The sequence below is a fragment of the Bidens hawaiensis genome, unplaced genomic scaffold (genome assembly GCF_021521415.1).
Source record: "Bidens hawaiensis isolate Kalapana, Puna unplaced genomic scaffold, B.hawaiensis_p1.1 tig00029625_1, whole genome shotgun sequence".
Taxonomy (NCBI): domain Eukaryota; kingdom Viridiplantae; phylum Streptophyta; class Magnoliopsida; order Asterales; family Asteraceae; genus Bidens; species Bidens hawaiensis.
The window spans coordinates 48,706-120,794 of NW_027494909.1; the positions used below are offsets into that span (position 1 = coordinate 48,706).

At 37.0% G+C, this 72,089-nt stretch overlaps 3 protein-coding genes and 1 pseudogene across 4 annotated transcripts in view; 2 read left to right on the plus strand and 2 right to left on the minus strand.

Moving 5' to 3' along the window:
- Positions 1–24,687: 24,687 nt before the first annotated feature.
- LOC143579158 (isoamylase 1, chloroplastic-like) lies at positions 24,688–39,319 on the plus strand (annotated as a pseudogene). The gene is made up of 17 exons (XR_013143408.1): positions 24,688–25,006; positions 34,803–34,985; positions 35,068–35,157; positions 35,266–35,418; positions 35,800–35,891; positions 36,019–36,160; positions 36,237–36,344; positions 36,421–36,506; positions 36,583–36,654; positions 36,734–36,860; positions 36,941–37,027; positions 37,261–37,512; positions 37,592–37,675; positions 37,737–37,817; positions 37,896–37,978; positions 38,782–38,899; positions 38,975–39,319. The product of XR_013143408.1 is annotated as an isoamylase 1, chloroplastic-like (transcript).
- On the minus strand, positions 39,185–41,858 carry LOC143579159 (3-ketoacyl-CoA synthase 10-like). The gene is made up of 2 exons (XM_077062541.1): positions 41,084–41,858; positions 39,185–40,984 (listed from the first exon to the last, which is right to left on the minus strand). Exons 1-2 carry the CDS (start codon positions 41,501–41,503, stop codon positions 39,752–39,754), a joined length of 1,653 nt encoding a protein of 550 aa, XP_076918656.1. The 5' UTR covers positions 41,504–41,858; the 3' UTR covers positions 39,185–39,751.
- Positions 41,859–53,742: 11,884 nt separating this feature from the next.
- Positions 53,743–54,729, plus strand: LOC143579153 (uncharacterized). The gene is made up of 2 exons (XM_077062537.1): positions 53,743–54,151; positions 54,245–54,729. Exons 1-2 carry the CDS (start codon positions 53,743–53,745, stop codon positions 54,727–54,729), a joined length of 894 nt encoding a protein of 297 aa, XP_076918652.1.
- A 16,699-nt stretch (positions 54,730–71,428) lies between these two features.
- Positions 71,429–72,089, minus strand: part of LOC143579154 (uncharacterized) — an 897-nt gene continuing 236 nt past the window's right edge. Inside the window, exon 1 of the mRNA XM_077062538.1 lies at positions 71,429–72,089. This exon is cut by the window's right edge and continues 236 nt beyond it. Within this exon, the coding sequence (XP_076918653.1) occupies positions 71,429–72,089 (661 nt within the window).

Sequence of the window (72,089 nt, forward strand, 5' to 3'; positions counted from 1 at the left end):
TCATCAATGATTGAGGCACTAAGACGGTATCTGTGAGTGAAAAAGAATTATAATTGGTCAAGATAATACGACTTAAAAGTATTATTTTGGGTGTGCAGGTAAGTTTTTTGGTAAAGTCACCGTACACGGAGAAAACAACAACTTTAATATATAAATAAACGATGCTAAAACAGACAAAATGTTTTGAATAGAAACTTAACTAACCATTAAAACAAATGCAAAAGAGCAAACCACTTAAATACTCCCAACAGCCGCCAACAACCTCAACCATCTGCAACATGATAATACAAACAATACACAAATTAAAAAATTGTATCCACAAAAGAAAAGCATTTTGTGTAGCACAAATCAATTTCACAGAGTAACACGGAGAAAACAATGATTAGAATGATAACTTGAGAAGTACGGCTATTGATATAATTTAAAATGAAATTTTATATTTATATAATTGACTATTAAAAGCAATATTGATAAACATCACCAAACTGTCCACTTTATGCATTAACTCAAGTCAACAATTATTAAACACATGAACAGTTTAACATGAGTACATGAACTTCCATATCTACGAAACCCAAATTAGGATTCAATCTCAAAGCTTTAAGCTTTTCGAAGTTAGTTTTTGGAGATTTTTGAAAGTGGTCATAAAATTAAGTGGATCACCCAAATGAATAGATAACAAATAAGACCATACGTAGTCGTAAAGCTCCACTACCAGGGGTTATGCGTCACGTGGCGCCCAGTTAGAGTTATGGTTTTTTACAAAAACAGGTTGTAGTCATAAAGCTCCACTACCAGGGGTTATGCGCCACGTGGCCCCCAGTCACTATTAATTGTTTTTTATTTTTTATTAAAATAATCAAATAATAATAATATTTATTTGATATGCTTCTATAAACCTGTTTGTTTGACATGCTCAAAAGCCAATCTTATCTTCATTTTCTTTACCTATTCGGCTATTCACTTGATTAACTTTACCAACTCATCTTTAAAACAAACTAACTCTTGACTAAAACAAACTAACATCTTCAAAACAAGATCCTCCGTCAACGGGTCACACTCTTCCACTATTTAAACCCACACACTTTCACCCCCAAATTCAAACCCAAACACACTCTCACTCTCACACACAAAACCCTAATTCCTCTGTTCTTCAAATTCATCACAATCCATTCAAAACCCACTTCTAATTCACTCAATTACACTCAATGTTTTCTTCCAATTGCTCAATTTCACCCCCAATTTGGTCCAATTAAGTCGTCGTCGTCTGTAATTGAAGCTCCGGCGAGTTTTCTGGTGACCGAGTAAATCAACCATCGCCGGAAAAGTCGCCGTCAATGGCTACACCACCACCTCCTCCTCCTCCTCCATAACTAACTAACGGCTCTTTTTTTGATATTTGCTCCATTCCTGCGCGTTTTGTATACAACGCACCAAAGAAAATTAACATAACGCAGGGGGGGGGCGGTGTACCCCCCGCGTTTTCACCCACAACGCAGGCCACAACGTGACCATTACACATGGTCTAAGCACAACTACAAAGGCATGTCGGAACACACAATCACTCACTGACAATAAGATTCTAGGATTCAAAAATATTGAACCAAAACAAACACGCTAACGTATTTATAAAATTAACATGAGTAGAAGCAAATTGCAGAAACTGAATTAGATAAAATACAATAAGAAATACACAAACGAAGGAAGCATTACCAGCAGTTAAGAACAGTAACCACGGTTCCGATTTCTGCAAAACAAAGAACGCAAATCAAATAACCATCTAAGACGATAATGTAAGCTAAATCTCAAATTAGTTAAGTAAATCGATTAAGTTAGTCTGCAATATCAGTCAAGCGGCGATGGTCCATGCCCCCACCAGACCACTGCGACATCACACCACCGCCACCTAGGGTTCTGAAATGGAACCCGACAACAGTAGGTTATGATCGATGATGATCAGAAAGGGATGAACCAATCATGCAGACGGACTCCATTGGATTTAGATGCCTTTGTTTGTCTGGTTTGAGACGAGAGGCAGTGTTTTGTTTCTCTAGATGAGAAATGATATGATCGGTGGTGATGATGGAACAAAAGTTGACAAGGGAGACATAGTGGAATTTTTGGTCCGATGACAAGATAGTGCAACTCATATAGCTTGATGTACATCACAGAATGTAACATCCGGCCATAAGAAAAGAGTACAAATTCAACAGCATAATGCACAACCATCACTCTGACGCAACACTTTAGTTGAAATTGTAATCTTATAAATTATTGCAAGTAGTTGTAACATCGATTATTTTTTCTATATGAAGAACTCTCGTGTTCCCACCACAAATGATTCCTTACCTGTTTTTAAGAATAGCATGACAATTCTTCTCTGGATTTGAAAAAATACCTAAAAAGAACTACATTATTGTAAGGGTAAAATGTAAGCAAGTTGTCATTCTTTGTTAAAAATATGCATCTTCAAAATGAAAATGTCTCAATGAGATTTAAGCATGATTAAATTCAAAATGGAGTTACTTCATATATATCTTATCTTCAGACACTCGGTTTAACTTTATGATATATTTTGCAATTTATTATACATATTACAATTACAAATGTCGGTATGCAATGGCTTTTGTACTCTGTGCTTCCTCTTAGATACCCTTATCCTTTGATTTCACACACTTGCCACGTTAGCAAACCACGTGTCCGTCATATCTTGATCTTCCATTTCATCAGTATCACCAACTGGACACCTCTTCTCCTTCATTTGATTTCAAGAGGCATAAAGAACGGTGACGTCGTTTCATCTTCTCAAAGGGGCGGTGGTTATAGCTCAACTGTAAATCAACATCTTTGCCAGCCCGGTGACAAGGGTTTTGAGTGGTTATGGTCTTGATGAGACGTTGGGGAGGGTTCCGGCGAGGCTCTGACGAACCGATCAAGGATTGCATGTCTCAGATATTTGATTCTCAAGGCACCCACGACAGCTAAGCTTGGGTAACCCAAGTTTGTTCCGATAGATTATGTAGAAGTTGGAGAGAAGACTAACCGAGCTAAGATTCAAGTCACAAGTCAAAAAGGAAATTTTTTTTATACGGTCATAGTTGGGTTGACCGGAAATATGAACACCTTTTGTATTTTGATTAACAAAACTACCTGCGTACATTGTTGTGATTCGCATTTTAACGCACCGCATTTAAATATGTATTGTTGCTTTTTTGTATACATAATTATGGATTTTTAAGTTAAGATGTAATGTGCATAATGTAGGCAACGGATATACCGCCCTAAGGCGAGAATGCTGTCTATATACAAAGAATATGGTACCAACATATACCGCCCTAAGGCGAGAATGCTGTCTATATACAAAGAATATGGTACCAACCTACTCGGCCAGCCGCAACGCGGCGGGTACGATACTAGTATATTTACATTTACAAGTGAAGTTGTGCATGTAAAGTTGTACCTTGCGCTTCATATGTGTGTACTCTACTGACGTCATGTTATTGACATGTCTTTTGAAGTTGGTACATGGTCATTTTTTTGTTTATGCTGCAATTTAGAGGATTTGAATTTGAAATCCACTTCTCTCTCTTTCTCCAGATCTAGCCATTGCCATTGTCTTTATCGTCTATCTGATTCTAGAGAGATGATGTGTTTACCTGTTTTTTTCGGTGGAAGTTTTTGGTGTGTTGAAATGGAACCCTAGGTGACAACGTAAGATGGTGTAGACGGTGATTGTTCATGGCGGTGGTGGATTTGTGTGTGATGTTCCCACCATCTGCTACGGTTGCGCCGTCCCACACACCCGTCGCGTTTGTTCCTCAATCGCTCTTCGATATATTCTGTAACTGTTGCCGGCTTCTATTTCCGGAATCTTGGTAGCGATGGTTTGGGGTTGGTGGTAGTCTGGCAGACGTTCGCAATGGTGATTGTTTACGGTAGTGGCCGATTTGTCTCTGTTGTTGTATGGTTCCATCCGATTAGTATACGAGCCGATGATGAAATGTAGGGTGAGCAAAATTGGTCTTTGTAGATCCTATATGCGTCTTGTCTTGGCTTGGCAATCATGATGGCAATTGTTTTGCAGATGTGATTGAAGCCATGGTGGATTTGGGAAAAAAAAAATTTGTTACTACATATCTGAACTTTCGTTTTCTTTTGTTGTTTGTGTGCGATAATTTTTTTGTTTTATGGCGTTTGATGTTTAAGGTATGTTGTGTTTGTTTGGTTTTGTATATGCTAATTTGGCTATTTTGTTTCCGTAGGTTTTAAAATTTTCTCTCTTCTCCTAGCACTTTTTTGTTGGTTACTATATATGGTTTTATCGATAAATATGTTGCATGCTCTCATTTTGTTATTGTTTTCTAGAATTGTTGTTTTTAATTTTTTTTAATTGTGTTTGTGTTTGCAGTGTTAATAAATATGTATCTTCATCTTATATGTTATTGGATCAGTGTTATTAGTTTGGATAGTATGTCAACTAAATGTGGTTGTGTTTTTTTTCATATTGTGTGTTAGTATTTCAGTTCCTGACAATGTTAGGTATTCTTTGAAAAGTTTTGAGATCTAAGTCGAACCACTTTCATGTGTTAAGTGTTACGGGGGGTAAAAGTACCAGTTACTATTAATTTAAGTTATATATTGACTATTGTTACTCTTTTTAAAATCGAGGTAATAAACATGAAGGTGTTCAATCGGGTAAGTGGTAACATAATTCTTAATTAGGACCTGGTTACAACAACGTAGAGCAAGACTTAGGTGTTATTTGTTTTTGAAGACAAAAACTGTTTGCAATCTGATTTCATCTGATTTTATGTCTGCAACTGAAGATGTGATATAAAGGTCTGCAATCTGAAAATATAATGTTGTTTGTTTTATAAACTGGATATCGTCTGCATAAGCTGAAAACTAGTAACCTATCATATATATCACAATATATAAAAGTCATTTAACGTTTGTAGACTGCTAAAATAATTGGTAGCGGTGTACGGACTATGGAAGTGGGTGGTGGTGTACGAACTATGGAAGTGGGTGGTGGTCGACGATTGGTGGTAGACGATTGAGGTAGGCGGTGAACGGTGGTAATGGATGGTTGTGGTCGGTGGTGGACGGTGGTAGTGGACGGTGACGGTGGCCGGTGGTGGTGGACGGTGGTTATGGCCGGCGGTGGTGATGACCGGTGGTGGTGCGGGTGGTGGAAGGTGGTGGTGGTGGATGGCGGTGGCAGGTGGTGGTGGTGGTTGCAGACAGTGAGTGGTGGTAGTGGGTTGTGGTCGACGGTGGGTGGTTGACGGTGGTGGCGTTGGACGGTTGTGGTGGCGTCGGACGGTGGGTGGTGGTGGTGGCGGTGGACGGTAGGTGGTGGGTGGTGGTGATGGTGGTGGCGGACGGTGGTGGTGGTGGACATTGGATGTTGGTAGGATGATAGGAAGTGTGAAAATGTTGGATATTAGCTTCTTATTTAAGACCATATAAGCAATTTTCAGATCTTTTTTTTTTTTAAACAAACTGTCTTAAGAAACTTATATCTGCGAGTCCGCAGACATAATCCTCTTGCAGACATTTGAAGCAAAAATAAAAACAACCTTAGTAATTGTTATTATTTGAAACAAATGTCCTCACACATGGCTTTATATATATGTGAAAAGAGAGTTTTATATAAAAGAGGGTTTAGACATGAGAAAAACTCATTGTGTATATATAATGAATTTTCTTATTTCTTTCTCTATTGCGCAATCTATTTTCCTAGGCAAGAAAAATGATTTTAAAAAAGGTGTACATAAAAGTTTAAACCACATATTCACCTATATGTTTATTCATGTGGGCCCAAAGGGCCACAATTGCTTATGGTGTAACAATGATATCACATAGCTTTGGCTTGGCTGCTTGAGTTTTTACATGAAAAGGTTCAACAGGCAATTGTTCATGGTGATATTCGGTCCATCAATATTCTATTGTTTAATAATTTTCGATCAAACTTGCTGGTTTCAGTTTGAGCAATCCGTCTGATACTTTGGCTCACTTGCACTAGACTAGGGTTTTGGGAACCTTTGCCTACCATGCTCCATAGTGGGTTATGGGTGGGTTGGGTAATAGGTCAAACAAGTTTGGGTTGAAAGGGTTGTTTTTTTAAGTTTTAACCCCGTTTCAAACTTAAGCACCTATGTGATATCATTTTCAAAGCTATCATCAGAGTAAACAAGTTGAGAAACCAAGAAACAAAGCTAACCAAAGTTGGGAAACCGAGGCGAGCTATAGTTTTAGTCGGTGCGAGACTATAGCCTGGCACACATATGAAGAACATCATGCAAAATGTGTAATCACAAGCCCGAACAACCAACTGCAATAGCCATTTGGTGTCGATGTTCGAAGCAGGATGTGGCCATCATTGTCAAAAATTTGCTTTGTTATACACGATTGTCACAGGATGCTCGGGTGAGATAGCGTCAAAATCTTTAAAATTCACTTCATGTAAGATACGAGACGTGATTAAGAAGGTCGGCTATGCGTACGTGAATTCGGTTATGGTATTTTTGAACAATCATGACTCAGTTTAAAAACTATTATGAATCAAGGTCAAGCTATAATATAAAATATTTCGTTTGTGTTAACTTTTTTAAATTGATCTAAAAGATTAATGAATATTTATACAGTTGAATAGCCTTATAGAATCTTGGATATAAAAACTATGTGATATGCAAATGCATTGATTATTTAAAAAAATGAAATTTAATTAAAGCACAAGGTCTATCGAATCACATGAGGAAGGCTAAGTGACAATTGGTCAATTCAGTTTCATACTGAATCAAACCGGAAACCAAAAGCTCAATAATACATAAAGCAAAACCGGACCATATTTGTGTATAACAATTCATGGTCAGTTGGTAACCCATTATTTTTTGGAAAAATCATCAAAATGACAGTGGTCCCATAACCATTTGTCAGATACCAAAATGACCATGGTGTCACTATCATTTCATTTCAAAGTAGTAAACATCACCAACATGAGTATGATTCCACAACCATCTATCAAAATAAACATATGAGATGTTAGAAGTTAGATAATTCAGAAAAATGAGGACTTTAAAACTTGATACATGGATAGAGTGTCTATAATTTAGGGGCTTTATTTGACAACCGAGCCCATCAATGGACCACTTATTTCGTGACACGTGACACTTTTAAGATGAATTGTCTACACCGACATCTTCTTAGGGGAAACGTACGTTTAAAAACAAGACGTTTTCTCTGAAACATCTAAATATGGACTTGAAACGTCTGAGCCCTAGACGCTTCATTCGGCTTATATGGCTTACGTGGCTAAGACTCTAGCTCCACTTTCTTAAGACGCTTCCATCCATGTTATAGACGATTCGTATGATTTTTTACGTTTCTTATTTTTATATAAAACAAAATCTAAATTCTTTTAAACGCTTCTAACGATTTTTAGACATTTTAAATTTATTATTTCCTATGCGTACGAAGTGTCAAAAACAAATTTAGACAAAAAGAAAAAAGAGTTTTAAAAATCATACGAAATGTCTAAAAAAAAAGAAGAAAGAAAACGACTAAAAATACTAGAAAGCTAACGGATGGAAGCGAACTTCTTGAATTAATTTTTTTAACCGTCATAGTTGTAATATCTTCTAAGTTTCATCTATCTTCTTTATATGGTTCTCTTCTTGGTCAATGATGCTTTTAAAGTTTTAATCTATCATATGAAGTTGTAGATATAAGATAATACTGAACTAAACATGGCTCTTTAGCCGGTGATTCACGTGGTATAATTATTTTCTCTTTAAATATGTGTGATGAATCGAGGTTTGCATGAACGATATATACTTGAATAGCATCAATATTTTTACTTGAACATTGAAGATGATGATATGACTTTTTGACACTAAGGTTAATTAGGAGTTCTAAATTAGAGATCTAAAAATTAACTAGAGCTCTTTATTATTAAAAATAGATAGTTCCTGTAACTAGCCTATGCAATGTTTATAGATCGAATTATAGACCATTGCTTCTTGAATACTCTAGGTCTATTGCTTCTTGATTTTGACATAAAACTTTATTTATAATTAATGCTTATTACCAACTTTATAGTTTTTATGAAGACTTGTGCTACATAAATATAGTCACACAAACACAACGATATATGTATATATTGTTTCGGGTAGCTAGATATCGTGGATGTTAACAAATCCATCCAATCCAACATCCATCAAGAGTTGTGATTCACTAAAAGTTTCCTTAAACGTACAGTAGATGTGCAAATGGATATCTAAGAGGATAAAGATGGCCACGACAAACGAAAGTATCACTACTAAATTCTTGTTTTCACCTTTGTATAAATATTTGTGAAATATGTTGTTAGCATATATTCGATGGTATTTTACTTTGCGATGTTGATTTAAAGATGTGTGCGAATTACCACACTGCAAGGAAAGTTATTTAAACCCATTAACGTGAAAATTAAAATTGCTTTCGTCTCCACATGCACTCTTTGATTGCTGTCTTAATTAACATCTATATTTATAAAACAATAATATAATTGTGAAGACACCTACATTTGATTTCTCTTCCGCTAACACACTAATACTTGTCCGGGCAGGGGAAAATGATAATAGAATTAACAAGAAGTAAACTTCAATACATTAATTAACCAGTCATAGTAATATATATGAATAATAATATCAAATACCCACATCCATGTTTCCAAGTCCAATAATTAATTACGTACTAAGGTCTTTTGCTAGGATATATTATATTATATCATAAAACAGAATTACTAAACAAAAGACGATTCTTAATTAAAATGCTGTCAGTTTGAGAAGCTCCCAACAAAGCAATGCGATTGCGCCAAGGAAGGAGGCAACATACAATGCCTTGCAGTGGTATACATGCGTAGGCACCTTTGAAACCTTTCTTTTGTCACGGTGGGGTATAATGCGATTGAATGAACGACGACAGAGAAAACAAGGGTGCAAATACTGACGAGAAAAAGAACAAGAGAGATTCTAACGGTAAGATCAAGATAGTATTCTTCTTCTGTCTTAGTACTATGTGCGGCGACAGCAATTCCAAAAAGGACCAGATAAATAAACCACAAAACCATAGGGTAATCAACGAACCTGTAAAGAAAAACAATACTCCGTAACATATTATTATAGAAAACAAATCTGTAAATAGGGTCTGGTATGGACCAGATATTGAATGTGCTAAAGTATTTGATGAGGGAGGTATTTGGAGCCTATAATGGCTTATATGGCTTACAAACAAGGAAGTAAGATATGGTTTGGGGTTGGGCAAGGTATGTTGGGCCTTTAAAAATATATGAATTTTCAGGACATGGTCCGGAACCGGACCTCTTCCTACCTGACCAGCGGATACGAACCAGGCTTCGGTTTCTTATAGAAATCGTAAAGTGTCCTACTGGAATTTGTTCCACCTCTATTTGGTCAAAACCCAGACCCAGTCAAAACCCGATAAAAGCCGGAATAACCGATAAAAACCCGACTATACACGGAACTGGTTCCTACCCGACCCGGTTCTTGAATTTTGTTGACCAAACACGAACCTTTTCCAACCCGGTTCCGGTTCACGAAAAACTCGGGTTGCCCACCTCTATAGTCTATACGGTTGCATTAGGAAATTAATGAAACTTAAAGTGGGTTGGTGTTATGTTGGCCTTAATAGTTCCAAATATTATATATCTAAGCAAAGCAGGTGAGGTGATGAAACATAAGCATAGTCGTATGGAAAAAGTGAAATAAGACTTACTCATCAGTGGGTTGAGGTTCTTCATCAGAAACCCTGCAGATTTGAAGAAATGTTAATCAAATTTTAAATAAAGTAAAGAGTACGTGTTTGTTCGTGGTTTTGTTTACCGTGGATCACGAGTGAGATCTTGTTGTCCCTCCATGCTCATGGCGAGTGACCAAATTAATACCACCCTACATCATAATAAGAATTAGAATCCATGGTTGGAGTTAAAACAATTTATTACATGTGTGTACCGACGACTTTAGAAATTACGATATAATAAAAGTCAAACAATGAACTAAGCCAGTACCATGTAGGCATTTACAAAACTAATTAGCAATCATTTTCAACCTTCGTTTTGATGATAAACACAAAAGATTAAATTTAGATTGAAAAATAGGTCTTGGCTTGAAAAAGTGTTATATAGTAAAGTGGCGGATCTAGAAGAGTAGTTGAGGAGCGGTGCAAGCTAAACAATTATTTTGTTCAATGATAGCTGATACATAAAACGAAGAAAAAAAAACAAATTTTGAATTAAAAATGCACTTCGTCAAAAAAGTTGAGGGATAGTGTGAAGAGCTGCCCCCTTAACATATGCTCTGAGTTACAGTAAAAACCCTTGAAGAAAAAGCTGATTATTTTTTTAAGAAAACAATGATCATGGTGTAAAAAATGCAAAACAATGAACTAAGCTAGTGCTATTTACATAATTAATTAGCAATCATCTCTAATATCTTTATTTCAACACAAAACACAAAATTACAAGTTGGATAAAAAACGAACTACACTATCATATTATAAGTAGCCCTAATTGTGTAAACCAAAATTGATGCACAAACAACTAGAATCTGAACAAGTAAACAATACCTGCAAAATCAAAACTTGGAAATGAAGAAGAGGATCTGATGATGAAATGCTGATCTTGAATTCCAACTTAACTTCTATTTATAGAAGAAATATTTTAAGTTTTAACCTTCATCTTTAATGCAACTGTCATTTCTAGTCCCTCTAGCAAGGCCCTTTCCATAAAAGGGAAAAAAGGTGAAAGTAACGTACACAATATACAAACTATACATTCACTAAATAAACAAAAATGAAAATTTTATAAAGCCAAGAAAGAAATTGAAAGGTGATGTACAAACCTAGAAGCATCTTATACAAGCTATTCATGTCAGTTGTAGCACAACCATTTTAGAAGCCTCGTAGGAAAATCAAGGCCCTTACAAAAAAATTAGGAAGATGAAATTATAGAATTTAAATACTTAATTCTTATAATTTATTAAGGGAGTGTCGTGCTTCGTATATGAAATTATAAATTTTCAATTTTGTTTTAGGAGAGGAGATTGATTTGTATAATAAAAATAAAAGGAATATTAACTTTCTTATATCTTTCCTAAGAGTGGAAAAAAGTTATGTGTAGCTAGGGAAAAATTTAAAACAAAGCCAATAAAAAATGACAAGAGAAAACAACTATAATAAAAAAATGCTTTATAAGAAAATTGAACCTAGTCATCTGGGTGAAAAAAACTTTCAAAAGATAGCCTTTTGAACTTAAATTTAAACACTGGGCCAACATATATTATTTTTTAGTTATATTTTTAAAACATGATTTTCTATGCGCGCAAACACACGTATATATAAACTTTTTGAACATGAGCCCCTTTTTCCGAAAGTCTCAAGCTCTAACTTCACTCGGCATTACTATAAAGCTGACCCGATTCATGCATAAATATATTTGAACTTTAGCATTGGGAGGCAGCCACTTTTTGATAACTAATATATAGATAAATTAGCATCCATACTTTAATCTCAAAATGGATTATCCACCACTAAAATGGTCATTACATTCCTAATGAACCATTTATAACAAACCATTTTCTCTCTCTCTATTTTCTTGTATTTACTTTTATTTTTTTATTTTCATTAATTTAGGCCCTCAATTTATATAAATAAAACTAGATTTGCCTAAACGGAAATTGAAATAGACAAGTTAACTTAATCAATCATTTTAAATAAGAAATGATTCATCACTTAAGACAAGTTTTTCCTTTTTTTTTTATTTGAAATAACCTTTGAAAACTTTTCATTCTTTTATAGATGCACAACTATGTGGTAGGCCCAACCAAATTGACCACATAGCGAATTCAATAATCAATCATGCGTATCTCATCTTCTCCACGTACAGAATCTAAACACTTGGGTTTGTACTATTTAAAAAATTGTTTTGTGAAAGAAAAATCGATTTAAAATTCAATTAAACACCTAGCTTTTTCCCTTGTTTATCTTGTTCTTGTATTCAATTAGCATGTAACTTGATTCAAACTTTTTTTAACAACCAAATGTCTCTACTAAGACTAAACCCCATAATTATTTGATTGAAGGCTATACACTTTTATCAGTAGATCAAGCTAGTTGTTGTACAGTAATTTGAGGAAGATGTGGCATGTACGGTAATCAAGTTCTATGGGGAAAGGATATCACTGAGAGCATTTTGGTCATTTTATGAATTTTCTAGAATAATATATATATATATATATATATATATATATATATATATATATATATATATAAAAGCAAATGTTTGACAATATTGTTTTCAATTATAAAAATGTTTGGCTAATTAAGAGGTAATCTATATCTTTATCTTTACTATATATAATACATTAAAAATGGGCAAATTAAGACACCATGTTTTTAAGTAATTTACAACTTGTAATGCATATGATACATTTCATAAAGCGTCTAAGATAAGGGTAAAGTTGTCTATTACAAAATATGCTTAAAAATAATTACAATATTTTCCCCTTTACTTAACTCAAGTTTTGTAAATTTATAAAATAATTTCAACTTTGGTCCATCATCTTTACTCATATACTTATTATAATTTCAATTTTAAACCAACTTCTCACCAACGATTTTTAAACGGTCATAACTTTTTTGTACGTTAATAATTCTGTAAAGTTACACCATAAAAATGAGTATTCTGTTGATTTTAATTTGAGTATAGTATTGTTATATTTGCGTTCAATTAAAAAAAATACATGTAACCTATATGTGTGTTTCTTAATTCAGTTTTGACGGTTTTTAAGTTAAACCGTAAGCCAAACCACCAGTAACATTTGTTGTCATTGAAGGCCAAAACACACAGTTGAAAATTTAATCTGAATCTTTACTAACAGTTTAGTTTCACGGATGGAGCTTTAATTATAAATTTACCGTCCGGTCAGGTTTTATATGGTCGGTTTTCGGTGTAAACTGCAAACTAACTATTTGCTATGGTTTAAAAAATTAGAAACCCCCATTACCAAAAAAGGAGAAAACCAACCATGAAACCAAACCGATGATTAGTAATTTAAACGGTTTCAAGGTTTCAAACAAACCATGAACATCTATAATTGTAACGTGATTACTAGAATTTAGTGTTACCCGCTGCATCGCGCGGGCACCCGTCTAGTATCATTCAATATGTTTTTGAAATTTACCCATTAAAAGGTTACATGAACCACTAAAATGTGTCATTTTAGTGAACCGAACCTCCTCGATCTCGAACTGATTCAAAGATAGCTACTTAATTGAATCATTAAAAGGTACTAAAGAGCCCAAATGTTAATGTACCCCCAAACAATTAGGACAAACCCCTCCACTTAATAGTTATTTATGCCCGTACTTTCATTTCAAATGGATTATCCCACCACTAAAATTGATCATAATGACAGACACACTCTCGATGAACCATTTATACCAAACCATTTTCATTATCTCCATTTACTTCTTTACAACTAAACATTAACTTCTACACATACAATTTCACCAATAAAGTTTAATGTTTGGCTACTTGACAACAAAATTTACAAGTATTTCATTAACTTAATACTTTCTATATTCATATAACGCTTCTTGTTAGGTAGCTTTTTATATTCGTAATTTACTTTTCAATAACTCTATATTCATTTACGTCGATTGATTTTGACATTTCACCTTCAAACATTAAAACTAAATGACCATTTATGTGCATTTCAATTAACTTGGCGGGTTTAGAAATTCTGATATAATATGCAAAACAACTAGTACAATTATCTCTCCATTATTTAAACCGTTAAGTATTTAGGGGGTGTTTGTTTTTTCTTCAAAGATCTTCAAGGGAGCTAATGTCTGCAGGCGCGCAGACATTACCCTTGAAGACTGTTTGTTTTTTTTTTTAAAACAGATCTGAAGTTATCTTCTTTCATCTTAAAAGAAAAGCAAGGAAATCTTGCTTAAAACATCTTCACAAAAAAACCCTACTCTTCTCCCTTTGCAGCCACCCTCTCATCCACTGCTCCTACCACCGTCCGCCAACACCACCACCCACCGTACGCCGCCACCACCACCCCCGTACCCCGCCGCCACCGTCCACCACCATCCACCGCCACCACCACCGTCCACCACCCACCATCCATCACCACCACCGTCCACCACCACCACCACCATCCATCACCGCCACCACCACCATCCATCACCCACCACCACCACCATCCATCACCGCCACCACCACCACCATCCATCACCGCCACCACCACCGTCCACCACCCACCATCCATCACCACCACCGTCCACCACCCACCATCCATCACCACCACCGTCCGCCACCACCACCACCATCCATCACCACCACCGTCCACCACCCACCATCCATCACCACCACCATCCATCACCACCACCACCATCCATCACCGCCACCACCACCATCCATCACCCACCACCACCACCATCCATCACCACCACCGTCCACCACCAACCAAAACCATCCATCACCACCACCCATTGTCCACCACCACCATCCACCGCCACTACCCACCGTCCGCCGCCACTACCACCATCCACCACCACCACCTTCCACCACCCACCAAAACCAAATCGGCATGGCAGGCAAAGACTAAAAACTAGATGTAACTTGAATAAATGACTTCTATCTTGTGAGATAAGTTTGACAGTTATGCAGACAGTATCAGCTTATAAAAACAAACAGTCTTATATTTTCAGCTTGCAGATCTTTAGACCACATCTTCAGTTGCAGACATGAAAACAGATGAAATCAGCTTGCAGACAGTTTATGTCTGCAAAAACAAACAGCACCTTAGTGATATGGAGTACCACCTGAAATTCACCATTTCTCTATTTTTATCTTGCTAGACTGTAACACCCAATATAATTCATATTTTATTTTTCATATAGTAAATTTACAATATTGGTGTATGCAAAGATAAAATATTATCACTATGGAAATAAACAGAAAACATTATTTATTATGGGGGTTTATCTTTTGTTTGATACTCGTCGCAATGCGCATGTTTGTCAGCGCAAGTTTGGACCTTACATGATAAAAAAACAACGAAAGGAACGGTTTCAAAACCCTTTTGGTCATATTACGAGTATTGTGTGTTTTCACTTTCGTTAACTATATAGAAAGTGCATCGAAACACATCAATTTTAAAGTTTATTTTCCTAATGTAATTTTTTAAATGTTGTAATGGTTGGATTATGAGTTATAAAGAACGTATATAAAACACATTCTCTGCCATGAAGCATGGGTTAAGTGTCTCCCTAGTTTTCATAATCAAGCCATCATCTTAAAGTTAAACCTTCGTTGACATTGTTGTATATTATTCCATCAAGGATACATGTTTGAGGGGATATAGACACCTCTTTTGGGTAGTGTGTCTCGTGTGGGTATCTTGCTTCATCGGGGGAGCTCAAACTAATGATAGGTAATCTCATATTATAACTTGTGGCGCATGGTTACACTATAAGTGTTGGGTCAGCCGACCCCTGTGAACTTTATTTTAAGGTATACATATGTTAAAATCCCGACCGACCCGTCTGCAATTTTGACAATAACCCTCTTCAACCCTTGTAAACTATTTTCCTTGGCCCGACACTGAATTTATAACTTGTTATTCATTTGTATAGACCAAATAAAACCGCATAACCAGTTATATGAGTTTTGATTTTTTGTTAAACCATTTTTTGGTTTGATTTTGGTCACATCCATAAATAAGACTAGTGAAATGATGGATGCAATCAAAAGTTCAAAACACACAATTATTAGTGTTGCAAGTCACTAGGTTTGTTTATGGATGGTTTAGTCCTGGTTTGAACATATGACATATTGCATGTCATTGCAAACGCAGAGCCCGATTCACTTTGTATTCGAATGGACTCAAGTTTGCTGAGGTGAGTTGTTAATGACAACTTTATCTTAATATAAATATCTTATGAGCAGGAAACAATAATCACAATGTTCAAATTGAGAGACTAAGAAACAAAGCTAACCAAAGTTGGAAAAGCGAGACGAGCTATGGTTTTATTTGGTACGAGACTATAACCGCAACATATGGAGAATGTCATGCAAAGCATGTAATCACAAGCTCGAACAACTAACCGCATTAATAAATATCATGAAACAAAACTTGAAAAAATGTAAAAATATTTGTTTGTGTTCAAATTAAGAAGATAAAAAAATCATGAATATTTTACTAAGAATTCATGGTAAGTTGGTAGGCCGTTATTTTGGGTTTTATTTTATGACAAGTACCTTTCAGACTTTCAGGAGTACGTTGCTATTTGCTTAGTATTCAAAGATAAAATAAGACACTCTTAAAAAGCTGGAGAGTTCTTTATGAAATGTTAAATATTCGGTGATACATAAGAAGCCCAACCGTAAGTCACTTGAATAACTCTGATTTTTGTAAGTTGTAACACTTTGATATAGAAAACTCTGTTTTTTTTCTGTCAAACGTGCAACATTTTGATGATGAAGTTCATCACTAACATTTGTATAAAAGTCAGTTTTAATACGCTAACAATAATTTTCTTTAGGACATGTTTCATACTTGTAGGCAAAGTGAGTGAGTTTGGTGATTTCCAACTTCGTTACAGTTAAATCTTGTTAGTGTTAAAATTTAAACAATATTAACCTATAAGACATGTTCGGGCCATTCGTTAGGGATGACAGTGAACCTCGAACCCGATGGGATAACCCGAAATCCAACATAATTGGGACCGATCTGGGATTTCTAATATACCCGATTACCCAATAATATGGATTCATTTACCCCGATTATATACCCGAAATACCCGGTATAATAATAAAAAAAATGGTATTTATGTTTAACTTGTGTTGAGTTTGTTGTGCCATTCAAGATATTAAAAATAATCAATAGTCAATCAGTTAATATAAATATTGATATTTCAATTTTTTTATCAATTATATTATTTATTTTACCTGTGATCCCGCCCACTTATCCATCCTAGAGGTGCACAAATCAAGTATTAGAAAAACTCGGGTTCGAGTATGGAATTGGGTTCGAGTATAATCGGGTATTGGAAAATTGGGTATAAGCAATACCCGGGTCGGGTTTGAGTACGAGTATTGCCTCTAAAAACCATACCCTATGTATTAGGTTCGGGTCAGGTATAAAACTGGGTATTTGAATACCTTATTTCCGGGTATTGAAAAAACCACATTTTCGGGTTTTTTCAAGGTATTTTTCAGGTATAGATTGGAAATTTTTAGAGGTTGCACTTTTTAGGGGTATTTTTTTGGGTATTTTCCAGTTATTTTCGGGTAATTTTAGGTATAGATCGGGTATTTGAAAAACCCGGTTTCGGGTAATTGAGAAAACCCGGTTCCGGGTAATGAACCGGTTCGGATTTTCGGGTACTGCCGGGTACAAATCGGGTCTGGTTCGGTTACAGGTTTTTATACTAAAATGCATACCCTATCCGTACCCTACAGGTAAGGTAGGGTACGGATATTTAAAAACAAGTATAAAAAAACCGGTTCCAGGTTATCTCTACGAGTTCGGTTCCAAATTCGTTTTTTTTTTCACCTCACATTGACCACATATTAGCAGATCCATTCTCTACACTACCGACTTCTTTCTTTTCTTTTTCAATTTTCTTCTTTTTTTATTGAATTAAATGTATCATGAAATTAATTATTTCTTTTTGCTTGAATTGGATTATTTTAGTGTAATTTTTTTTAATTGATTAGTTATATATTTTTAAAACTATTTAGAAACTATTTAGAAACTTGATAGGTTTTGGGCTGGGTTTACCTGATGAGTAGTTTTAATAAAATAACGGGTATACCTGAAATTCGCAAGTATGCCCGATACCTGATGGGTAATTACCCGATAAATACCAGACGGGTATGGACGGGGTTTTATAATCGGGTCCGGGTCTGAGAATACCTACACTCGTCCCAAACCTAACTCATTGCCATCCCTACCATTCGTTTGATCAGTTCCATTTTCCCTCAACCTAATAAAAAAGTTTGTCTTTAGGAATAATATATATTTTATAAGTAGTTCATACTAACATTTTTGGTTCAAATTAATGAAGTGTTGAAACTATTTTTAAAGTCATAAGATTTAATGAAGTTACAACCTAATGAAAATGACAAAAGTGTTTTTGAAAGCACTCTTACGTCCTGTTTATGAGTTATTTTTAAGGAAGGAAAGGAAAGGAAAAATAAGGATAGTTAAAAAATAGGTGTTTTTGAGTTTTCTTTAGGATGGAAAGGAAATGAGTATGAGGAGTTAGGATGGATTAAATTGATGTTTTTTCCAATAAATTATCCTCTAATTACTAAGGATAACATAGTTATCCTTTCATTTCCTCTAATTTCCTTCCAACTCAATAACACATCTAATTAAAAAAAAAATTATTCCTTTCCCTTCCCTTTCTTATTCTTCCCTCTCCTTTCATTTTCTTTCATTGGTTAAAAAACTCAAGAACAAGGCGCTATAATTTAACATATATTCTCAAAAGACATCTCAAGACGACTAATATATAATTGAAAACTAAACACAAATTATGTCTAAGCAACATATAAGAGGAAGTTATTCATATTAATTTTAGGAATGAGAATTATTAACCGTAAGTGCTATCATTTATATGGAAAATCACTTATAGGGTGTGTTTGGCAAGGAGTTTTTATAAGCTCTTAAAAGCTTCAAGCTTTTAACAAAAAGCTCATATTCAATAACAAACTTTGTTTGGTTAAGGTAGTTTTAAACTTTTAGTTTGATAGAAAAAGCTTCATAGCGTTTGAGAAAAAGTTAGCTACAAGCTTTTACATTTGAATATACAAGTTTGGTACTTAAACTTCTATAAACTTTTGTTAGTTTATATAATAGTTAGTTAGTTACACATTTAACCCATTTAAAACTAATTACCCTCACGACTTTTTTAGGGGCTGTGACTTTTTCACATGTTAATAATTTTTTAAACAAATTACATCAAAAAAATGAGCATTTTATTCTCTTTAATTTGAGTATGATATTGTTATATTTCTTTAACTTAAAATTAACATACTACGTGATTATCGGTTAGGATCGGTAACAAGTCGAGTCAGGTGAGCTTGAGTCATGTGTAAGACCAAATTAGGGTCTGAACTAGTCGATACAAAAAGGGTTAAATTAGTTCTGTTCGTGTCGATACGCTTTTGAGTCAAAAGTTGTCAGGTCAGAACATGTTTCAGATTAAAACAGTGCATGTTCAGAATGGGATTTAGATCAAAACAGATTAGTTCAAAAAATTATCTATTTGAAATTATTATATATTTCAGTTTCGTTTCTTGATTTTCGACATCAGTTACACGTCGACATAAATTAGTTCTGTTCGTGTCGGTACGCTTTCTTGATTTCAAAATAGGTTACTGCCTTTCCATAAATTACACGTCTACATTCGTGTTATTTATGCACCGTCATCAGGTGAATTATGTATCGACACTGATTATGCGGTTGACGTTAGGTTGTGCGCCCATTCTGCCGCACCGCGTGGGCACCCAGCTAGTTTTATTAAAAGTTTCTGCTACTCTGCCAAACACCTAAAGGTATTTAAAAGGCTACAGCTAACAACTTCTAGCCATCAGCTTCCAGCTTTCAGCAATGTTGTTGAGATTGGACCGGACCGGCCGGTCGAACCGGTTCAACCGGGATTCGGTCCAACGACCGGTCCGATTCACCCGGTTCGCTCGGCAATTAGAGAACCGGCCGGTTCGGCCGGTCGGACTAGAAAACCGGACCGGTTGAACCGGTTTTGTATGAAAAAATATTTTTTTTTGAAAAATCATTTTTTAAGCTTGACCCGTCATTTTTTGAACAAATTTGTTCGGCCAGTCTGACCGGTTCGACCGGTTGAACCGGTGAGCCGGTAGGCTGCCCGGTTCGGTGTCCGGTCCGGTTATGAAAACACTGGCTTTCAGCTAACAACCACAAGCTAGTTTTGCCAAACATACCCATAATGGGTGATGTGTAAAGTTAAATGCAAATAGAGACAAAGTTGAGAAGTGTGATAAGGATTTGTGACCACACAAAAAACCCTTTAAAGTTAAATTCAAAAAAATAAAAATAAAAAATTAGAACTTAAATTATAAATAAAAAATGAAAAAATTTTAAAAACTCAAATGTTTCTGCATTCATTCCCGTTAAAAAAAAGTAAAAAAAATAATGAAAAGACACAATGCCGAGATCAAAGAAACAATGACGAAAATAAACAAAAGACACAATTATAACTAAAAACAACACAATAGATCGCAAAATATAATACAATGTTGAACAAAATAAGCACAATAAAAAGTAATATAACAAAATATAAAGAAAAAAAGACACATTGTTAAGGAAAAACTACACAATCAATGACGAAATAAACACAAAACACAATGATAAACAAAAAGACACGATGATTTTTTTCACTTAACATTGTGTTTTTTTAGAACGAGAAAGACGGTGAATACATTTTTTGTTTTAAATTTATTCATTTTTTTATTAAATTTGGGTCATGATTTTTTTATTAATTATTTTCTTAAGGGGTTTTTTGTTTGGTTATAAATCTTTCTCATCATTTTCATTTTTGTTTCACTTTATAAAATAACTTGACCCGTAATATGTATTATTATATAGAAATTTGAAAATTACACGAATGGTTTATATGACTTTGTTTCAATTCTTTCAAAAATTATATGTTTGGTACTTGCTAATTGTCAAACCCCCACGCACCCCCCAAGCTTGGTTCTTTTTACTTATAAATAGGGATGGCAACGGGGCGGTTTCGGGGCGGGGAATGCCAATCCCATACCCGCCCCGGTTTATAAAACTCATTACCAAAACCGTCTAAAAACCCGCGGGGACTAAACGGGGAATCCCCATCGGGGATTCGGGGAAAACCGCGGGTATTCGGGGAACCCGTCTAGCATAAATGGTTTTTAAACGGGCTAAATTCCCCGTGGGGATCCCCATTTAACCGTCGGGTTCACCGTTTAAAACCCGATTGTAAGAAAATGATACAAAATTACAATACAATATTAATACACAAAAAGTTCAATATCCAAACACATTACACATACAAAAGACATTATTAATACATAAAAATGTTTATTTCTCCCATCACAACGGAAATTAACTTCATGATTGATCCTTCTTACACGTCCATACCGCACCCATTCAACCATTCAAACACTTGTCACGCCGGATTGCTATGATAATCAAACATTAACATATTAATTGGAAACTATATAAGAATCAATGTTAAACCATATTAAAATGTAAACGATAAACCATATATATATGTATTACCTCAATACCATCGTCACAATCATATTCAATAGTTTGGCAATATGCCTCGGATTCTTCTGAACAAGTTGCTATATTCATATCACAAAAGTCAAAAGTTTATATACTAGCTAAGTTAAAAATAAAAAATAAAATGTTCTTTTATTGCGGGTATATTGGGAAAATAAATAATAAATAATATATTATATATAAATATAAAAATTATATTTAATTAAACGGGTTTTAAACGGGTATACGGGGCGGGTATACGGGGCGGGTACAGGCTATACCATACCCGCCCCGAACCCGATTAACTTAAACGGGGAAAACCCGAACCCGGACCCGTCCCCGATTAAGTGTCCCCGAACCCGCCCCGTTCGGGGCGGGTTTCGGTTTTCCCCATCGGGTTTGGGTTTTTTTGCCATCCCTACTTATAAATGTTATAAAACAATTAAAAATAGGGATGAGCTTGGACAATACATGTATCTGTATTCGTACCTGTATTCGATTATACACGTATCAAAAATCAATAGAAACATGTAGCAATATACGTAACAATTTTTTTGGTATGGTACAAGTACCGGTATTTTGGTACGGTACCGTTTTTGTACCACGTTGCTCTTTTATTTCCAAATCTTCAAGGATCTTATATCGGTACTAGCACGAGTAACAAACAACCTGAATTAATCCTGGTATCGGTATGTGATGGGTACTAAATTAGTACAAGTACTAAATTAGTCGCAAACTTAATGATAAGATAGTATTAAAGAACCCTAATTCAGTCGCCGACTTAAGGGATTTGTTTGTTGGTTCATGTCTTGGATGTTATATTATTTATTATTGAGGAAACGTTTGATAATTGTTCAATAATAACATGGTTGAGAATTTATTTTAGATATTAAATATAAAGAATGCCAATTAAACGCCTATATGTTCCATAAAGGTACAAAATACCAAACGTACTCGTACCGTACCCGATTGTACTTGTACCAAAATTCAACAAAATGAGTACCAATACCCGTATCGAAAAGGTTAAATCGGTATGGGTACAGGCACGTGTACATGTACGGTACGGGTACAAGTACAAGTATTTGGGACATGATATTCATCCCTAGTTATAAAAGACGGACAAAATATTTTACTATTTAAGTTAAAAAGACGAATAAATAAATAAATAAAATCCTTCCACAAAGCCATTGTTCTTTGTTTTCATCACATCACCACTCTTATAGTCCTCTTGGACAAGCTCCGATGGTCCCCGAACGGTTCTTCTGAAGTTCACAACTAATTTATTCACACATGTTTTTAGGATGTTTTATTTGTATACTCTTTGTGTGTATGTCATTATCTTTTTATATGTTACCATATATATCTCATACGACTTGTATGATGAGTGCTTGAACAAGGGAGTGTGAACAAACGAATGCTTAATGTTATTTTTTTTAAATAAAAATAAAGTATGAGAAACGGTAATCATCATACCATTTTCCTTTTAACTAGTTTATAGCTTTTTTTTGAACGACCAACATACAATTTTATTTACAACCAAGAAACGACATTGCAATGCTATCCGACCCGGCACAAATTACACTACCGTTAGACTACATCCAAAATAACACACCATATCAAACAACTATTACATCTTACTCATTACAAATTAAACATGTTCCATCCTTCCCATGTTACGTTCACCATGTTCGATCTCATCCGCACCCATATACATGCCAAAGCTTTCATATTTCCCATCACATTACTTAATTGAATTAGTTTTTGATTGAATATCTCGTCATTCCAAGTCCTTCAATGACACTCATGAATAACTCAAAGCTCCTATATTTTCTACTGCATTACTCGACTGAATAGTTTTTAGATACTAGGAAAATTAATAATGTAGTTTTATTCACTAGTCATTTATATTCTACGTAGATTTCCCATGTGTATATTTTAATGATTTTAACTTTTTACAAAAATGTGATAGTTATGTCCAAGATTAGAACTAGACTTTAGGAGGCACGGTCAAAGACTAACTTTTTTTTAATGTTCAACAAATATAAAAATTGCTTAAGTATTTCGTACGGGATGATCAAATGGAAAAATGCCACTGTCAACTACTCAAACCCAGTTGTACAGAGCCCTTAAGCGTCTCCAAGTAATATACAGTTTTGTGAAATACCAAACTGTCCGAAGACCCACTAGTGATTAAACCCGAGTGCCTTTAAGATCGTAAAAGATCTAGGTTTTTATAGAGGTAGGGTACCAAAAAGACCAAAATACCCTTAAGTACCACCCGCGGGTCACAGATGAACCTCTAATAGGCCACCCGCGGGGCATATGGATCACCCGCATATCACGGTAGAGGAGGAACGTCCTCATACCACACGCGGAAGCATCCCGACACCCTCAAAAGTTATCCGCAGGACATGACATATGTCCGCCTAAACAACCGGAAGACAATGTCAGCAGGACAGCTGTCACCAATCAACTACCATCTAGAAGAATATCCACGATTGTTACTTGAAGAATACATGACCTACCAGCTAATGAGCAAATGACACCTGGCCAGGTTGTTATAACCGTGCACATGGCCAGAGTGCTACTCATCCTATCATTAGACGACACGTGTCCAGGTTGTTATACCCATGCACATGAGACATATAGATCAACCTATCGTAAGAGGACACGCGTCCAGGCGGTTATTGAAGATTTTCTAGAGGAGGACAGCTGGCCCAATCAGCTTCCTATATCCTTCGGCTATAAATATCTTGTCAAATGGTATGAGGTATTCATTCACTGACTTGCATTATGTCTACACTTAGTCTATTTCACTTAAGTACTTTCCCCTTTTACGAACGTTACTGATTCTTACGCCGGAGGGTGGTTACAGGAAGGCCCCCCTCTTGTCCTTCCTGTAACGAGACTCACGATGTTCGTTTTACAGGTTCCGGTCATTGGACTTTGGGAAGTTATACTCATAGCTTGTTAGTAGTACCGTATCTTACCTTGTGGACTCATTGGATCCAGGACCCATACCCGAGGATCGGATCCGTGTTTCTTCATTGGCGCTATCCATGAGACTCGAACCCACGACCACGTGAAGTGTTGTGTCTTCATTTAAAACTCAAACTTCCTACTCGTGAGCCACATTAGAAAAAACATCGGTTAAAGATTGTTGAAGATAGGGATTTAATGAATCCTAAAAATAAAAAAAAGAAATTAAATTAATAAAAAAACCCCACACACATTCCTTCCTTCCTTCCTTAACCCTCCCTGAGTCAGTCAGTCAGTCAGTCAGTCATCCCTCTGCAGGGGCTCAAATCTCAAAACAATAATGGTCCGATCCGCTGCATACTCTTGTTTTCCATTTCACACTCCAAAACAACTCACATCTTTCCAATTCCTAAACCCTAACAACATTCAAATCAAATTCATACGCCAGAATCATAATACTGGCTTATTAGTGGTCAATGCAGTCGACTCCGGAGGCGAACTGGACACGGCGGTGGCGGAACCCTAAGCATTGCCAAGGCGGCGCTTTCAAGGCTCTCCCACGCCCTTCGCCTCACCACGATGGTGTTAATTTCGCCATTTATTCCACTAATGCCACGTCAGCCACTCTCTGCTTAATCACTCCTTCTGATTTGCCTCAGGTATATATAAATAACCGTTTTCTACTCTACTGTACTGTACATATTTTATACACATTGTGATCATGAACCAATTGCATTCAAATGTTGTAAAGTAAGTGCTCTAGTAATGAATACAAGATGTAATTTTAAAAGTTATCATAAATTAAGTGAAGAAACACTAACCGGACCCCGGGCAGATTACTGGTAACCTGGGGGTTAGATAGATGTTTCTCACGAGGGGTTAGACCCGGAGAAGATGGTTCTTCTGATAACCTGCAAAACAGACCGTGAGCTCGTCACTGAGAAGGGGGGGGGGGTTCCTCCTTGTGACCACCCTCCGGCGTGAGAATCAGACTAGATTGCTCTTTAAATATAAATGTATATTAAGAGATTGCTAGAGCAGATATCAGGTATATTATGATAAGATATGTTAAGATATGATAAGATGAGATGGTCATACCATTTGTGGTATTTATAGCCGAAGGTAGGTTTCCAAGGAGGTGTGGCCGGCTGCAACAGTATTCCTGTTCCACCAACAGTGGCCTACGCACGTGCCCTGCTGGTAGTTGGTGGGTAGGCAGCGGCTGATAGTGACCAGGCCTGCTGTGTACTATTCCTTTTCCACCAACTGCCGGCTATGCACGTGGTATGGCAGTAGTTGGTGAGTAGGCAGCGGCTAATAGTGACATACAGTACAGGAGCATGCTGCTCGCCATACTGTTGTCAATAAGCTGTCGTATCTTTAGTCAGATCTTTTGCCCATACCTCGTCAGGTACAGTACAGAAGATCTTCCCGTATCGTACGGACTGGCTTATTTGGGCGGGAGTATTCCCCCTCCCGCCCTTGTGCGGGATTGTTCCCGGCTTTGCTCATTCCTTCAGGTGACACTGAGTGATTGAGAGCTAAGTGCCTTGTGCGTGTAGCCTTGCTGCGCGGGTGGCCTTCCCTGATGGCTTGTATCCGAAGCTGCGGGAACAGGCGGAGTCCTTCACCATTGGGAGGCATTTCCTGCGGGAACAGCTTGCGTACTGCGCGTAAGGACGTCACGTCTCTGAGCATGGTTGGTCCTGCGGATCCAGTTGGTTTCTGCGCAGACGTCTCTTTTCAAGGTGAGTCTTGCGGGTCCAACTGGGCTCTGCTGGGACCTACCTCTTCAAGTCCCCCCAGTCCAATGTTCTTCTCATGAGTGTTTAATAAAGTGAGGTGAACTTTTGGACTTAAGCAGAGGGTTTTGAAAAGGGTTTTTTTTAAGGTTTTCCATGGGGATTCTTCCCGCGGAAGTCCTTGTCACTTGCAGAAATTCCCGAGTTTCCTGCTTGATCTTTGGGTATGATGCGGGTAGGCTGTAACCACCTCGCAAGTCAAGAGCGTTGAGTCCCACTTGTGTGGATTCTCCCTGAGGTTTTGGTAGTTTTGAACATAGTGATCAATTATGTTAAAACCACCAATTCCATCCTGGAGCCTCAAAACAATGTAGTTCTCGACGTTCCCGCTATGCGGGGATGTTATTTCCGTTTCCGCAAGCATTGCCCAGAAGATCCTTCTTGGTTTAAATTCCCTGCGGAGCGCTAGGTATGTGAAGGGTTTTGCCTTAACACTGTACCCGCGCTCGTCTTACGGTTACTTTACTTCCAAGGTACCCCTGGCGTCAATTCCCTGCGGGTGCTAGGTATGTGAAGGGTTTTGCCTTAACACTGTACCCGCACCCGTCTTATAGTTACTTTGTTGCCGGGGTATTCTTGGCTTCAATTCCCTGCGGGTGCTAGGTATGTGAAGGGTTTTTCCTTAACACTGTACCCGCATCCGTCTTACGGTTACTTGGTTGCCAAGTTATTCTTGGCTTCAATTCCCTGCGGGTGCTAGGTATGTGAAGGGTTTTGCCTTAACACTGTACCCGCATCCGTCTTACGGTCACTTGGTTGCCAAGTTATTCTTGGCTTCAATTCCCTGCGGGTGCTAGGTATGTGAAGGGTTTTGCCTTAACACTGTACCCGCATCCGTCTTACGGTTACTTGGTTGCCAAGTTATTCTTGGCTTCAATTCCCTGCGAGTGCTAGGTATGTGAAGGGTTTTGCCTTAACACTGTACCGGCATCCGTCTTACGGTTACTTGGTTGCCAAGTTATTCTTGGCTTCAATTCCCTGCGGGTGCTAGGTATGTGAAGGGTTTTGCCTTAACACTGTACCCACATCCGTCTTACGGTCACTTGGTTGCCAAGTTATTCTTGGCTTCAATTCCCTGCGGGTGCTAGGTATGTGAAGGGTTTTGCCTTAACACTGTACCCGCATCCGTCTTACGGTTACTTGGTTGCCAAGTTATTCTTGGCTTCAATTCCCTGCGGGTGCTAGGTATGTGAAGGGTTTTGCCTTAACACTGTACCCGCATCCGTCTTACGGTTACTTGGTTGCCAAGTTATTCTTGGCTTCAATTCCCTGCGGGTGCTAGGTATGTGAAGGGTTTTGCCTTAACACTGTACCCGCATCCGTCTTACGGTTACTTGGTTGCCAAGTTATTCTTGGCTTCAATTCCCTGCGGGTGCTAGGTATGTGAAGGGTTTTGCCTTAACACTGTACCCGCATCCGTCTTACGGTTACTTGGTTGCCAAGTTATTCTTGGCTTCAATTCCCTGCGGGTGCTAGGTATGTGAAGGGTTTTGCCTTAACACTGTACCCGCATCCGTCTTACGGTTACTTGGTTGCCAAGGTAAGGGGTATTTTCCCGCTTACTTTTGAATCTTTTTGAATTTTGAAATTCGAAGAGTTGGTGAAAGGATAAGAACAGTCCAAACCTCTGAAACGTCGTGCGACGGTTTCTTCTGACTGTCAGGACGTGCAGGAAGTTATGGTGACGTGACAGTACATGGTCATTCCAGACGCTTTTTCAGGCGCGTGGGCGCGATTTTTCGGGCGCGTGGCCGCGAAATTAATGGTATGTGTCCTGTCAACAGCTGTTGCCAGCTTGCTCTTTGCCACGTGTCATAGTTTCATTGCACCTTCGATTTCTCTCTCCTCCGCATTAATTTCATCGCATTAATTGCGATTAGTATATAAAGGGGGAGAGGGTTCTTTGTAATCCACACTTTCACTCTTCTCTTCATCTTAAGAACGATTTCCGGCGAATACTCATCTTTCAGTCGAGCATTCTCTTGAAATCGTTTTCTTCTTTTTGCAAGATGTCGTCTCGTGATCTCGAATCTACAGCCGATGACAAGAGTACTGCTGGCGAGTGCCAGTGTGCTCTGCCTGGCGATCTGTATCAGTACATCGTCAGGAAGTTCATGCTCGAGTCTCTCGAGCCTGAGTTTCCTGAACCCCACCAGACGGTGTATGATGCCCCCAGAGGCAAGATCGGGGTTTATGCTGCATTCTTTGTCTATGGGAATCTTAGGTTCCCATTGACAAAGTTTGTTTATCGTGTCCTTGAGAGGCACGGTGTGCACCTCACCGAGGTGCATCCGATGGCGATTGCCAAGGTTCGGCACTTCGAGTGGGTGTGCCGGATTCTGGGCATTGAGCCCTATGTTGACCGCCTGATGACCTTCTACACTTGGAGGTGCATCCAGGGGTGGTACACGTTGATAACCCGGATCAAGGGTTTGAAGATTTGCGCAACCGAGCGCAGCCTTCGCTCGTGGAAGAGGGAGTTCTTCTACCTTTCTGCTCGCGCCATCCCCCTTGCCATGAAATTTAAGAATGGGCAAGCTCTTCCAAGCCTTCACGCCTCCAACTACCAGGAGGCGGAATGGTTTTCGAAGATATCCCGAGTCCAATCTCCTGTTTACCGGTTTGCGGAGTCCGAGATGGTGATGCTGGGGATGAGCCGGGTGTGGAAGGAGGCGGATGCGCAAAAGATCCCAATCGTTCTTGAATACGGTTCGAACTCTGTTCCTTACGGTATGCTTTGTTTCTTTTTGTTGATTTAGAATCTCTTCTAACTTTTTCCTGTTTATTTCAGAGGGGAACGACTTGCAATCGCTCCTGAACCCGCGGGAGGCTGACGGTTCCGCTCGGATGGGTACTCGTGCTTTAGACGAGAACGAGTTGCCCATCCTAGAACAAACGGCGGATCGGTTCGTGGAGGTCTATCCGCAAGGCCATGAGATCCTTAGCGCCCGGCGGCCAGGTAAGGCGCTATTCGACCCTCGACCCCTCAATGTTGAAACCTCTGCTGGAATTCCTCTAATCGTATGTTCTGATGAGGAATCCGCAGATGGTCCTCCGTTGGTGCGGAAGAAGAAGGCTGCCGGCGGGAAGGGGAAGGAGAAGGTGGCCTCCACTGCCGATCCAGCGCCTCGGTCTGATTCGGAGACCGAGAGCGAAGAGGTGGCGGGGAATCCCGGTGGTGATAAGACCACCGCTCCGGAGGCTGCGACTGTCACCTCCGGAGAGCCCAAGAAGACGACGGTGACCGGCGCAAAGAGGCCGGCTCCATCGGGTTCGTCCCCGCCTCTCTGTACCTTTAGGCTCAAGAAAACCCGTAAGTACAAACTTCCTTTATCTTTAGCTTCATAGTTTAATATCGTTAACACTTATCTTCTTTACGCAGGCGTGGATGTTGACGCATTCCAGGGTGGAGCGCAGAGGAGTATCTCCCCGCCAATGACGGTAGGCCCGGTCAGCCTACCTGAGGCGACGACCCAGGCGCCTGCGCCTGCTTCCGCTGGTTCAGTTGCTCACTCCTTTGAGCCGACTGTTCCAGCTGTGATGACGTCACCGCCGGCTGTGAGTGCTATTTTTACCGCATCTTTCACCGAGCCGGCGGTTACTTTTGCTGCGGATTCCGCGGCGGCGACCGCGGCGGCTTCTACCATGCCTCCGTCATCGGCAACGACGGCCGATCCATCAGGTACGCATGGGGCTTCTCGCCGATCTCTGCCACCTTCCCATCTGCCTGACCTCTTGGATGGATTTCCGTTGGGTTCAGGTGATGGGTTCGGCGGCTATCGGCCTGTTATTGACCCTACAGGTGCGTAGGGTTCTTTTGGCCTATTTTATATTTGTTTTATCATCTTTTCCTAACTGCTTTGTTTTTTGCAGTGTCGGATTCCAATGAAGTGTATGTTCCACGATGGAACATTCGCCGAGGAACAACCCTTCGCACCCCTGTGGAGTGCGTTGAGTGGGCTCGTCACGCTGCTCCTAGTGGTGCGTTGGGGGAAGCCATGGCTAGCTACCAGGAGGGTAGGCTAAGCAATGAGCTTCGGGTTCTCCTGGCCCGGATGCAGCCGCGCGTCGAGCCGCTTTGTCGTGAAAACGACAAGTTAAAAGCAGCTCGCGTTAAAGAAGTAGCTCAGGCGCGGGCTGTCCGGGAGGAGAACCAAAAACTTACCGCAGTGGTTGCGGAGAAGGAGAAGGCCTTCAAGGCCCTCGAGGTTGAAGTTCAGGCCCGGCTCGAGGCCCGTTCCAAGGCTGCCCAAGCTGTTAATGAACAGCTTCGGCTGGCTAAGGAAACTGCAAGGAACGCAACCGAGAGGGCCACCAAAGCTGAAGCTGTTGCTGAGCCTCTACGCGTGGAGAATGAGGAGCTTAAAGCCAAATTAGAGGCTCTCCAGCAGGCTCATGATGCCTTGGCGATGGAAGACGCCAAAAAGCTCCAGGAGATCTTGGACCAGAGGGGGGTGCTTGACCATACTGAGTGGAAGCTAAAGGGCGTCGAAGAGGCTGCGGCTAAAGAAGTGTTGCTTGCCAACCTCAACAAGGGTGAAGCCGAACGCGCCCGTAACGAAGCTCAAGCTGCCCTCCAAGAAGCTCTGGTTGCCAAGGAATGGCTTCTTCGAGAAGCGTTGTCTCAGGTAAGCTTTTCTTGTCTTTACGCTTTTCTTTGTAAATAGAAAAGGTTTTGACACTTGTATATTTTCTTGTAGGTTATGCATCGGGTCTTCTCAGAGACCTCTTATGATGATGCTATGAGCGCAGCCCTCAACGCTTCTCACGAGGATGGGGAAAAGGTCGGCTTCCTGCTTGGTCTAGGGTTCGTTGAGAAAGGCATCCCGCCTTCCAACTTCCCTTTGTATAATGTTGATACTGAAGCTGTTTATGACCAAGTAGTGAATCAGTACGCCGCCTTCCCGCATCCGGTGGTGGAGAAGGTGAACCAAGTTGCTGCTGCTGATGATGGGCTAGCTATCCTTAAAGCTTTCCTTGAACTGCCACGCTCTACTGACGGTGCTGGTCCAAGTGGAAGTGGCCCTGATGCCTGATCCTGAAGATCCCTTCCCACTGCTAGGATAGATTTAGCTTGTATAGATTTATTTTCTTGTAGGCGGGTAGTTACCCGGCCATTCTTGTAATGAATCATTGTGAAATATAAATCTTTGTGCGGGTAAGACCGCTACTTTCTCTGGATTCCTTGCTTTATAAACGTTATGACTTGCATACTTTAGTTTAAATTAGCAATTTTCCAAGTGTAGAATAAGTTGACCTTTGACGTGGTAGATAATAGGTGTGAGGTTTTGCTTTCTCTTTCGTGATTGTGCGGGTAGGACCGTCACTTGCACTTAGTAGGATGGCTAAACTTTACCTACATCTGACCTGCGTGTAGGTTTTCCTCATCTTTTGAGGATAAGTTAACCTTTGAACGTGGTAGATAATAGGTGTGAAGTTTTGCTTCCTTTTTCGTGATTGTGCGGGTAGGACCGTCACTTGCACTTAGTAGGATGGCTAAACTTTACCTATATCTGACCTGCTTGTAGGTTTTCCTCATCCGTTTTGAGGATAAGTTAACCTTTGAACGTGGTAGATAATAGGTGTGAAGTTTTGCTTCCTCTTTCGTGATTGTGCGGGTAGGACCGTCACTTGCACTTAGTAGGATGGCTAAACTTTACCCATATCTGACCTGCGTGTAGGTTTTCCTCATCCTTTTTTGAAATTTCTAAGCGTTTAGGATAAGTTAACCTTTGAACGTGGTAGATAATAGGTTGAAGTTTTGCTTCCTCTTTCGTGATTGTGCGGGTAGGACCGTCACTTGCACTTAGTAGGATGGCTAAACTTTAACCTATATCCGACCTGCGTGTAGGTTTTCCTCATCCTTTTGTTAGAAATTCTCTGTTTTGAACCGTTCGACGCGCGGTTGTCAATAGGTTAGTGTTCAGTTTCCTCTCATGATTCATGCGGATAGACCGGCACTTTCATTTAATGGGATAACTGAACTTTTCCCCTTCAACTGACCTGCGTGAAGGTTTGCCGTTTTTTGGGTTTATGCGGGTTTTGCCGCCTTCCCCACGCAACGACTTTCCACGTATTTATGCGGTGAAAACCGGCATATCCGTGTTGAATAAATTAACCGTTCTACGCGCGGTTGTTAATAGGTTAGTGTTCAGTTTCCTCTATCATGATTCATGCGGATAGACCGGCACTTTCATTTAATGGGATAACTGAACTTTTCCCCTTCAACTGACCTGCGTGAAGGTTTGCCGTTTTTTGGGTTTATGCGGGTTTTGCCGCATTCCCCATGCAACGACTTTCACACTTATGTATGCGGTGAAAACCGGCATCAGTGTTGATAGTTCATAAAGTATAAATGTAAAATCATCAGCGTCGATGTTCTAAGGAGAATCATTTCCATTAGAAGTGGCTCTTGGCCTTTTCTTTACAAATTTGGAATTGATTTACATGCAAACTGTGTAATTGAGCTCCCTTCCATGTTGGGATGGGAGTGCCATCGAGCCGATACGCACCTGGTTCGGGATCTCGTTCTTTACGCAGCATGTAGTCTCCACATTGAAGCTGGAATTTTTTCTTGTTTTCCCCAGCTGGGGTTCTACACGCATCAGCCTGCTCAGCGTTCATTGCGCCACGAGGTGCGCGAGCGTCCCATCTCTGACAAATGCTTCGACCATGTCCTTTACGTCTATGCATTCTTCGGTGTTGTGGCCTTTTGTCCTGTGAAAGTCACAGTATTTGCTCCGATCAGCATTGTGACGATGTCGGATTATTTGAGGCTTTGGCCATGGGAGCTCCTCAGTAGCGAATATCTCGGTGACGCTTTTGGTGAGCGGCGTCCATCTGGAGTTCTTGTTTGACTGTACGTTATCCCTTCCGCCTAACCGATGCTGCAAGCCGGATGAGGTGTCAAAGTTTACCCTTGACTGCCAAATGCCTAGCTTCCGCTTTTTGTTTAATCGGGCGGTAAGGACGTTGTCTTCTCTTGTTTTCTGGGTGTAGAGGTTTGTGCTCTGTGGGAGATCTCTACCCAGTTGCTTCTCCGTTTCCGCAAAGCGTTTAGCTGCTGTCATGATGGCATCCCATGTGGATGGCATGCCATCTTTACCCGTTAAGGTGCGGATGAGCTCTGGGTCGTTCGCGCCCTGAATAAAAGCAGCGCGAACAAGATCTTCGCTAATGTTACCCAGACTTAGCTTCTTCGAGTTGAAGCGAGTGATGAAGTCTAGCAAAGATTCATCTTTTTCTCGAATGCATTTGAGGATTGTCCATTGCTCCTCGGTATACTTTCGTTGTTGGCTGAAGTGTTGGCTAAACTTCTGTTGGAAGTCTGCCCAGTCGTAGATGTGGTTGACCGGTAGACGATCGAACCACGCTCTAGCAGCCCCGACAAGCGTCATTTGGAACATGTAACACCACGTGGGTTCCGTCCAACTACTGACGGTTGCCCCCGCTATGAATCTGTTCAAATGATCATCTGGGTCGGATATACCATCATATGTGCCTATGCTGGACATTTGTTTGGCACTTTTTGGGGCAATTGCTTCTGCAATGTCCCTTGCAAATTTGGACGTTCCTGCATTTGCAACATTTGGTCTGAATGTTTTGGAGAAGTCTCGTGGACTTCCACCTGTGTTTTTTTGGTTTGAAGGCTTCTCCAAAATGCCTTCTCGGTTGGGAGTCCGTTTCCTTACGCTTCCCTTTTGCCCTATGGCGAGGGTTCGCGTCGGAGTCGGACTCCTCCGAGTCATCGTCCCAGTATTCTTCGAATTCGTCAGCCTGTTCGACGGAACGCAAGCGTTCGTCCAACTCAGCTTGGAATTCCTTTTGACGTGCCTCCGCCCATGCCTTAACTTCATCGAGTGTTTGGTGGGGGAGTCTTGTTCGTTTCTCTAACTGAGTATCGGTGATTCCCAGTGAGCGATTATTTACTGCACTTGCCCCAGCTTGGGTAACTGGGGTAGTGTTCGTAAAATTTACTTCACTTGCCCCGGCTTGGGTAACCGGGATAGTGTTCGTAAAGTTTTATACACATTGTGATCATGAACCAATTGCATTCAAATGTTGTAAAGTAAGTGCTCTAGTAATGAATACAAGATGTAATTTTAAAAGTTATCATACATTAAGTGTGCACAACATTATCACAACTGCAGTGTACAGAATGAGAACATGATGAATAAATTAAGTGCTCTAGTAATAAAATATGTTCTTTACATTATACGAGATTCTTTAGCATCTCTTTCCACTTATGTCATTACTTGTTGCCAAAATTTCTTGCTACTTTTTGCCAAAACAGAGGAACATCAACTCCAAAAGTCAAAACATAATGTTCTATAGCAACAATTGATTTAAGTGATATGAGGGGTATCTAGCCAAAGTTGCATATGGTGAACTAATCTCCAAAGAGATATATTGTATGTAGCAATGCATTGTGGAAACCATGCACTGCTTATTCCGATAAACATAATTCCCCTGGACTTGCATAGACATGCATTCTCATCTTGTAGAAGATTCAACTCTTAACGGTAGCAAAGTTAGGAAGTTTCTGATTATATAATTTATTAGGATACTTTATCCACATAGAGATAGTAATTGGAAAGTATATGCCTGAGTTTATCATTGAAATAGCTGTTTTCATGTATCTCACGTGATGCAGAAAAAGATTACTGAAGAGATACCTCTGGATCAACTTACTAATAAGACTGGTGATGTATGGCACGTGTTTCTAAAGGGAGATTTTACAAATATGCTGTATGGATACAAATTTGATGGAGAATTTTGTCCTGAAGAAGGCCACTATTATGATTCTTCACAGATCTTGTTAGATCCTTATGCTAAAGTTGGTTGCTAGTTTCATATTTTACATCTCAGTTTTTATATTATAATTTAAAACATCATGAGAAAATATGGTGGTTATTCAGGCTGTTGTAAGCAGGGGGGAATTTGGTGTTCTGGGACCTGATGATGATTGCTGGAGCCAAATGGCCGGAATAATTCCTTCTGTTGATGAGGTATAAATGTTATTTTTCTTGCTTCATCTCATATAGTCATTCTCACAATAGAAACCACTTACTGCAAATAATTTGTATTCATTATGTGTGTGATTCTTCTTTTGTTAGTTTGACTGGGAAGGAGACCTACCTCTGACATTTGCACAGAGAGATTTGGTAATCTATGAAATGCATGTTCGTGGATTTACAAGACACGAGTCCAGCAATATAGAATCACGTGGCACTTACCTTGGTGTTGTGGAAAAACTTGATCATTTGAAGGTACATCTTGAATATACTTTACCATCTCCCGTTTAACATCTTTATGCATCGCTACATGTTTCAATAAGTTTCATGTATTGGGCTTGGTTTTTCTGAAAAAACAGGATATATTGCATGCAAAAGAAATATTTAAGGGACTTTCCTTAAAAAATGTATTATTCAAAAACAATTTTTTTGTAGGGTCAGACTGTTAAATTTTTCAGTTTGTTTTTTCTTTCATATTCTTTTATATGCTGTTACAACTTACAACACTATGAATGCTACTAAAGTTGATGTATTGGGATCTCATATGATATTTCTAGTAATGTGTGTACTATTATTTTATTTTCACTTTATATTCAGAAGCATGAAAAGATGTTAAGTCTGTTATTTTTGGTGTAGGAACTTGGTGTTAACTGCATAGAGTTAATGCCATGCCACGAGTTCAATGAGCTGGAATACTTTAGCTACAATCCTGTATTGGGTGACTATAGGTATGCAAGTTCTAACTTCCTGATAAAAGATGGCATTTATATTGAGATTGGTAAAATGATTCATTTAGCTTGCTTTGTAGTTTGTATACTACTACTTCATCTTATAGGTTATAAATCGCTTATCCAGGTTAAACTATTGGGGATATTCAACGATCAACTACTTCTCACCAATGTCAAGATACGCATCAACTGGTGCTCGTAATGGTGGCATTAATGCAATAAACGAGTTCAAACAGCTTGTTAAAGAAGCACACAAACGTGGAATTGAGGTAATGGCACGTTTCAACATGGACTTGATTTGTTGTTTATGTATGGCACGCCTCTTTCTAATTCATATTTCTACAGGTGCTTCTAGACGTGGTTTTTAATCACACTGCTGAAGGGAATGAGAATGGCCCTATTTTATCTTTTCGTGGTGTTGATAACAGTGTCTTTTATATGCTTGCACCTAAGGTATAACAATAAGTATCTTCTTTAGTTTTTGACAGCTAATCTTATAAAAAACAGATATTTATGAACTATTTTTTAGGGAGAGTTTTACAATTATTCAGGATGTGGAAACACCTTCAACTGCAACCATCCAGTCGTTCGCCAGTTCATAGTAGATAGTTTGAGGTAGACGAGATTCTAATTACACGAACCCTTTAACATGTTTATAATTAAGTAATTAATGTATGAAACCTTCATACAGATATTGGGTAACAGAGATGCATGTAGATGGATTTCGCTTTGATCTTGCTTCTATCTTAACAAGAGGCAGCAGGTTATCATATCTGGACTAGCATCCACCTGATTACAAAACACGCGTGTTCATTTGCACTTTTGTGGCTTTTGGTTTTCAGCCTCTGGGATTCAGTAAATGTATATGGAAATCCGTTGGAAGATGATTTGCTGACGACTGGCTCACCTCTTAGCAGCCCACCACTAATCGACATGATTAGCAATGATCCAATACTTAGAGGAGTTAAGGTAAATTACGTGATTGTATCATCAATTACAAACCTTGTGGTATAATAATAATAGTAATATTAATATATCATTTCCAACAGCTTATAGCTGAAGCATGGGACTGTGGAGGGCTATACCAAGTTGGCGCGTTTCCTCATTGGGGCATTTGGTCAGAATGGAATGGAAAGGTCAATACTCATGCTTTTTCCTTTTTTTTGTATTTGAGAAAATTGCACAAATGGTCCCTTTAGTTTGACTATTTGCAAGTTTGGCCCCCAAATTTATATAATGTTACGACTAAGTTTGCAGTTTTTAAAATTTGGAGACCAAACTTGCAAAATGGTCAAACCATCATTTGTGCAACTTTCTCGATATTTTGTTATTTTCTTGTTTTTAATTTGTTTCTTTATAATTATCTCAGTATCGAGATACAGTAAGGCAGTTCATCAAGGGTACAGATGGATTTTCTGGTGCTTTTACCCAATGCCTTTGTGGGAGTCCTAACTTATGCCAGGAAGGTGGTAGGAGACCATGGAACAGTATAAACTTCATATGTGCACATGACGGTTTTACCCTTGCTGACCTGGTTACATACAATGACAAACATAATCTGGCAAATGGAGAAGACAATAAAGACGGGGATAATCATAATAACAGCTGGAATTGTGGACGGGTAAATATGAATTCTTCATGTCATCATCTTATAATTTGAATTTATATGTTGGAAATAAAACATGATGTATACGTATCAGGAGGGAGAGTTTGTTAGCATCTCGGTAAAGCGGTTGAGGAAACGACAAATGAGAAACTTCTTCCTTTGTCTAATGGTTTCGCAGGCAAGTTTCTGAATTTGGATATTGATTGTTATGTTATAAGTATAATAATGTTACTATGCAGGGTGTACCCATGATACATATGGGTGATGAATATGGTCACACAAAAGGGGGAAACAACAACACATATTGTCATGATAACCATGTAACGTATTTCTTCAGCATTTGAATTTCTGTAAAAGAATTATAAGTTTTATGAGCTTACGATGTCTTTTTTATGCAGATGAACTACTTCCAATGGGATAAGAAAGAAGAGTCTTCATCAGACTTCTTCAGATTTTCCCGTTTGATAACAAATTTCCGCCAGTAAGGGCACCATCTTACAGTCAGATTTTGTTATCACGTTTTGACAAAAGGCCGAACCACTAACCACAGTTTCGGAAAAATGGGAAACCAAATGGACGGTTCGACCTGTAGGTTTTAGCGGTTTCTGGTTTAACTGTTCGGTTTTGGCAGTTTGAAGCAACTTTTTTTCTTCAAAATTGTTAGTTTGTATTGAAGTTTTTAAAATGATAAAGATGATTCATATTATGATATATATAAATATCACTACATGTTCCAAAAATTAAGAAAGAAATATAACTAAGAGTAGATTACACAAATCGTCTTGTAAATATACCTAAAATTACAGGCTCTGTTCTTAACTATGGTAATTACAAAGAAGGTCCTCCATTTGAAAACTTGTTAAGCTTTATTAATTTTTCTAGTTACATTTAAATTTGACCATTTTTCCCTTACAATTGAAGGACAAAATATATAATTTCTACATTTTTTTTAATTAAAATGACCATTTTGTCCTTTTAACTGTAAAGGCAAGATGCTAATAAACTAACAGAAACAATTAACACCAGTTATTTGAAAGGACTGATAGCATGACAACTTGTCAAATAAAGGACCTTCTTTGTAGTTACTTTAAATAAGGACACCGCAACTTTAGGTATACGTAAAGGGCGATTTTTGTAATATTTAATCGGCTGGTTTCAAACCAAGCCGTTAAGTGGATCGTTTGGATCTCAAACCGGCTGACTTGCTTCGGTTTGGGTGGTTTGATCGGTTTCACACCCCAATTTTGTACGTCATGTTTCTAAAGCTGGCTGTGATTCCAACAGTGAATGCGAGTCACTTGGCTTAAACGACTTCCCAACAGCAGAAAGATTGCAGTGGCATGGACATGTTCCAGAGACACCCGATTGGTCTGAAACAAGTAGATTTGTGGCCTTCACCATGGTATGCAATGTCATGCTTTTGTCCGGTTCACTTTTTTTATAATAATCATGTACTAAATGTTGATGTGTAATGCAGAAGGACTCGGTAAAAGGCGAACTTTATATTGCATTCAACACTAGTCATTTACCCGTTACCATCACACTGCCTGAAAGACCGGGCTACAGGTGGAACCCATTGGTGGACACCAGCAAACCCGCACCGTTTGATTTCCTAAGTGACGATGTTCCCGAAAGAGAGCTAGCCATCAAACAGTACGCACATTTTCTTGATGCTAACTTATACCCTATGCTTAGTTATTCTTCTATAATCTTGTTACTAACCCCTGACATCAGTGCTTAATCTAAGCCCTTCTTGTATCATACACAATAATTGCACGTATGATGAAAGCACAATACTTGTATTTAAGTACATTATATTAAAAGTGCTTGTCTTATGTATTGGCTATTTGGTTACTTGTTTTGTATATAAACAATAACATCAATTGAAGAAAAATTTACGATAAATTATATTACTATTAACAAGAGTATAGTTTATAAGGTACCAGATGAACTGACAACAAATACATTACAATAGTGTGATCCGCCTAACGAAAGACGAACATTCGTATTTATTTTGTATTATTACATATTGAAAGCGCAACTATATTTCAGTATTCACATATCTAGCCCACAAATTTGACTAAATGTCTTTGGATAGCTTTTAAGTCCATATTAAAATCCTGGGGCTTGATTCTAGACTCCTAAATCCTAATATAGACTTATAGAGTTACAGACCCAGTTTAGATACTTTTTCTCTTTTATTTTAGTTAGGTAACAAAGTGTGATTCAGAGAAAGTTGAGGGGGTGGATTTAGCTAGACCCGGGAAATGGCTTCCATAGGATATCTATCAATGCAATCAAGCCATGGGTTGTCACTGGATGACGGCTCTATGCGCCGGACTGACTTCCAAACTGCACTGTTGCATTTTAAACCAGACCCGAATGCCACCTGCCAAATTCGGTCACCCCTTTTCACCCGTCCCTTTGCTTCCAGGTACGCAAGCTCGTACCAGATGCTACTAGAAGACGTGTTACCGAACCGGTGGAGGGTGGCTCGTGATGCCTCCATGTTCTTGTCGCTAAGCCCAAGGTTATGCTGCAGCCCGTTCAACGCCGTCTTGTTGGCGGCGTGGATGCAAAAGTGTTTGAATGCTAGGCAGTAGTCTGGAATGTATGGCTTGGTGGCGGAAGAAGAAGAGACTGATGCTGGCGGTGGCAGGTGAGATGTTTTTCTGGTGCCGTTGCCAGAAAAGTAACTTTTGAAGAGGGTGAAAAAGAACAGAATTTGCTCGGAAAGTGGGAGGACTAATGGGCTTAAGGTGGTGATATTGGTTTTAATGACATCAGCGGCAATTTCAACGAGATCTTTACTAATTTTCACTCCTTTGAATCTTTGTGCATCTTCTTCTTGATACACGCTTTTAAAGCTGGAATCATCAGCACCTTTATGTATTCTAACAATGTGTTCAAGCTTGTACTTGGCTCGGCGGCAGTCACGACGACGGTTAGACAACAACAGGGCGGAGCAGCCCATTCTAAAGAAACAATTAGGAATAAGCATAGACCGATCACGACCAGGGTACCAGTTATATGCCACCATCTCAGTACTCACCACCACCGCCACATTATTCGGGTTTGCCTGAAGCATGTCACGAGCTAAATCCACCGCAATAATCCCAGCACTGCAACCCATCCCCCCTAAATTAAAACTCAAAATATTTCCCCTCATCTTGTAGTGGTTGATAATCATAGCCGATAAAGACGGAGTCGGGTTGAAGATGCTACAGTTCACAACCAATATTCCTACGTTCTTAGGACGGATCCCGGTCTTCTCGAAGAGCTCGTCTAGAGCTCCAAATATCACCATGGACGCCTCCGCCCTACCTTCTTTCATGGTGGATGTTTTTTCCGGCAACATTATAGATTTTGGAACATAGGTTTCATCTCCGATTCCCGATGATTCAAGTATCCTTTTCTGGAATTCGAGACTCGCTTCATCAAATTTCCCCGACTTTCTTGCATGCTCTATAAATTCCTCTTTCGTCACCTGCAGATATAAGATATTAGTTATGGTTTATTGTAATTATTGTAAGTATCTCTACTATAGTCTGAAGATATGATTTAATGAGGTTTTCCGTCAACAGACCTTCAGATCATCATCAGGTTTAAAGCATGCAAAATCGAGTAGATAAATGGACCGAGAGCGAGAGAAGAAATAAAAAGTGAGAGTGAAAGTAAGGACGATAAAGAGAGCAAGAACAATAACAAGATCGTAGTCGCCAGCTGTGTCGGAGAGCATCCGCCAAAGCTTCTCCAAGCCGAATCTTCTAACCTCGGCGCCAAATAAAAGAAACAACACGGGCACGGTTGCTAAGTAGATCCCGTGGTTGATTAGGTAATGGTAGCCGAGCCTCACATACTTAAGCTTGACAGACTGGACAAAGTTTGGAAGGCGACGACGGACCCTGACTGAAAAGGTCATGGATCCGGCGTCGGGACCTGATGGTTCGATTCCACGGTTAACGATTTCGGTGGATAGAAGGTGGTGTTCTCCTGTAGGTGCCATGTGTGAAGGTGAATATGGGAGATGGAGGTGGTGTGTGTTGTGTATTTATGGGAGGGAGGTTTGAAGGAGTAAATGAAGTAGAGGGAATGGATGTTGTTGGAAGATTTGAAAGTTCATTAAATTGGTAATTGTGGTTAGGTGTTAATGTGTTTTATCTTATCTGTTTATATTGTGGAACTCAACTTCTTTCCCATTAAAACTGGTAGTTCTGACCAACATGCATTTCTTATTGAGGTATGTAGGTGTTCCAAGTAACCATCAAACCTAAATTAAAATTGAGAAATAAAATTGTAAAATTGGATCAATATGTCCGGTTGAGTTACGGATAAAGACAGACAAGTAGATTTCTACTTTCAAACATTATTTAAGTATAGATATTAACTAGCATCACCATTGACTGGAATCCGTTAGAGATCACCGATCAACAAATCCGACAAAATCCAAAAATAAAATCTTTAAATATGCATTGTTAGACTGTCGGTAATTACTGGTGGATGTTGATTTGGCGGTACATACGGATATAACATAAGAATCAATTCAGATACGATTTCGTATCATCTGACCACTTATTCATAATGTGTTAAGGCGTTAACCTACCAACGAACCAAAATTTTTTTTTCTATTAACATGAGACTGAGTTTGAGTTGAAATGATTTGATTTATGAATAAAACATGAGTATTTTTGCACAACATAGAAACCCTAGGATGAGAAGGTGGATTGGAGCTGCTTTTGTGGACTACTCTTATTGAACTTAATTAGATCTAGTGATCTATATATGGAGTCTTAAATTCATAAATGGTTTGATTTATGATAAACATAAGTATATTTGTACAATAATATGCAGTTAACGTGGGCCGGGGGCTGCTTTTGTGGACTACTCTTATCAAACTTAATTAATTATATATATATATATATATATATATATATATATATATATAGGGTAACCAGTGGCGGACCCAGGATTTTTTGTTAATGGGGTCCCAATTTTTCCGGTTTACAAAATTTTTCGGGTCGGTCGTTATTCGGGTCGGGTCGAGGCGAGGAACACAATAAAACACGGAACTATGGTGTCATTGGAAACGAGTAAGTAGAAAGAATCTAAATTACAAACTAGATGAAACATACACTTTTAATTCATACCCGACAAACATGAACATAATCTATATATATGGTCTTACATAATTGACCAAAACATGAAAAAATAACTCTAACACAAATAAATGATTAATTATAATATACATACACAAGGTAAATAATAAAAGAATATGCAAAATCCATGTTAACATTATATATGTTGCATGGTGATAATGACTATATGAGAGAAACTAACAAAAAGCACAAATACCCTAATTGAATAACTAAGACTAGGATATTAAAAAAACAACAAAAAAGGAGTATGGTGGGGCTTGAACCTACAACCTTTCACAAGTAAAACAAGGGACTTTCCACTGTACCAGTTCAATCTTAATAGTATGGGTTCCAAGTATTAATTTTTATGGGGTCCTTACAAAATTTAATATACCGTCTCTAAGTAATTTTTAAAAAACATCGGTGTCCCGGGACCCCGATCGGACCTATGTGGGTCCGCCTTTGAGGGTAATGATCCTAAGAGAACCCTTTGCAAATTGAAAACTTTTAGAATCATTTTGGACCACTAAAAACACATTTGAAAAATATATTTAAAAAAAATCATAAAACAAAAAATAACAAAAATTTAAAAAAAGTAAAAAAACCAAAATTATTATATTTCATTCCGGTTTCATTAAAAAAATAAAAATAAATAAAAAAAACGTCGTATTATACACATATGTATAATTTTATATAATCTTTAGTTACGTAATATACACATATGTACAGTGTCATTTATCTTAAATTATACACATGTGTATAAAAAAATCATGTAAGTGTACATATATGTATATATTATACATATGTGTATATAATTTGGCTAAACCGATTTTTTTATGAAACCGGGATGTTAAAATAAGAATTTTGGTTTTTTTACCTTTTTCATTTTTGTGTTTTTATTTTATTTTATGATTTTTTTTTTATTTTTGGGTTTTTTGTGGTCCAAAATGGTTCTCAAGGTTCACAATTTCAAAAAAATTCTCTCATGATCCTGATCATATATATATATGTTCAAGAGAGAAATGATATTATTCCAAGAAATGTGAAAAATGAATATGGACCACTAGTTTTTTTAAGTTTTAAATGTTTAAAAATAAATAAAAAAGATGTAAATACAATAATAAATGCACTCTCTCTCCAATTAATACAACTAATATAACCATAATAAATCTCTCTCTAATTAATATATTTAACTAATTTAATTATAATAATTAAAAAAATAAAAACACTAATTTAGTTTTATTTTTTATTTACACATTCTTCATTTTATTCAACATAAATACAATTTATTCATATAATACTATTTCTTTATATTAAAAAAATAATTTTCACTCAATATATTAGCATATATCAACGTATTTTTTAACAGTAAATATCAAAACATAATATGTATATTTTTTTCAATTGGTATGCCTATAAAAATTATTGTCATAAATAATAATAAAAAAATATCATACAAATGTGTCCATTAAATGTAAACAAATAATATATAACCTACACAAAGTTATATAACATACAATTGTTTTGAGCAATAACAACGTACAACATACAAAAAGCATATAACTTACATATGTAATTTGTCAACAACAATTATATAAACTACATAAAGATACACATACCCTACACATGCGTAGGTTATATGTTTTTCGCATGTAAGCTATATGTTTTTTTTTTAATTTTTAGAACAAGTGTAGGTTATATGTTTTGTGTAGGTTGTATATTTTTTATTGACATTTAATACAAACATGTGTAAGATAGTTTTTTGTATTATCTATCACAATGTAACTACGTGTTGATGGATATTGATATGTTGAGTTTGAAGAAATTGGTTTTGAAAAGAAATTAATGTAGGAATAAATTATATATGTGTAAGATAAAATTTTCGTGTGTAGGTTATATGTTTTTTGTGTGTAGGTTAAATGTTTTCGTGTGCGTGTGTATTTTATTGATGATGAATTTTGTGTGTAGGTTAAATATTTTTCGTGTGTAGGTTATATGTTGTCTTATTTTTAGAACAATTGTAGATTATACGTTTTTGTGTAGGTTGTATGCTTTTTGTTGATATCTAATGCAAACACATGTGAAATAGTTTTTTGGTATTATTCATCATAATGTAAGTATGTGTTGACGGATATTAATATATTGAGTTGGAAGAAATTAGTTTTGGATAGAAAGAACTTTTAATGTATGAATAAATTATACTTGTGTAGGATAAAAATTCAAGAAACAAAAAGTAAGTTATAAAAATAAATTAGTTCTTAATATTTTCTAATTATAATAATTTAATTAGTTATATTAATTAAATAGATAAGTATTATAGTTTATTAGTTATATTAATTGAAGAAAGAGAATAATTAATTTTTTTTATTTAGCTTTAATCATTTAAAACTTAAAACAAAACTAGTGGTTCATATTCATTTCTTACATTTCTTGCAATAAAATCATTTCTCTCTTAAACCATCCCATATATATATAATATATAATATATATATATATATATATATATATATATATATATATATATATGATTGATTTCTTTTGAGAACCACTTTGAGTTTTAAGAACTCGAAAGAACTCAACGTAACAAAAAAAAAATTTCGAATTTTTTTACACTTGTGTAATATGTAAGTGTAAGTGATGTACAAAAAATTACGGTATTTTTTTACACACCAAATCGACTTTTTACACATGTGTAACTAACTTTAAACTTGTGTAATTATCAAAAATACTTATTCTCTCTCCTACATCATTTTTTAATTAAATTTAATCTCAATCACATATTTCATATCATTTAATTAAACGTGTGGTCCAAAATTAAGTTATTAAAGTTCTTACAACTTATCAAGTTCTCAAAATATCTCTCCCCTATATATATATATATATATATATATATATAATTCTAATAGAGTAGCCTCCTGCCCTCCTTATATCAAATTTATAAAAAGTTGCCGTTTTTCAATAACTACATAAAATATTACATGTTTATAAAAATGGAACTTAATTTTCGAACAGAAATTTTACTATTTTTATTACAAGAAATTAACAATAACAAAACCTACAAAAATTGAAAATATTGAATTTAGATAGGCATCACACACAAACCCAACCCAAAACATGTTAGATGTATATATATACTAGCAAAAGTGATCGTGTATTGCTACGGGTTATAATAGAGGTTTGGTCGATAGTAGTTTGATTTGTTATAGTACCGCTTCGTCACGTCTTTTTTATTTACAACTAATTATTGTTTGTAATAGATTTTAGTATTTCTTGTAACTTTTTGGTCAACAGTCATATTAAGAAATTGACCGCACAAGTATATTTTCTTTAGCTCTAATTTAAATATTGATGTTTGAATCAAATTCCAAGTAAAGTGTGTTTAGTTAGTAATAACCGTGAGTTTCAACTCATACGGTGAGTTTTAACCAACACTTTTAAATGCAAAAATAATGAAATTTCAACCATTGTTGTTATATGTTACAGTTGAAGACACTCCATAAAGTTTTTACGTCCACGCCTTAGAGCATATGATTGACAAACAAGATCCCGAATCAACAAACTTGAATCATAAATTTCATAAACATAAAACAAAGAAGACAAGCTCTTTAAGCGTATCAAGCATCGCCTCCTATATGAACTTTATTATTCCATTCCCCGTTTATAATTCTCCATTAAATGGATCATAACATCTTAATCATATTTGGTAACTGCTCTTTTTCAAGAGCATGAAGTTGAAGCTTAAACCAATAGAAATTCTTGTACCATCTTCTGTTAGTGTCTTCGAGTGGTAAAATAAAATTTTCGTTTCAAAAAAGAAAACAAAATGATCACAAGGCATGTGTAAAGTTTGTTGGTAAACATTTTGTTTTGTAATCTAAGGTACATAGAGATATATACGTATGTGATATATGCAAGTATAGAGGGGAAAATGGGTAATATACTTTCAAATGATGTACATATTCATTAAGCATGCGCTTCACGGCGGGTACACGAGAATTAATACCAAAATAATAAACAAAATGAACTATAACTGGCTCAAGTTAATGGTTATATGAATACAAGATTTAAAAAAGAGAAACAACTAATAGCAATGCCAAAATAATAAGCGTCAACTTAAAAGCTAAAAGGTCTCCTCCGCATAATCAAAAAACTCCATTTATATTGTCATAACACCATGACAAAGCATTAAATTTGTATTTGGTTGTCAAGCACAACCAACCCAAAGGAGATCGGTAATCGATATCGATTATAATGGCTGATGACCTACTTCTAAATTATCACATCTCAAGTATTACAAAATTCATATTTCATATGGCATGACGACTCTCATCTCTAACTAACATAAGTTATCACATGGTTATTAGCTATTACATGGGTGTTTGTTTTTTCAAGAAAGGTCTGCTTGACCTCTTTTGTCCACACACGCAGACCACTCGTAAATGTTTAGGTTTAAAGTGTGTTTGTTTTTCGAAAGAAATTTTATTAAAATTAGACATGCACGTCTTCTTGTTACAAACTTAGACCATGAGCTTCTAAGATCTTCTAACATCTTCCCATATCATATCATGTTATGAAATGGGTTTTCATTATGTTCGAGTTTTCATTTAGATGCCTCTTTTGTCCTTTGTTTAAAATTGTAATATTGTTTGTTCGATTCGTTTACATGCTTAAAAATAATTATACAAAACTGAAAATTTTAAACAAAAACCACCCTACTATCTTTTTCAAATAACCCTGAATGGACTGAATTAAATATTAAGTACATAGATATATACATTTTAAAATTTTAGTAGACTTTGTAGAAAATACCACATACATCAAGTTGAAGATTGATCTTGACAATTTATTTGATGTTGATTTCTTTGGTAACTCTAGATCAACCAAAATCCTATAGAAATTTCTACTTTAGTCAACAGTCAATACATTATTTTGACTTTTTATAGTCAATTTCAATTTAAAAATAAAAAAGATGCAAAGTTATAATCAGTTATTAACCCACAGAATGTCTCTTTAACAACATTTAATCAAGTTCAATTTAATACGTCAAGTGTTGTTTAAAAAAACATTTAAAACGCCAAGTGTTGTTTACTCGGTTTTGGGTGGGTTCAGTTAGCTTCGATAATCAAGTTCGGGTCAAGTAGTATCGGTTAAATTTATGTTGTTGATTAAGATTAAAGCCGAGATCGATTTAAAATGAAAAAGAAAAAAAAAAGAAACAACTCTTTGCGAGTTTCAGTTTTCTCGGGTTAGGTTGTTCTGGTTTCGATTGCCGATACTTATAATGAACAAAATTGTTTCTTTAATCAAACATAGATAAACGTCAATAAACCAAGATAAACAAACGTAAATGAACGAACACAAAAATAACAAAGCAAACAATGTCCGTTCATTTAACTAAATGAACATAAAGGAAACAAACCAACATAAACGAACGTTCACAAACGTAAATGAATGAAACAATGTTCATTCATTCAACTTCATGAATGAAAATTTGTGTTCGTTTATTAAAACAGCCAACATAAACAAACTTCTCACCGAACGGGTTCGTTACTTCGTTTACAAGCCTAATCATTAAGTCAAATGTGGTAGAAGTTTTTTGACATGTTTTTTTTTAGTCAAATATGCTCTGTTTGTTACTTCGTTTACGAGCCTAACCATTATAGAATCAAATGTGATGAAATATTTTGGCATATTTCATTTTTGTCAAACGTTCGGTTCGTAACTTCGTTTGTAAGCCTAACCATTGTTAAGTCAAATGTGACAGAAATTTTCGGCATGTTTCTTTTTAGTCAAACGTTTGCCATAATCGAAATTTTCAGGCGGAAAGAAGTGTACATTCTATACAATATCTCGAGTTTCATTGAATCATAAACGTATGTAACCTAATTACGAAGAGTTAACGGTAACCTAACTATTTAACCCGCTTCGCGGTGGAGACGCAACAAATATTTAGTTAGGCAGCGACTTAGTTTTTATGATACGAAAGTCTACTACCTATACATTTTTTAAAGTCAAAGAAATCAAAATACGCGTATCCAATACAATCTATATAATTGACATCTAGCTGCAACCGCAAAATTTCTTTCAATAATTAACAATGCCACTATATTTTTCTTGTTTTCGTTAATATCAGCATAACTTTATTAGCTAGATGGGTGATAAACGAGTCATGCTCGTGAGTTGATAGGTTAAACCCGAACATGTCCCAAACATGGAAAGCATATTCGTGGGTTGGCCAGAACACATGCCGTTTAACCCAATAGTTTATTATTTTATCATACCATACAATAAAACAACAGAATTTATGAGTGTCAATGGATAAATGTTGCTAATCAAACACACACACACACACACACACACACACGAACGTACATGGGAGTGTTTACCGTGTAGTTGCACATGCAATATTTAATGATCATTTCCATTATCAGAAGCCTACATAAAGAAAGTAAGACCTCGGATATTATAACCAACCTTCACAACAAATCATCGAGCACAAAATCAGAACCATCATATGTATTCTAACTGGCAAATAAGACACTTAAACTTGATTGTACAAACTTCATTCAAACCAGTAATAAAAAAAAGTTAAATCATTAATTTAATATTGATAATTATTGAGCTCCTATTATCAAAGTAAGTCATTTGGTTCTATCATTTGTTCATACTTTTTTAATGTAACATTCAATTCCAACAAATCTATACAGTAGCACATAAAAATATTTACAAGAATGATACGAAGTTATAAAACAACTTCCAAAATGTTATTTATATAAAATGGGCTAGAAACTTTTTAATCATCTTGTACAAAACTTACAAGGTAAAGGGGTTTTCTTATGAACAGTTAACGTCAAGAAAGAAAGAAAAAATAAAATCTTTCGGGCCAAATGGTTGCAAAACACTTTTCTTTTCATGTAATTTTGCAGTTCAGACATTTGGTTAGTTTTTTCTAACCACCATGTTTTTATGAATCGATTGACATTAAAATAAACTAAACTGAAGGTATGTTACCAAAATTATACAAATTATGTAAACATAATGTATACATGCATAGACGACATACATATATCCCTTAACGAATACTATCTTCTAAAATCATTTACATTTTTCTCAATTTTTAGTGTGTAATAAAAAACAATTTAAATGTTTAATTTCGCACACAATAGACAACACTTAACAACTTTTTTAAATTCATACACTGATATTGTCACGAGCTTACATTAATAATTAACCCAAAAATTAAAATCATAGACCACCTTCAATTTCAAAATCCTAATCACCCATGAAACCAAAGAAAAGATTATAAAACCAATATCTTAAAGATTTTCTAGTAAAACCGTAACCAATATCATAAGAAGAATAAACACAATACATGCATACTCCACTTGATTCTCATTCAACTCTATTGTCACCCATTTACTCATACATACATGTTTAGGCTTTTCCATATGCAGCCCCAACACATCCATTGCAAGATCCTCCAAAGTCGGCCAATGAAACTTCCCGGGTCACTTCTTTATCACCGCCAATCAAATATCTGCACTTTTGGAACAATCGAGGCCATACTCATTCTTTAGCTTTAATATATCATCTTGAGCTTAATTTCCATCAAAAGTGAAAGCCATAGTTGATGCTTGATTTGCTACTAACCACAATTGAAGGTATTTATAATAATCTTGTATTTATAATAATATTTTGTATAACTTAAAAGACATTTGGTTTTCTTATGAATACTTAACGTCAAAAACCTTTTAGTTATACGCATTTAATTCCATTAATTTCCCTTAAAGGTTTATGAATCAATTGAATGTCATAATGAAAATAATAATATAGATGGATGAGGAAACTTTAATGAGATTAATTGATGCCACCATAAACCTTAAAGGATAGAAGAGTAATTACCATAAACATGATGCTTCATGAACTTGTACGATACGCTTGAAGAACGAAATGATGTAACGATAAATTACTTTTTCTGTCCAATTATGAAATGACTCTTTTTTTCCTTGTCATGTAATTATAAAATTACTTTGTTGCCCATCACTCTTCCTTTATATATAATATAGATATAGATATAGATATGCATTAAAAAAAAGACAAGAAAAAAGAAGCTATTATTCAATTAGGGGTTATGGGTATGATATTAGGTGACAGACAACTTGATTACTCAAAACATGCATATATGTTTATCTGAACAATACCCTCAAGTGTCTAGGAGAGCTTATTAGAAACAGAATGAAAACCAAGCCCAATATACAAACACTTACAACAAACAAAAGTACAAAACCCAATACTCAACCCTTCCGCTTGTCTCTTTCATCATCGAGTCATATTTCATTCTGTGTAGTGTCTCAATTTCAGTAGTCACAAGTGTCCTTAAATCTTTTGGTTTCAAGAATATTTGGATTAACTCGTGCCCATTTATTAATAACGGTTTTCAGTGTCCAAATCAACATTAACCAGTTGAAAAGTTGAAACCAAATTTAACAACTGTTGATTTTAGTTGGTTGAAAGGTCTTAATTTATTAGGTACTAGGTTATTGACCCGTGTACGACACGAGCGGATATATAGAAATCGTCAAGTAAACATGTATATAATTTCAAACTAAAAGATATATTTTAATATGTTTTTTGAGACGACAGCATGATTTATAATTGCAATTCATATATACCTGAAACAAAAAAGACAGATTAATGGATTCACATTGTACTACACATGCATATATATAAACATGATTAATAAACACGCACACACACATATATTTTTGAATATATGTAACGATTATTTTACATAAATATGTAGGAATGAGAAAAATGACCATAGATGAAGAGTTAAACATTTATACAATTGAATTTAATAATTCTAAGGTATGACTAAAATGAATATAAATGAAAGGGTTATTGCATGACTTTAAATTTAAACTGCATATATAATTCTTGTGTTTTCTAAACCGAAGTAATATATAAAGAAAATTGAGTAACAAAATTTTATTATTCAATATAAATGATTAGTTAAAAGCATTCCCTAAAATTAACAAATAATAGTCTCGGTACATGCGAATCACTCCTTTAGCTACTTGACCAGCAAAAGCCAAAGCATATCATATCTCATGTTAGTTTTACATGCAACAACTACAAGTCAATTAAAAATAACAAAACTCTGCTTCAAGATTCATAATCTTTTTAATACCTCAAAATCACAAACGGGTTTGATAACGGGTTCATGTATGTAAAGACATTTTTTTAACTCATGCCCATTTACTAATAATGGTTTTTAGTGTCTCCAAATAAAAATTAACTAGTTGAAAAGTTGAAACCAAATTTACCAATTGTTGATTTTAGTTGGTCGAAAGGTCTTGATTTATTGGGTATTTTACGTGATTTTGCTACGCTAGTTATCTCTTACCATGTCTATGAAAATGCATATTATCTAATTAGTATAATTGACAAGTTTAGTGTCACAAAAGTTTTTTTTTTTAATATTTTATTAGTTTTATTTTATTTTTATCAAAACCATTTTGATATTTAAGCAATTGTGTGATATTGACATGTTGGTTGTTGATTAGTTTGTGTTAAAGCTTAGGAAATTGGTTAGCTTTGACATGCAGGTTCGAGCCATCACTAAAGCAAGATTTCATGATAAGTATTTTGGCTTACATGGAGACCTCCTTTCTTTGAATGTTAGTTTGTCGAAATTATTATCCGGGTTTATTTCATATACTGTAACGAGCCTATTAGATTCGCTCCCGCAATGTCCGTGTTTTACCAACGAAATAAACGTCGTTTTCAATATGTTATTTTTCGTAGCGAAAGGTATAGAAGTGCGTTACGTTGGTCTGCTGCCTCAACGCGTGTTCTTTTCTCCTTTTTAAATATGTTAGTTTGATGTATTTGAGTCTTGACGAATTAATTTTTCTTTTGTTTAGTTCTGGTTACGTAACTTGATACCGATCGAATTTGCGTTGACTCGCTGCCGCAATAGGCATATACGCCAACTGCATTCGTTACATATAACAGCCAAACAACATTGCGCTGGGCAAGGCACGTAGTTGGTCAACAGGTATGAGTAATGAGTTAAGTATAGATAACTAATTGCATAGATTTATTAAAATATATAACAAGTTTTTAATTATTTAAAAAGACCGGGTTTGAATAAAAGTGCATATAAATATCTTGTAACGAGAATTTCATATAGCCAACTTATACAAACTGCAATTTGTGGAGAGCTCGATTCGAAACATGTAACTAAGTTCATACATTTTGTATTTAATAAATCATATCTTTCAAAATAAAAAAGTACTTTAAACTTGATAAGAAAAAGTAATTTCTAACACCACCAACACAAGTAAAGTTAATCTTATAGAAAATTAGCTCTGGACGTATAATTGAGTTATTTCTTGAAATGACGGATTTAAGAAGTGACGTTGGGTTTCGTAAGCTTAAAAGAACTTGAAATGAACCCAAGTGAGGATTCAAATATTGGGCGTACATTCATTCGCGAAGGTACCCTTAATGGATTGAAGACCATATCAAAATAAATAGAAGGAAAAGATCAGAAAATAAGCGGACGACCTATACTCTTATACCACAGGTCAGATGTTTCAATCCCCTCTATTTTGGAGAGCAGTAAGCAGCATACCCCTTATTTTGAAGCCGCTCAAGTGGTTCCAATCCCCTCAAAGTGGATAATTTGATGTGGGTATGTTGAACTTGTCTTTTTAGAATTTACATAAAAGAGTATATTCTAACAAACATAATATTCAATATAATATTCAATATGTGTTGACATAATTACCCTTGCCATAAGTAGTTAGTGTATATTAATCTGTTATGCACGTATTTAGTTTGAGTTAGTTAGCAGGTTAGTTAAATTTTCTTTGTATATAATACTTTGTAATTGGTTGAGTTAGGTAATAAAAATGAATCATTTTTCACATCTCTTTTCTCTCAAACACAGGATGGTATCAGAGCAATCTTAAGCTCTGATCATCATTTCCGTTCATTTTTTTCGTCTCAATAATCAGAATCATCGGTTTCCTGTTGATTCCTTTTAATTTGTTCATCTTTTCTCTTAATTCTTCCATAATCTTCTATCAATTTTCAATCCGCCATGTCTGATTCAAGTTCGAACGTCAATAATACATCTTTTGATTCTTCAAATCCATTGTATTTGCATCCATCCGATCACCCTGGTTTGATTCTCGTATCCAAATCGTTTGATGGATCTGGTTTTGGAGCGTGGAAGCGTGCGATAGCAATTTCCCTATCGGCTAAGAACAAATTAGGGTTTATATATGGAACGATTTCCAGACCTGCAGATTCGTCTCTTGCTTTATGGCAACAATGCAATGATATGGTGATTTCTTGGATTCTCAACACATTATCCAGAGAAATTAGTGAAAGTGTCTTGTACACGGAAACTGCACAACAACTTTGGACTGAACTAAATGATAGGTATGGTCAAACTAATGGTGCGAAATTGTATCAGTTGCAGAAAAATTTATGTCAAATTTCTCAAGGTACAAATGATATTGCTACCTATTTCACTAAAATCAAGTCCAATTGGGATGAATTAAATGCTTTGACCTTAATTCCTTAATGTTCGTGTGGAGCATCTCATCTTATTGCTAAACGAGAAGAGGATCAAAGATTAGTTCAATTTCTTATGGGACTTAACCCTAGTTATGATAATGTGAGGGGAAACATTCTTATGATGCAACCACTACCCTCAATTAATCAAGCATATGCTCTTCTCATTCAAGATGAGAATCAAAGGGAGATCCATTCCACTAATCCTTTAGTTTCTGAGTCTACTGCGATTAATGTTGCAAGTCAAGCTTCAAATAGCAGATTTGATAACAAGAAGTATCTTACATGTTCACATTGCAAAAAGAGTGGACACAGTGTTAACAAATGCTATCGTCTTGTTGGATTTCCTAAAGATTTCAAATTCACAAAGGTTAAGAGGTTTGCTGGAAAAGTTGCTGTTGATGAGGATAACATTGTTCAGGTTATCAACTCAAATATTTCACAATCAAATACAGGTTGTTTTGGACAAAAATCTGCTAAGGATAATGTATCCAAATATGTTATGTGAGGTTTAGTGCTAAAATGATAACAACGATTATATGAACGAAATAGAGATGAACACCGTGATTTGATCACGAGGAAAAAGCCCTAAATTACGATAATCTTACTTTGGTCAAAACTTAACAAGGCACTCTTTGATATAATGACTTCAGTCAAGGATTAACAAGATAATCTTTGGTCGAATCACTTCAGTCAAGGATCAACGAGGTAACCTTTGGTCGGATAGTACGTGATTATAGTAATCTTCGGCACAAAAAACCCCCGGACGGTGAAAACTATCACCGTCAAGTTTATTAATGGTAAAAATCGGTTACAAGTGTTGTGGAGATTAGATCGATGTTACAAGAATTGCTAATGTGTACAGAGAGTGTTTTGTTCTGCTCTGAGTGTGTGTGTATACAGTGATGAATGAATCTCCTAATCGATCATAATCTCAGTATATAAAGAAAATAATTAATAACTAACTAACAAACAGGTCCTAAAAATCCGCAAATCCTCCACTATCCACTCCATATCTTTGACCACGTGCATAAAGGAGTCTTGTAGCGAAATTTTAGGCATACTTGGTCCTTGGAGCCGTTAATGTTGATAAATATCAACATTCATATGAGAAACAACCGTTAACAGCATCAAATACCGAGGATCCATGATCCTGACATAGCTCTGGAACTCTTCAGAAGGATAATTGATCCAGACATATCTTCAAGAATAACATATCCTTAGTACTCAGTTATTTGTGACACAACAAGAAGTCCTATAAATCCGTCACTTCTCCCACTAAACGTGTTACAGCCATTTGACCACGTGTTTGACAAGTCCAATAGCGAAATATCCAGTGGAATAAGTCTTGGCGCCGTTATACTTATTAAATAACAACCTACACACAAGAAACAATTGTTAATAATACCAAGTACTGAGGACCACTGATCCTGACAGGATCTGTCTAAGGATAACTGATCCAAGAACATATGTCAGGATAACGTATCCACAGTGTCAAATTTCCGTGCACTAACAATTGCCCCCAAAATGGCGGTTGTCATAAGATCACAGCTGTCATTTTGCCTTTGAATTCAGACTTCTTGCAAAAACGGATGAGATTTGACAAGCTAGATATAATTATCATATATCAATGGAGTTTCCATGGAAACTTCACTTCCGGCTGTATATCCTTCTCCCTACAAATCAAAAACAACTAGTAACACCTGTTTAACTTGGGTGGATGGTCCATCTTTCGTATGGTGAAGTCCGGGTTAAGAATTTTGGATAAGTCCTCGTGGCTTATCTTAATTAATATATAAATCTTTTGACTACTTACTTGTTACTTGTTATTTTGAAAGTTTGTTTGATATAGCTTAAGTCTCATTGAAAGTTTTAAGAAATAATATATTTTAGTAAAAAGTTTTTAGGATAAATATCCTTGCAAAAATAAACCAGGATCTCAAATCCTTCTAAAAATAGATTGAGAATAATGAATCCTTATATCTATGAAGATATAAACTTAAATCAAATAAGTGTAAACCGATAAACAGAAATCATACCGTAAGGTCTGGTTAGACCTAAGTTACCGAAGTATTGAACTCTTAATGTTCCTTACAAGAGTAGTTTTTGGATCCAGGATCCTTAGTTTCTCGATCTTCAGTAATAACTTAGAAAATTCGCTGCAAATAATTCATATTATTAATTGGGATCAAATCCGTTAAGCTGGGGACAAGCCCATAAAATAAACTGGGAACAAGCCCAACAAATATTCTGGGGACAAGCCCAATAAACTGGGGACAAGCCCAACAAATATTATGGGGACAAGCCCAATAATCTGGTGTTAAACTAGCGACTTGGCCCTTGAGAAGAGGTGAAAACCCCTTAAACCTTAGGATTAAACTGGCGACATGGCCCTTGAGAAGAGGTGAAAACCCCTTAAACCTTAGAATTAATACCGGCGACAAGGCCCTTGGGAAGAGGTGAAAACCCCTAAAACCTTAGGAAATGGTACGTCTACCATATACCGTAGGATCCTCCACATAGCCGAAAGCAACGAAATTGTCAGCCACTAAGCGTGTACTGGTCCCGCTGCCCCGGACCATACGTTGGATAACGTGCGCTCCAGGCGAGAGTGTAGAAACTCTATTTATAAGAAAGGTGAAAAACTTTAAACCTTAGAGCACATGACCATCGTGAGTCATATCCAAACGTGGGCTAAGCCGAGAGAGATAGGATAGTACCTTGAATGTAAGGGAGAGGTGTCCAACCTCTTAGACATTGAACTTCTTATTGAAATCTGCATTGTTACTTAAAAAACTTGGAAAAAATAAATGTTAAAAATACACTATCCTTAGAATAATAAGAATATAAAATGAATAAGTAATTAGATAGATATTACCGATTTTAGGATCCTTGATTCTCTAAGGATAATACATCCTTTCAGGATATGGGATCCTGATTAGAAAAAGTACTTCTTGAAGTGGACTGCATTCCATGCTCTCGGTAGTCTATTGCCTTCCATTGTGAGCAAATGATATGCGCCCTTTCCTGCTTCTGACTCAATCTGATAAGGTCCTTCCCATTTGGGCGCTAGTTTCCCATCAGCCGGATTTGTTGTGTTTTGGAAGGCTTTCCTCAATACTAGATCTCCTTCTTGAAATCTTCTGACTCTGATATTTTTGTTGTATGCCCCAGCTACCCTTTGTTGATAATCTGCCATTCTAATCTTTGCTAGGTCTCTGAGTTCTTCTATAGTATCTAAGTCTTCAAGAAGGATTCCTTCGTTGGCTTCAGGATCACGGATGCTGGTTCTTGTAGTAGGGACCACCATTTATGTGGGAATCACTGCTTCTGATCCAAACACCAAAGAGAAGGGTGTTTGGCCTGTTACATTTTTGGGCGTAGTTCTGTCGGCCCAAAGAACATAAGGAAGTTCTTCAGCCCATTTTCCCTTTTTGTGGCACTAGTTTCTTCTTTAGATTGTTGATGATGATCTTGTTGCTAGACTCTGCTTGGCCATTGGCTTGAGGATGATCCGGAGTGGAAGTAATAATTTTGATGCCTCAACTGTCACAAAAGTTAGTGGTTCTCTTCCCGATAAACTGGGAACCATTGTCACAAACAATTTCAGCGGGAATACCAAATCTAGTTATAATATTTCGTTTAATAAAAGATATTACTTTCTTTTCTCGGACTTGTACAAACGCTTCTGCCTCAATCCATTTGGAGAAGTAGTCGGTCATAGCAAGCATAAAGACCTTTCCACCTGGTGCTTTTGGCAGTTTGCCTACAATATCCATACCCCATTTCATGAAAGGCCATGAGGAGGATACAGGATATAGAGACTCTGCTGGTTGATGAAGGATATTCGCATGTCTTTGACAAGCATCACATTTCTTTGAATATTCCACCGCATCCTTCTTCATTGTTGGCCAGAAGTATCCAGTTCTAAGTATTCTGGAAAATAGTGCTCTCCCACCTGTTTGATTGCCGCAATCTCCTTCATGGAAATCCTTGAGCACTTCTTGGATTTCAGGATCCTCGATGCATCTTAAATATAGACCTGCAAGAGATTTTCTATATACCATATCATTTAACAAAATATATTGGGATACCTTGAGTTTGAAGGATTTGGGATTCTCTGTGGCTGGAATTTCTCCAGTCTGAATGTAGTTCTTGATTGGATGGATCCATGATCCTTTATTGTTTGAGGATAAAGGATCCCAGAGTACGACTTCTTTATCATTTGTTATCTCTCCCACTTCCTGTTTTTCTATTGCTGGCGAGAGAATGTGGATTATTGGGATTTTCAAATCTTCAGGAATCTTCAGAGATGAGACTAAGTTTGCTAAGGCATCTGCCCCAGCGTTTTCTTCCCTCGGTACCTGTGTTATACTAAATATTTCGAAGGATTTTGATAATTCCTTCACAATATCTAAATATATCATTAGTTTTTCACCTTTAACAGCATACGAGCTGTTAAAGTGGTTAGTTATCAATAAAGAATCTACATAAACGTGAAGATACCTGATCCTCACGCTTTTGGATAATTGCAAACCTGCGATTAAAGCCTCGTATTCTGTTCATTGTTTGTTGCCTGGAAATCACAAGCTATGGCTTGGGGTAATATGTCCCCCTGTGGCGATTTCAGTAGGATCCCTAATCCTGTTCCCCTTACGTTAGATGCTCCATCTGCGAAGAGTATACAAGGATCCTTGGTCTTTTCTAGTTGTTGGACTTCCAAGTCAGCCTCTTTTTGTAGATCACTAGTGAAATCAGCCACAAAGTCCGCTAGCGCTTGAGACTTGATTGCTGTTCTCGGATCATATTGGATATCATATGCACTCAATTTTACAGCCCACTTAGCCATTCTACCTGACAACTCTGGTTTTCTAAGAACATTCTTTACATGATAGTTAGTTCTCAAAATAATAGGGTGAGTTTCGAAATAATGTCTCAGTTTAGTGGAAGCCATAATAAGTGCAAGAATTAGTTTTTCTAAATGAGAATACCTGGACTCCGCATCTAGAAGACTTTTACTTACATAGTATAAAGGATGTTGTTCACCTTCATGATCCTTTACCAAGATTGCACTCACTGCATTTCCTGAGACTGCAAGATATAAATAAAAGGATTCTCCATACACATGCTTCATTAGGGCTGGAGCTGAGGATAAGTAATCCTTAGGAGCCTTCAACGCATCCTCATGCTTTTGAGTCCATTCAAACTTCCATGGTCTTGCCTAACTGGTCTTTGAACATCATATTGACCAGTCTTTGATATGTTGCCCCTGTCATGTCTGAATGCTTAAAGGCAAAGGTAGATTTTCTTCGCCCTAAGAAGGATACCAAATCCTCCTCAATCTTGCTGGGGATACTGGATCCTAGGAACACCTTTATGTTTGGATCCTCGGGATCGAAGGATACTTCTTTAACGTCTTTATCCCGAGCTTCCAGAACATCCTAGGATGTTGCTGTGGTTGCTATGCCACAGTCTGCTTGGCTGTCGACTTCATTGACAAAGAATAGTAGTTCTTGGCTTCCACCTGATCACCGTCTATCCTTACTACTCCTTAAGGGGTAGGAAGCTTGATGCACTGATGGTATGTAGAAGCCACTGCTTTCATTCCATGTAGCCAAGGCCTGCCTAAAATAACATTGCAACAAGAAAGGTTATCAATTACACAAAATATTTGATAAGAATTTAACCTTTCAATGTATATCCGGAGGTTGATGTCCCCCAATGTTTTCTTGGTTTCTCCACTAAAACCAACTAGCACCGATGTTCTTGGGATGATGTCTGGATCTGGTATGTTCATCTTCTGAAGTACATCATGTTGGATGATATTGACCGAGCTACCACCGTCAACTAGGACCCTACGAACATAATGGTTAGCAATAAATAAAGTAATTATCAAACCGTCGTGGTGAGGATCCTGGATGCTTGATTTGTCTTCTTCATCGAAAAAGATTCTTTTGTCAGTGGTCAGAGTGGTGAATATAACCGGTTGGTCCCCGCCATCCAATTTTATTTCCTTGGCTAGCCTCTTAGCTGCAGAGAAAGAAGTGCCGCATATGTCTTACCCTCCGGAAATGAAATTGATCATGCGAGCATCTCGATGAGGATCATGGATCCTTATACTATCTTCTTGTTCAAAGAAGATTCTTTTATCAGCTATTGACGTAGTGGGGATAAGCGGTCTTTCCCCATTATTCAATTCGGTATTCTCAACGAGGGTCTCTGCTGTCGGGGAGGAACTTCAAAATATATCTACGCCTCTGGAGACGAAGTTGATCACGTGCGCATCTGGTAGTGGTGCTGCTGCTTTCTAAGGGGCTTCTTCAGGATCCTGGATCCTTGATTTCTTACCGGGTGACTCCTATTTTGTTGAAGTACCCAATCTTTCCTAGATCCTTTTATCATCCTCTAGTCTTATGAATCTGAGTGCCCTATTTCTGATTTCATCTAAAGTCCTGCATGGAGTCATCACAAGATCGTTATAAAATGGGGAGCCCCTTTGAAGTCCCATCTTGAATGCTTCAACAGCTGTAACTATATCAAGATTAGGAATCTCTAGGGCCTCCCTGCCAAACCTTGTAACAAAATCCCTAAGGGACTTATCATAAAGTTGGACAACTCTATATAAGTCACTAGTTAACTTCTCAAATTTCCTACTACAAGAAAATTGAATGTTGAACAAGTTAACTAAATGTGAGAAAGAAATAACAGAAAAGGGAGGAAGACTTAGAAGCCATTTTAATGCAGATCCTGTTAGTGTGGATCCGAAACCCTTGCACAGACAAGCCTCATTGAGTCTCTCGGGAATTGGATTGATCTCCATTCTTTCCCTGTATTGGGCTACATGCTCTTCAGGATCAGTGGTACCATCGTACACTTTCATGTTGGGGGGTTCGAAAGCGTTTTGGGATCTCCGCGTCACAGATTGGTGGAGCAAATATGGAAAGTTTGTGGCTTCCTTCTGGTATCTTAGGAATTGGACGGATCACCCTGGTACGCTGGAATCATATCCTTGAGTTTTTGTAGTTCCTTAGCCATAGCTTGGTTGATACCTGCATCCTGCATGGAACCACGGTTAGCATCTAAGGATATAGGATCATACAAGTTACCTCTTTTTTGCGTGAAAGTCGGCATTCCAGAAGAGTGACTGAAGTAACAAGCGTCTGCTACAGGAGTTGGTCCACCATAAGCTATGGTCTGCATGGGGATTATATCTCCTTCATGGATTTCAGAAGATTGTTGGTGTTGAACTCCTAAGGATCCTTGACCCTGATAGAAGGATCCTTTAGGCTGGAAGTTGTAGGATCCTTGAACATATAATCCGGAGGATCCTGGTTGAAGAATCAATGGTCCTTGTTGAAAGGTTGAGGATCCTTGAGCTGGTTGACCCACGGACCCCTGGTGAAGGATATATGATCCTTGCTGAAAAGTTGAGGGTCCTTGAGCTGGTTGACCCATGGACCCGTGGTGGAGGATAGATGATCCTTGCTGAAAAGTTGAGGGTACTTGAGCCTGTTGACCCATGGACCCCTGTTGAAGGATAGATTATCCTTGAGAGAACTGAGCCATGGATCCTGGACTGGTGAAATCCAGCACCCTGGGCATAAGAGGAGTGTGATCCTCCGCCGGCCTCTTAGTCTTCTTGAGATTTTCTATCTCACGAAGGATCCTCTGATTGGTCTTGTTCTGTTGCTCCATATATGCTTTAACCTGCGAAAACATAGATGAAACATCATTGTTAGTATTAATCACCGGGGCTGCAGCAACGGCTTTTGAGCTCTGGAAGACTGGTAGTTGCGTCTTGCTCCCGGCAGCAGCAGTTCGTTGTACTCCCGTGATTGGCGGAGGCATCAGTGGCAAATTTCTTGATGAGAGAGAAACCGATGATGGCATGGTTGATGAAGCAGAGGTTGATTGAGAGGCCATTGATAGTAATATGGGTATGAAAAATCTAAAATTGATGGGATTAATATGGATTATAGCACCAATTGCCCCACGGTGGGCGCCAAATTGTTTTGGACAAAAATCTGCTAAGAATAATGTATCCAAATATGTTATGTGAGATTTAGTGCTAAATGATAAAAGCGATTATATGAACGAAATAGGGATGAACACAGTGATTTGATCACGAGGGAAAAAGCCCTTAATTACGATAATCTTACTTCGGTCAAAACTTAACAAGGCAGTCTTTGATAAAATGACTTCGGTCAAGTATTAACAAGATAATCTTTGGTCGAATCACTTCAGTCAAGGATCAACGAGGTAACCTTTGGTCGGATAGTACGTGATTATAGTAATCTATGGCACAAAAAACCCCCAGATGGTGAAAACTATCACCGTCAAGTTTATTAATGGTAAAAATCGGTTACAAGTGTTGTGGAGATTAGATCGATGTTACAAGAATTGCTAATGTGTATAGAGAGTGTTTGGTTCTGCTCTGAGTGTGTGTGTATACAGTGATGAATGAATCTCCTAATCGATCATAATCTCAGTATATAAAGAAAATAATTAATAATTAACTAACAAACAGGTCCTAAAAATCCGCAAATCCTCCACTATCCACTCCATATCTTTGACCACGTGCATAAAGGAGTCTTGTAGCGAAAGTTTAGGCATACTTGGTCCTTGGAGCCGTTAATGTTGATAAATATCAACATTCATATGAGAAACAACCGTTAACAGCATCAAATACCGAGGATCCATGATCCTGACATAGCTCTGGAACTCTTCAGAAGGATAATTGATCCAGACATATCTTCAAGAATAACATATCCTCAGTACTCAGTTATTTGTGACACAACAAGAAGTCCTATAAATCCGCCACTTCTCCCACTAAACGTGTTACAGCCATTTGACCACGTGTTTGACAAGTCCAATAGCGAAATATCCGGTGGAATAAGTCTTGGCACCATTATACTTATTAAATAACAACCTACACACAAGAAAAAATTGTTAATAATACCAAGTACTGAGGACCACTAATCCTGACAGGATCTGTCTAAGGATAACTGATCCAAGAACATATGTCAGGATAACGTATCCACAGTGTTAAATTTCCGTGCCCTAACACTGGTATATCTCAAGAACAATACAATGGCTTGATGAATCTCTTGCAGAAGGTATGTTTGGATAAAGGGACCACTGAAAATAATCCATTTAATTCCACAAACATCAGTCATGCTAACTTTACAGGTATTATGGCTTGTTCATCTAAATCACAAATTGGATTATTAATACTGGTGCTAGTGATCATATGTGTTATGATGACAATCTTTTGTCCAATGTTCAAATTCTTTCAAATCCAATATTCATTGGACTTCCTAATGGACAAGCCATCTTTGTCCATAAATTTGGTTCAGTTCATATCAATCCCAATCTTACACTTCTTCATGTTCCTCAATTTAAACACAAACTTCTCTCTGTTCCTAGATTGTGCAATGATTCTAATGGAATTGTTTATTTTACTAAAAAATCATGTATATTGCAGGCCCCTTCCATGAAGAAGCCTCTGGTTCTTGGTGATTTACTTCAAGGGCTGTATCTTTTGAAAGAAACTATGGCTTCATTTTTTTCTACATCGAATAATTCTTTTTTCTTTACTAAATCATCTTGTAACACTGCTGTTAATAGCAAGATTTGGCACCATAGACTTGGGCATTTACCATTGTACAAATTGAAGCAATTAAATCTATGTTCTCATTCACATATGGATCCAATTACACCTTGTGATATTTACTCAAAAGCAAGGCAACATCGCCTTCCTTTTCCTATTAGTAACAGATCTACTTCTCATATTTTTGAGCTTATTCATATTGACATATGGGGACCATATTGCACATCTACTTATAATGGTTTCAAGTATTTTTTGATGATTGTGGATGATTTTAGTCGTACAACTTGGACCCATCTTTTATCTACCAAAAGTAATGCTTTTATTGTCCTTCAAGGGTTCATAGAAATGGTTAATACTTAATTCAATACCAAAGTTAAATTCATACGATCTGATAATGCTTTTGAATTGGGTTTTGGTACAAAACAAGCTGAATATTTTTTAAGTTAAGGCATAATTCACCAAACAAGTTGTGTTGGTGTTCCTCAACAAAACGGAATTGTTGAGAGGAAACATAAACACTTACTAGAAACAGCCTGTGCTTTGCTATTTCAATCCAATCTTCCACTCAATTTTTGGGGAGATTGTATTCTCACAGCTACTCATCTTATTAAATTTTTTTCCCACTGAACTTTTAGATGGGAAAACTCCTTATGAGACATTAACCGGTAAACAACCATCTTATAAGCATTTGAAATGTTTTGGTTGTTTATGTTATGCTTCCACACTTAAACAAGGAAGAAACAAGTTTCAACCTCGTGCTATCCCATGTCTTTTAATCGGTTATCCCCTTGGAAAAAGGGGATACAAGCTTTATAATCTCCATACTCGTTCTGTTTTTGTCTCAAGAGATGTGATTTTTTTAAACTCACTTTCCATCTCTTAAACATATTGATCCATCTTACATATTTCCTCCTATTGATCATTTGTTTGATGATCGTTCCTCTCCTATCTCTTCTGATCTTTCTTCATCTTCCACATCTTCTTTTATTTCCCATTCTCATAATCCAATTTCTACCAATCCTTTTCATTCTATTTCTTCTTCTGGTCAACTTATTCCTCCTTTTGATCCTCCTATTCGACGATCCTCAAGATCTACTCATCCTCCACCGTATTTGGCAGATTATGTGTGCAATCATATATCCACTCCTTCTACTGATTCTCAAAATAAGCCTTCCTCCTGCTCTCATACTCTTACTAATTTCTGTTTCTCCACTCTTTCTATCCCTTTTCAAGAAGTGCCATTACAAATTCAACAACTTATTCATGCACTTGATACGATTCATGAACCAAGTTCTTACACAAAAGCTTCCAAACATCCTGCTTGGTAGGAAGCAATGCTTAAAGAATTTCATGCTTTAGAAGCTAATCGTATTTGGCAGATAGTTGATCTTCCTCATGGTAAGAAACCTATTAAATGTAAATGGGTTTACAAAGTGAAATATCATGCTAGTGGAACAGTAGAAAGATGTAAAGCTCGATTGGTAGTTCGTGGTGATACTCAAAAAGCCGGCATTGACTATACAGAAACTTTTTCCCCTGCTATTAAAATGACTACAATCCGTAGTCTTATTGCAGTTGCAACAAAAATGAAATGGCAACTTTGTCAATTGGATGTGAATAATGCGTTTCTCTTTGGGGATCTTGATGAAGAAATTTATATGCAACCTCCTCCGGGTATGAATATTTCCTCTTCTCAATGCCTCCGTCTTAAAAAGTCACTTTATGGTCTCAAACAAGCATCCCGCCAATGGTATGGCAAGTTATCGGATGCCCTTAAATCAATAGGTTATGTTCAGTCTTCCAACGATTATTCTCTATTTTTCAAAACTATGGGAAAATCAGTGGTGTATGTGGCTGTTTACGTTGAAAATATCTTGCTTACCGGTAATGATTCTGACGAGATTAGTAATTTGAAGTCTTTTCTTGATTCAACATTTAAAATCAAGGATTTGGACTTATCAATTATTTTCTTGGTATTGAGGTGTTACAATATTCACATGGTCTTATTATGACTCAAAGAAAATTTGCAAAAGATATGATATCTGAATTTCTCCCTGTCACTGCTACTTCAGTTTCTTGTCCATTGCCTCAAAATTTATAGCTTAAAACTACTGATGGGATACCCTTTTCTGATCCTCTGAAGTACAGATGTCTTGTGGGAAAATTGAATTATCTAACTCATACAAGACCTGATTTATCTTTTGCAGTCCAGTTTCTAAGCCAATTTATGCAAGATCCTCGTTTGCCACACTGGGATGCTGCTTTACACACTTTGGCTAATGTCCATAGTACATATTCTCAATGGTTACTTTTTAATGATACTGCCAAGTTTGATCTCACAACTTTTTGTGATTCTGACTAGGCTTCTTGTCCAAATACTCGACGATCTATTAGTGGCTATTACATATCTCTAGGTGGTAGTCCAATCTATTGGAAATCCAAGAAACAAACTACCATCTCCCTTAGTTCCGCAGAAGCAGAGTAAAGGTCTATTCAAAGAGTTACGACTAAATTAACATGGCTCACACGCTTGTTACATGATTTTCAAGTCCCACAAGTTTCACCTACTCCTGTAAAGTGTGATAGCCAAGCAGCGATTCATATCGCCAAAAACCCGGTATTTCATGAGCGTACTAAGCATATCGAACTTGATTGTCATTTTGTTCATGAGAAACTACAAGATGGACTGATTTCCTTAATGCATATTCCTTCAGCCGATCAACTTGCTGACATATTAACAAAGAGTCTTTCTCACCCACAACATCATCATATACTTTCCAAGTCGGGTGTTTTACAACCTCCAACTTGAGGGGGGGGGGGGTGTTGACATAATTACCCTTGCCATAAGTAGTTAGTGTATTTTAATCTGTTATGTATTTAGTTTGAGTTAGTTAGTAGGTTAGTTAAACTTTTCTTTGTATATAATACTTTGTAATTGGTTGAGTTAGGTAATAAAAAAAATGAATCATTTTTCACATCTCTTTTCTCTCAAAAACAAGTCTTTTTAGAATTTACATAAAAGAGTATATTCTAACCAACATAATATTCAATATGTATATGATGAGATAATAAAGTTATTATCTTTATCTCTTAAAGTCTCTTAATTTGCAACTTAGAAATATTTCAACATATACATTTTAATTAAAAAAAATGATTACTATACAGTGAAGTTTTCTCTAACAAAAATTAGAGTAAGTTAACACATTAAAACATGCGCATTTTAGTACAAGTTAAAATGAGTGGTGGGATGGGCTCTGGATTTAAAATAATCTTCAATCCCGTTCCCAAAAACAATTTTAGCCTTTTTTTTAACTTATTAAAAGTATTAATGTCATATGTATGATTATATAAACTCTAATATCACAAAACAATACGCTTTAGAAAAACTATTTCAAAGACTTCTATGCATTATTTGTTGTGACTTTCAATTCCAAAGAATTATAGAACCAATCGACGTTTTTTCCAGACTATTTAACTTTAATCAGTAGAGATAGAGTGTAGCCTAAAGCCAAACATAATTCCCATAGTCCCATTCCAGTGACTTTAAAAGGTTCACATGTTGACAAGTGAGATGACCTAGCTTCCCAAAAGCACCGGACATCGTACTAACATTTGGGTACTACTACCGTTGATGGTTATGAAATTAACTATAAATATATTTCAAGTTAATATATATAGGGGTTCAACTATTTGGTATTATAGCTAGCTCCACTGCCCCACTTACATACAAACTAGAGTCCACTTACATACAGACTCTAGTCATTACCACTTGATACAAACCTTAGACAGGTTGGCGTACTGGTGCTACCGTCGCTGCTCTTTTTTAGCTTGCTTACGGCTACCTGTCCATTCTTTCTCTATTGATTTTTTTTTCTGTCTAAGATTCTAGTTTCCTTCGGTTCTAAATGTAGGGAGTATTGGAATATATTTATACTAGTATGAGCCCACATCTCCATTTAGGTTTTAGGGTTTATATATATATAATTGCTATATATTGTAAGACAACCTTCAGTAATGATCATCAATTGAATTCACTTTCAACATTTTAGAGGTTGTTTGATAGCCTCTTAATGGTCATTAAGAGTCATATAGCCTCTTAATTATTAAGAAGTAATCTTAAGTTTGAATAGTTAAGTGGTAATTACCTATTAACCACTTAGAGACTATGAACCATTAAGAAGTTTCCTCTCAATGACCATTAAGAGAAACAACCTCTTGATGGATATCAGATGAGTATTAAGGATACGATAGACTTTGAAGGCTAGGGTTTTTATTAATGATAAACTTGAATTACATCAACAATCAAAGACTCTCTTAAATAAAGAGATTTGCAACGGAATTAAACTAGAAAATAGGAAAGGACTTAACTGATCACATAAGATCAGGACTTTAACAAACTTGACTTAATCAAAATAAAGTAACCGTTAACTAGCCTTCATATTAGCACGTGCATAAATCAATTTTCTTCACTCCCCTTGATTCATGTTCCATTACTCCAAGCCAATACCGGTAGTAGACAAACTTTTCTCGAGAGAGGGACTTAGTCAGCACGTCTGCAAGTTGTTCATGAGTATTACAATGAATCAGCTTCACCTGTTCTTGAGCCACCATTTCACGAATAAAATGATACTTGAGTTCAATGTGTTTTGATCGGCTGTGCATTACAGGATTCTTGCTTAAGTTTATAGTATACTGATTGTCACAATACATAGCTATAGATTCCATTTGTTCAAACCCAAGATCAGCAAGAATTCTTCTTAACCAAATTGCTTGGCATGTGGCAGCAGTAGAGGCAATGTATTCTGCTTCAGTGCTGGAGAGAGCAACTATAGCCTGTTTTTAGAGCTCCATGAGATTGCACCACTTCCAAGATTAAACACATGGGCAGATATACTCTTTCTATCATCAGCGCAGCTAGCCCAGTCACTATTCGTGAACCCGACCAATTCAATTTTTATACCTTTAGCATACCAAAGACCAAAAGTTGAAGTTCCAGCAACATAGTTTAATATTCTTCGAGCAGCCCCAACATGCAGTTTTGATGGAGATTGCATGTATCTAGCAACCATGCTACTGCATAGGCCAGATCAGGCCTTGTGTGAGTTAAATAAATTAGACCACCAACCAAGCTTCTATAATTTGCAGCGTTAACTTTATCAGCTTGATCTTCACACATTAGTTTTTCACTTGAATTCATAGGAGTATCTTAAGCCGTGCAATCTTTTAATCCGAATTTCTTGAGCAGCCCTAAAGCATACTTTTGTTTCCCCCAAAACAAACCATTCTTAGTTTGTTTAATTTCTAGTCCTAAGAAGAACTTTAATAGACCCATATCAGTCATTTTAAACATCTCATTCATGACCTTCTTGAAATCTGTAATGAGTCCGCCACAAGGACTAGTGCAGATTATGTCATCAACATACAAGCACACATACATTACATTATCACCAGACTTCACATAAAGAGTAGGTTCACTTTCACTTCGTTTGTACCCATTATTAATGAAGTAACCATAAATTTTTTAGTACCATGCTCTTGGAGCTTGTTTAAGGCCGTATAGAGACTTATATAATTTAAAAACATACTCTTCCTTTCTTTTCACAACATACCCTTGTGGTTCCTCAACATAAATGTCTTCAGTTAAATTACCATTGAGAAAGGCGGATTTGACGTCCAATTGATGAACTTTCCACCCCATTTGAGCCGCCATACTAAGAACCACCCTTATAGTCTCAAACCGAGCCACATGGGTAATTGTCTCTTGATAGTCTATCCCTTGTTGCTGGGAGTATCCCTTAGCAACCAACCTAGCTCTGTGCTTAAGAATTTTCCCATCAGGACCGACTTTTGTTTTAAACAACCATTTTAAGCCCACCAGATTCTTGCCTTAGGGAAGCTTTACCAGCTTCCAGGTCTCATTTCTCTCTATAGATTTCAATTCAGCAGCCTAGCCTCTTGCCAATGCTTCAAGTGAGCTGCCACATCATAGTTTGTAGGGTCTGCAACATTCAAGGCAAATTGACACGTATAGAAGTCATATTCTTCATAGGCAGTTTCTACTTCTTTTGATTGAGCATATACATCATCAAGAGGTTTTAGCTTGGGAGGAGGTGATGGAGAATAGGATAAATTGTGACTGGAAGAGGTTGTAGTGTTAGGTTGTGAGTGATTGGGTGAAGCTGCTGAAGTAGGAGAGTCATGAGTTTGAGAGGCTGTTGTGGTTTGAGTGTTGTGATTTGTGGAGCTGGGTGTGGCAGTATGAGAATTAGGTTGGTTATTATTAGAAGAGGTTGAATGATTTTGATTGGTGAAAGGCTGAGTTGATGAGTCTTGTGAAGGGCTAGAAGGTTGATTAATGTTTTCAGGTTCAATAGGAAAAGGATCAACGTAGTCATGAGGATGTTGTGTTGCATTGGTTTCCCATTTCCATTTTTCTTTCTCAATGAAGTTCACATCTCTTCGTGTAAGAAATTTCTTGGTAAGAGGATTATAGAGACGATACCCTTTGCTTTGTTGGGAGTACCAAATGAATATGCATTTTTCAGTCTTGTCATCAAGCTTCTTTCTGAATTGAGAAGGGATTAAGGCATGAGCCACACACCCAAACACTCTTAGGTGATGCACCGAGGGTCTTTTATTCTACCAAGCTTCATAAGGAGTTTGATTTCTTACAGCCTTTATAGTAGCAATATTAATGAGATAGATAGCACTGGCCATGGCCTCTCCCCAAAAACAATTAGGCATAGACATTTGCTTCAACATACTTCTAGCCATGCCCATTATAGTTCTATTCTTTCTTTCAACCACTCCATTGTGTTCGGGGGTGTAGGGAACGGTGAGTTCTCTCTTTATGCCATGACTTTCACAAAACTCGTTGAATTCATTGGAACAAAACTCGCCTCCTCTATCAGATCTTAAGACTTTGATTGTGGCATCTCCTTCTTTTTCAACCATAAGCTTAAAAATTTTGAACTTAGCAAACACATCTGACTTGTTAGCTACAAAATACACCCAACACATTCTCGTATAATCATCAATAAAAAGTAGATAATAACAACTACCTCCAAGACTAGGCACTTGCATGGCTCCACAAAGATCAGTGTGGATTAGCTCTAGTCTCCTTGTGGCTCTCCAAGACTTATACGAAAACGATTCTTTACTTTTCTTACCAACAACACAGTCTTGACATTTTTCAGCATGTTGAATAATGGGTAAGCCAAACACCATTCTCTTGTCATGAAGAAGTTTCAAGCTCTGGAAGTGTTAATGGCCATATCTTTTATGCCAAAGCATTGAAACTTCATCAATAGGAGAATCAGTAGAGTTGGTGTTTGTTCCTGACTTATTGGCATCCAACAAAAACATGTTATTGTTTTGAATTGGGACAACAATTAAAGTTAAGCCAGTGGTTTTACTTTTAATGACATTGGTCACCATCAAACAACAATGAGTACCCTTTTCTCATAAGTTGTCCCACACTCAACAAATTATAACCAACCCGAGGAGCATAATAAAAATCATCTAAAAATCTAGAATTACCATTTGATGATTCAATCTTGACTGTTCCCTTTCCATGAACCGTTAGCTCCTCCATGTCTCACAATTGAACTATCATCTGGAAGCTTTCATCAAGCTCAGTGAAACTCTCTTTGCAGCCAGTCATATGATTGGAAGCTCCTGAATCTAAGAACCAAAGAGTGTTGTTGTTACTTCTTTTCTTAGTTTCATTTACCAAGACAAACTTGTCATCAGTGATTGCCATAAATAGTCTTTCTTCATCTTCCTCATTTTCATCTTTTTCTTTGGCAATAATAGCGGATTGCTCATCGTTATACCAACAATCTTTCTTAAAATGCCCATATTTGTTGCAATGGGTACAATGAGGGATCTTAGACTTGTCTTGGCTGCTTCTTTCTCGGCCTCTTCCCCTAAAGGAGAGTCGGCCTCTGCCTCTTGACCCATTACCCCTCGAATCATGCATTGCTTGAATGGAATGTTCATCACTTCCATTCTTCTTCTCAGGGGTTCTACTGTTAATTCTTTCCTCTTGAGATTGAAGACACCCCATGAGTTTGACTGGGGTAAGAGTGGACAGGTCATATGCCACCTCAATTGATGGCACGACATAGTCAAACTTAGGAGTTAAGTTCCTAAGTATCTTCTCAACCACTGTTTGGTCGCCAATGGTTTCTCCAAATGCTCTTTTCTGGCTAACCAGAGCCATAACACGCCCAAAGTATTCGCCAATGGGCTCACCT

Bases quoted from the DNA above. Each gene is read 5' to 3' on its own strand.
- LOC143579153 (XM_077062537.1), top strand. From the start codon at position 53,743: ATGTCTGATTCAAGTTCGAACGTCAATAATACATCTTTTGATTCTTCA. The intron at 54,152-54,244 runs GTACAAATGATA...GTTCGTGTGGAG, and splicing joins TTTATGTCAAATTTCTCAAG to CATCTCATCTTATTGCTAAA.
- LOC143579159 (XM_077062541.1), bottom strand. From the start codon at position 41,503: ATGGCACCTACAGGAGAACACCACCTTCTATCCACCGAAATCGTTAAC. The intron at 40,985-41,083 runs GTCTGTTGACGG...TTATATCTGCAG, and splicing joins AACCTGATGATGATCTGAAG to GTGACGAAAGAGGAATTTAT.